Genomic DNA, 59314 nt, shown 5'->3' on the forward strand with positions numbered 1-59314 from the left:
CCAAGGGGAGAGGATGTACCCAACGGCTCAGAAAAGCAGTGTGGCTGTGGTTGGTCCTAGTCTCCAGAACGGATCAGGCCCATGTTGGATGCAACTGATCCAGGGATGCTGGCAGGAGGGATGTGAGGGGCTGCAGGTCATGAGGGAGCCCCTCCGTTGGCTTCTGCCCCTCTGGGAAGCCTGGATAAGCATCCCAAATCCCTGAGTGCTGGCAGGGCAAGATTTCCAGGTGGAAAAAAGAGCATGTGTCCAAGGACATCCTGCTGAGCCCGCAACTCCCTATCGCCCACTGACAGAGATAAGGAGCTGTCACCTCCCAAGGTTCCCCTGTCCCCAGCACGAAGGCTGACAGCCCGACCCCGCACTGCCGCTGCCCCCTCTGCCCCACATGGCAGCTACCCACCAGGCAGTGGGGCTGGTGAGGGCACCCCAGCCCCCTGACATCCCTGTGCCTCCATTCCTTGCCTGAGGTGACAGCAAACCCAGGAGGTCTTGTACATACCAAACTTCCCAAGATGATGCTTGTCCTCTCCAGCAGTCCTGGAAGCTCCAGGAGGACACATCTCCAGCATCCTCCTCCTTGCAGGAGGTTCTGGGATGACTTTGCAACCTGCAAAGCACTCAGCTTTTTTTTTTTTTTTTTTAAATAACAACAACAAACCTGTTCAAAAGCTTTTTCATTCGGTGTTTTAGTTAAGCCTCACCTTGAGAAAGCCCTGAAGTGCAGCGGCAGGGGAGGGCTGAGCCTGCAAGGCGGCAGGAGGGGAGTCAGTGCCCAGCACCGAGGATCCGGGTGCCCAGCACCCTGGGGTGAGCCCTGCCCTTGCTCACATGTGGCTCCCTTATTTGATCAGGGTCAAAACATTTCCCCAGCTCTTTTAGAGCACCTGGACTCCTCCATTTCAGGAACACTGCCCATTCCAAGCACCACCCTGGGGTTCTATCTCACCCCCCATCAACCACAGGGGTTTTACTGGCCAGGCTATCCCCTTAAAAAGGTGAAGGGCTGTGGATGAGGGCTTGAGGGGCTGAAATCACTTTTCTTTGCTTTTTTTTATGCCAGCAAAGAGTGGAGGTGTCCCCCCGTCCCTGCTGCCCTGATGGAGGAGGGAGCTGGCAGCAGCCATGGGCAGCGAGTTGGGCTGTACCTCTGCTGCAGGAACAGACAGGAGCAATGGAAGCATCCTGCCCATGCATTCCATTCCATCCCATCACTGGCCACCCTGGGAACACTGGAGCAAGCCACAGGGCACAGCAGGGACCCCAGCCCAACATTCTCTTGGGCAAGGGATCCCTGTAGGATCATCCAGTGCCAAGAGCATCAACAGCCATGTGGCACAGATGTGTTAGGGGCAGACGAAGCACCCCAGGACCCATCCCACCAACCCCCACAGCTCTCACCACCCCTCCACTGCCCTTGGCCACGGCTTGGGCACGACACAACCCTTCCTCAACCCCCGCAGGCGCTGCCATCAAAGCGCCTCCTCCTCCTATACGTCGCCCCCCATTTCCAGCATCTTTGGGTTGAAAAACGGCCGGGGAGGGTTTGGCAGAGGAGCCTCGCACAGATTATTCAACAATTGTTTCCCATTTTGCGCCCTCGCCTGCCTCATCCTCCAGTAACAATGACGAAGAGCGGCGCGGAGCCAGCGCCCGCGGCAGGGGTGTTGAGATCAGGGACAGCACAAAAATATCTTCTCTCTGGAACAAATATTTACCAACCCTTCTGCCTTTTGTTCTTGTGGTTCTCATATATTTTTTTTCTCTTTTTTTTTTTCTTCGTTTTCTTTTTTTTTTCTTCTGGTGCTTTTTTTTTTTTTTTTTTCCAGACATTCACTGGCAAAATGTCACACTAAGCAGCAACCCAGAGACTTTGGGGTAGCTGCTTGGCTGCTCTGGGCTTTGTTTTTCTCGCGCACTAATTGTTAATGAATTTCCAGCCATTCAAGCCAATGCAAACCTGTGAGAAAACGGTCTTTTTGGCCCCGATTTTGGAGCTTCATGGCGTTTCACAAAAGCTGAACAGTTGCTGAGTGAAACGTGCATCATCCTGCAGCACAGGGTGGTGGAGAAGCCAGAGCCATTCCCAGGTGGGATGTGGCAAAGCTGGACTGGGAGCTGAGGGGATCTGAGCTCCCAGGATCATTCCTAGGGCTTCTCTGGTGAGGTCCAGGATGGGGATGGGGTAAATGGGGGTGCATGTTGTGGTACCCTCCTCCTTGGCCAGCTCCTCACAGATTGTGCTTCTCCCCTCTCTGCCCCATGGCAGGTTTTTCTTGATTCCTTTCAAAATCCCAAACCCTCTCACAACTATTTCTTATGGAGGTCAAACAAGAGCACATGAGTAATTTATGGGCATTGTGTTTAAGAAAGGAGGGGGGAAAAAAAACTCTTCTAGCACAGAAACTTTTATCTTTGGTTAAAAATTAACTGTGGCCATAAATCCCCGATGTAGGAGTGAGTGGAGCTCACCCTGCGGGTGCTGCTGCCCTGCACCCAGCCTTCCCACCGGTCACTGTCCCCTCCTGTCTGCCCTGAAATGGCCACGCTGTCCCCTGCCTGTCCCCGCCGCCTCCTGCCCCTCTCCCTGGGGCTCTTCCAGGCTGCACTGCTCCTCTTCTTCACCCTCTTCGTTACCTACGATGAGCCCTCAGCACAGGCCAACTTGGTGGCCAACCAGCTCTGCGGCATCTTCCCCCTCTTCCAGGACATCCAGGTGATGCTGGTGGTGGGGCTGGGGCTCCTGCTGGCGTTTCTGCCCCGCTATGGGCTTAGTGCCCTCACCCACAACTTCCTCCTGCTCAACTTCTCCACGCAATGGGCGCTGGTGCTGCAGGGCTTGCTCCATCATTTCCACCACGGCCAGGTCCACCTGGACCTCCGCAACCTCCTCACTGCTGAGTTTGCTGCTGTGACGGTGCTCATCTCAGCGGGAGCTGTTCTGGGGAGGACCAGCCCCTGCCAGCTTCTCGTCATGGCTGCCTGCGAAGTCCCCATCTACCTTGCCAGTGAGTGGATCATCATCACCCATCTGGGTGTCCTCGACGTGGGGGGCACCATCACGATCCATGTCTTCTCCTGCTATTTTGGCCTTGGTGTGTCCAAGGCTCTGTTTGGGGCAACGCGGCAGCCGGTGAACCCCAAGGAAACCCCAACACCTCCCTCTGACCTCCTGTCCCTTGTGGGGACGCTCATCCTCTGGGTTTTCTGGCCCAGCTTCGTGTCCGTCCTCTGCCAACCAGGAGATGCCCAGCATCGTGCCATCCTCAACACCTTCCTGGCCATGAGCACCAGTGCCCTGACCACCGTGGTGGCCTCCAGCCTGCTGGAAAGGGACGGCAAACTCAGCCCCAGCCACCTGCAGAATGGCAGCCTGGCTGGCGGGGTGGCCATCGGGGTGGTGGCTGACATGGCTGTGCCACCAGTGGCCGCTCTTGCCCTGGGCAGCCTCTCAGCCATGATGTGTGTCCTTGGCTTCAAGTTCCTTACCCCGTTCCTGACCAGGAAACTCACACTCCAGGACCAGTGTGGCATCCACAACCTCCATGGCTTGCCCGGCATCCTTGGTGCCGTGGCCAGCGCTGTGGCCATCCTGGTGACACCTGAGGACACCTCCGGATCCCTCTTCTCCCTGGTGTCCCCAGCTGGGGGCAATGCCAGTGAGGCAGCAGGGGGGCACTGGGGGGACCGCGGGGCAGGCAGGCAGGCGCAGTGCCAGGCAGCAGGGCTAGTGGTGGCCATGGGTGGCTCGCTGCTGGCTGGGCTGCTGGCTGGAGCTGCTCTCCGCCTGCCTTGCCTGGCCCAGCCACCCCCACGCCTCAGCTTTGATGATTCCCTGTATTTTAAGATCCAGGATCAGGCTGGGAGCCCAGGGCTGGGTGGCACTGCTGAGGAGGGAGCTCTGGCTCTGAAGGAGCAGGTTTAGGCACCTTGAGGAGGGCTGGGTAACTGGCTCAGGGCTCGGCCCGTCCCGCCCCCAGGCAGGAGATGCTGCCTCTGCCCATCCTGCTCCATTTCTGGCTCCGCTGCTGTGGATGCTGGCAGGGCTGGGGCAGCACCGTGGTGCCTGTTTCTTCTCTGTGTTCCCAACCTGCACTTGCAAGGCTTCCTCTGCTCTGGCTGCTCCCAGCTTCCCACCATCCCTGGCAGTGCCCAGAGAAAAAACTGGCTCAGGTTGTGTCCCTCAGGAGGGAGAACAATCCTGGATAACCCTGGATCATCTGGGTGGCCCTACGACAGCACACAGGCTGCTTTGTTCCTGGCACATGGCATCACTCATGGTGCTCATCCAACCCCACTGAGGTGAGACGAGATGAGCTAGTCCCAGGTGAGGGACTTGATAGGGATATGATAGGCAATCTGCTCTCCTGGATACACTGCAAAGGAAGGCACCAGCTTTTTTCACCGCTGGTGCAGTGAGCAGCAACGAGGACGCAGCCCAAGCACAACGAGAACACTTGGAGAGAGCCGGGAGAGAGGAGGGACCTTTCCTTGGAGCTGGGAAAGCTGTGCTGGCATCCAAGGGTGCTGGGGGACCCCAGGGAAGAGCAGCAGCCTCATCCCATCCCGCTGCAGGCAGCAATCCGCTTCCACCCCACAGAGGACAATGCCTGCGGTCCGGAGCTGGCACAAGGCGAGCTGCGCGCGCGGGGCCGCATCCTGCCCGGGGAGCCAGGGCTGTGAATCACATCCCCCCTCCATGAGTCACCCCTGCACCCCCGTGCATCCCGCTGCTGTGGAGACAATATCAGCCATGCTCATGGGCTCCCGAGGGGGTCCGGGCAACCAAACCCCCCCGCACCCCTACCTCCAGTGCCGGCCGCGGGAGCAGGGGGCTCTCAGCACAGTTGGGGGTCCCTAATGTCGAGCGGGGGGGAGTGGGGCTGGGTCCCCTCCACCCGGCCTGGCCCCAGGCAGAGCCGGCACCAGGAGAGAGAGAGGCTGGGGAATTCGCCCTCCAATAATCACAAACAGGCTCCGGGAGCCCAGGCGTGTTTGGTTAATTGTTAGAATAAAATATTGCCGAGCTCTGACAAAGGAATCCTGCCCCGCAGCCCGGCGCGGCCGAACAATGGGCCCCGGCACAGGATGCCATGGGCAGAGCAGCGTGGCCGGGGGCCACGGTCCCCCCGCTCCGGTCCCCAGCCGAGCCCTGGTGGCTCCCGGCTTCTCACAGCTCGACGTGCCCCAGTGTCAGGAGCCATCGCGCACCAGCACGGAGGGGGAGCGGGGTCCGGCCGGGCCTCTCGCCCCTGCCTGGCTCCTGCGGGGTGTCCAGCGCCCGCTCCGGGAGCTGCGAATCCCTCGGGCCCATCGGAGCATCCCGCTGGAGCATCCCGCTCCCGCTGGCTTCCCCCGGGCTGAGGCCTGGCCGGCTGCAGCGGCGGGGAGGAGGGGGCAGCCACCCCTCGGGAAGGAGCTGGGGAGGGGAACGGCGCGCACGCACCCGTGCACACTCATCCACACGCGCACACACACATCCACACCCACACACCGTGTCTGCGTGTGCACACACAAGCCTGCACGCATGCACCCACGCACACATCCATGCACAGACGCACCCCTCCCCGTGCACACACATGTAATCTCACTCACGCACCTGCACACGCATGCACAGCCGTGTACACGCATTCACACGCACACGCAGCCCCGAGGCCGCAAACCTCTTGCTGGCGGAGCCAAGCAGAGCTGCTTTCCAGCACCCCCAGCCCTTCCCAGCCCGCAGCACCCAGCAGGGGAGCAGGCCGACCAGGGCGTGGGGCTGGAGAGCACCCGGAGCTGGGCAGGGCATGTCCTGGCACGGGCACCCCGGCACGCCGTGGCACAATCTGCCCTGCAGATGCCCCGAACCCAACAAGGGACCCAAGAGATGGGGCGGGGAGTGGCAGCACTATCCAGCTGCCCAGAGGCGCTCAGGCCGGGGGTGCCAGGACCAAGGCACGGCTCCAGGACCAAGGCACGGCTCCGTGCAGCCCCGCTCCCGGCCGTCCCCTTCCCTCGGAACCCGCCGTCCTCCAGCTGGAGCCGGGCAGCGATGCCGCTGGGTGTGCCGCCCGGCTCTCCCCGCTCCTCCAAACCATCCGCTCTCCGAAGGATGGAGCAGTAAAATATTCAGCAGAGCCCCCAGCGTTTATCACACCGTAAATCTGGGTTTTCAACAGCTTTACGATGCTGCAGGGAGATGGGAGAGAACAAAAACGTTGCTCTTGCTTCCTCAGCCACAGCCTGCGTGTGCCAGTGCCCCCGGCGCCGGGGCTGCCAGGGGACGGGCCCCCAGCCCCGCTGGCGAGGAGGAAAGAGGAGCAAAGCAGGGGGGTGTGGTGCGGGTGAGGGGACACCAGCCAGCAGGGCTGTTGGTACCCCAGGATGGTGACAGCTCTGCTGCAGCCCCAGGGGCAGCTGCATTTTGGTGGGATGGTGACGATGAAAAGCAGAGGGGGAAAAAAACATACCACTGGCATCAACTCTATGGAGGTACAGGCAGTCCCTGTCCCCTGGCACAGCCCGTGGGCACGGTCATGGGCCACCCTGGGGTCTGCTGCTACCTCCGACCTCAGCTTGCAGCTGGGTTGGAATGCAGCATGCTGCTCCTGGCAAGGATCACCCATCCCTATCACTGTCCCCATTCCTGACTCCATACCTGTTCCCATTTCTGTCCCCATCCCTGTCCCCATCCCAGCACTCCTCCCCTGGCCCCAGCTCCCAGCAGGCCCTTTGCCGCGATTGCAAAAACAAGCGGCGCGGGGAGGAAGCCGCGATTGCAGCTGGATTTCCACAGGGCTCGGATGCAGCTGGCAAGACCGGGGGCACAAGAAGCCACCTCCCACCCTCCCTTCCGATGCCAACACACACATGTGAAGCCTTTACACACCTCGTAGTGTGCCCAAACGTGCACACGGCATCCCAGCAACCACCACCCTCACCCCCCCCTCACATCCACACGCTTTGCACAAGCCCACCCAGCCCACGGGGCAAGGGGGGGAAGATGCGGGCAAGGCAACCAGTTGCCAAGTGGCTACCACAGCACTCTGGGGGCCACTCCAGCAGTGGCTATTGGAGCTTCGCACAGCAGCCCCATTCCACCTCTCAGCCTCCTAGAGCAGCCAGGAGCGTGCGGTGCTGTGCCCTCGAAGGAAATGCGCTCACTCCCATGTGCTGCACACTTGGGTTCTCCTGCCTGCTATTTTTATTTGACTTCTCAGGGCCCGGTTTCCTTTTTCCGGCTGTTTTTGCTGTGATTCCACCAGCGTTTTGACCTCGCTTCCCTCCCACCCCCCTCCTCCCCAGGCCCTCCTCCCTTTAAGCCTCTGCCTTCACTCTTTTCCTTCCTTTCCATGCACTCATTCCTACCACCCCACCGGGCTCCCCCTCGCCCTCCCTACTCCAAAGGAAGGTTGTCCCAATGCCCACAACCCCCTGTGAACACCAGCATTTCCCTCCCACCACCACTACTCAGACACCAAACTGAGGTTAAGTAACAGGGGCTGATTATTGCCCTGTTTTTATCTGGGACGGTGCTGACAGGTCAGCAGAGAAGGGGGGGAGGACTTTGCTCCAACCTTGACACAGAGAAAGGCAGTGAGTCACCCTGTCCCAAGCCACCATCCAGCTCACATCAGTGCACAAGCCATTGGGTCCCACCGGGGTGTTGAAGTTGTCCCAGTCGTGCCGTGTCACGATTCCCACTGCACAGCACGGCTGGGACAACCACAACACCCCGGTGGGACCCCAGCCCCATCCACAGGGAAGCAAGCATCAATAGGACTATTTTGGGATGCTGGCGGGTTGTTATATTTGGGGGTAGTGGTTGGGATGGGGGGGGGGGGTGGGTGGAAAAAGAAAGTAAGCTCAAATCCAAACCAGTTCAAAACCCCCTGTGGAGGCAGCAGAAAGGGCAGGAGGAAAAAAGGAGGATGAGTTTGAGCCCTCCCCTGGCACCCCAAGAAGGAGGATGGAGCTGGAAGAAAGGAGTCCAGGCATGGTGGGGCTGGAGAGGGAGGGTGCAAGCTCCTAGAGGTCTCTGGCATTGAGATGTGCTGAACTGTGGCTTTCTGGGTGGGCTCCAGTACCAGTTTGCCCCATGGCACACAGATGGCAGCTCCCCAGGGCCCATGGACCCGATCCTGCTAAACACCCATGGCCCTGGCAGGACCCCACAACAGCAGCAGCCCCAGCCTGCATCCCCCTGCTCCCATCCCCAAACCAAGAATCTTGTCCTGTCCCCAGAGGCCCATCCTGCACCCTGATAAATCTGGTGTGCCTGGGGAAGGGAAGACGGCTCTTCTGCCCTCCCCGGCAATGCACACCCCCAAGCTACTCTTCCAGCCCAGGTCCAAGAGGCAGAGGGTCAGCAAGGACCTCCCAAGTATCCCACCCCTCCTCTCACTGCATCCCCCCTCCAGAGCCTGAACCCACAGAGAAACATCTGGGGAATGGTGCCTCCCCCGGCCTCCTCCAAGGCGCACGGGTGGGGGTCCCACTCAGCTGCCTCCCCCCAGGACTGGGGATGGTGGCCGAGGCCCCGGTGGTGACAGAGACAGGAGATGCTGGCGTGGCCATGGTCCAGGAAGGAGCCGTGGGGAGAGAACCGCGGGTCCGCCCAGCCTGCACAGCCCACTGCTGCCATCTCGTGTCCTCGACAGACGTCCCCAGAGCCACACAGCCCGGGATGGCCCCGCTCACGGCAGTGACAGCGTCTGCCCGGGTGGAGCGGGGCTGGAGAAACTGAGGCAGGGGCAGCCCGCCCGCTGCTCCAGTCCTCGGGGAGGGGGGAACAGCTCCCCAGAAAAACAGCTCCTGCAGCACAGCCCCGTCCTCCGCCTCCCCTGCACCAGCACAGATTTGCAGGATGGGATGCTGTAGGACAGGGATGTAATGGCATGGCAGGCAGAGATGGGATGTCACAGTGCCCACCAGCCCTGCCCGCTCCTTCCTGGGCTTGCACAGACCCTGCACCACACCTGGACCCTGCTCCATGTCCAGACCCTGCACCAGACCCTGCACCGTGCCAGCCTCAGCCACAGCCCAAGAGCCCCTGGTTTCACCAGATAAAGCACCCAAAGGTCTTCTAGGGAAGGAGTTTTATTCCTGGCTTCCCAGAGACCGTTTGACACCCCAGAGGGGAGCAGGAACCCTGGCCAGGGTGGTTGCACAGCATGGTGACAAGGAAGGATGTTCCTCAGCTCACTGAACCCCACATTCCTCCAGGCTCAACTCACCAGAGGGTGATGGGTCCCTCCCTGGTGCTGCCTGTCCCAGAGGTTGAGCCTTGGCCTCCAGCCCCTGCGGCTGCCTGGGGTTCTGCTGTTTATCCACAGGCACTGGTGTTCATCAGCCTGCCCTGGGTGCTCAGTGATGCACCCCAGTTCCCCATCCACCTGTCCCAGCAGTACAACAGAGACATGTGTCCCTCTCATCAGCCCAGCCACCCTCAGAGCCTTGCAGACACTCCTCTTACAGCAGAGCCCTCTAAACAGGGGCCCCACATGTCCCCTTTCTGCCCCAAAAAGCAACCGTTGTCCCCAAGAAAGCAGCAGGTGATGCAGGGGCTGGAGCACTGCAGGAATCCAGCACCTTGCCTCCTTTTTTCAGCTCTTCCCCCTCTTCTCCCCCACGTTTCTGGTGCTCCAGCTTCCTGCCACAGCCATCCCATGTCAAACCAACCTTCCAGCCCCACGTGCCAGGGGACAGTCCCCAGGGACCGCTTGGAACAGGAGGATGAATCCAACTCTAGCACCCACCGGTAGCAACTCCACTGCCTTCAGGGCTGAATCTGCCCCAGGTTTCCGGACCAGCTCCCGGCAGGCACAGTGCTGGAGCAGCACATCCCTCGGGCACAGGAGGAGGGCATCCCTACGAGTCCCGGGGGGCAGGGCGGGGTGCGTGCAGGGCGTAGAGCTTCTCCCAGCAGGTCGCCAACCTCTCCGCCTTCCTCCCGATCTCCCGCAGCTGCTTCCTCCTGCGGGCGGGTGCCCCGCGCCGGGGCCGTGTCGGGACGCGCGGCCGGCTCTGTGTGCCAAGGGAGCAGAAACAGCCCCAAAAATCACACAGGAGTTAGATAGGGGGACAAAAACCACCACCCGTGGGGTTTAGAGGGCAAAGACGCAGGCTGGGGTGGCCGAATCGCCCATGACCGCGGCAAGGACATGCCCTCAAGTCCCCAGAGCTGTGTGACCCCCACCCCTAGTCCCACAGCCCCAGTCCCACAGGTGCAGGACAGTAGGTCAGGTTAGGGTTGCAGGCAGCTTTCCAGAGCAGGGGTATCTCCACCCCACGCCAGCACAGCCCAGGCAGGGTCAGCCCCCGCTGATTTGCCTGGCGATGATGGGGAGGACAAACCCCAGCACCGCCCCAGAGCCGGAGCAGCTGCCCCGGGGTTTCCCCGCTACTTAATGAGTTGCTGGCATTGCCTCTGGGGATCCTCCCAGCTGGGGTTTCCCCGGCAGAGCCTCAGAGGGATGGCGGGGGAGCCCCAACCAGCCCTTTGGGGAGAAATCTCAGTTCTTGCCTACTAGCACCCAGGAGCAAAAGACAGACTGGGCAAGCATCCCACCAGGATGAGGTTCTCTGTTCCCAGCATCAGCCCTGGCATCACAGCACAACCACACAAACACACTGGGGAGCTCGTGGCAAAACCCCACCAGCTCCACCAGCTCGTCCCATGCTGCCACTGCCAGACTTCCCTCCCCAGCCATTTTAAAGCTCACTGGGATGTGCCATCAGCATTCCCCAGCCACAAATCCAGCACAGACCTTCAGTCCCCAGGGATGCTGCGGGCAGAGCCTGGAGACTCCTCATGGGCTGGTAAGAGGGAGGCTCTGCCCACAGCTTGCATGTTGGGAACTGGAAGCCACTGGAGTGACTGGGAAGGGGCAGGGCTCCCACCTTGCTGATCTTCCTGCAGTTCTCCCTGAGCACAAAGTCGGTGTTTCTGGCCACCTTCCACACCACCAGCTCCTCTGGGCCGTGCAGGGTGCCTGCTGCCACCTCCTGCAGGGACATGGTGATGTTGTAGATGGAGAGCAGGATCTTCTGGTCCTGGAGAGAAGAGAAGCAGGTGGCGCCGGGTGGGGTGGGAGGCTTCCTGATGGCTCCCAGGGGCTCAGGCCACACCATGCCCCAGCCTCGGGTCCCTTGGTGCTCACCTTGTCAGAACGACAAGCCAGCCTGGCCCTCCTGCTCCTGTCCATTGACCCACTCAGGTTTTTCTGGAGAAATAAAGTGAGATCAGACATCCAGAAGCATGGATGTCTCCCACACGGGGCAGAAACCCCCCATTTAAACACAACAGTAATTCCTGTTCTCCTCAGTAATACCGGTAAAGCAGCCAGCCCCATATTAAGCTTCCGAGCTCATCCCTCCCTTCCCACATCCCACAAGAGGGCCAGACGCAGCCCGGCAGCACCCCCCGCTGCAGGGAGCCAGGGCAGAGCACATCCTGCTCACCAGGTTCTGGATCTCGTGGAAGATGACAGCTCGGTACTGCCGGAGGATTTTAGCGATGCTGCACCTCTTGCCTCTGCTGAGCACGGCGACGAGCAGGAGGAGCAGCAGAGCACAGGAGAGCGCCCGGGGGAGAATCTGCGCAGGGAAGGGCTCGGCGTCAGCCAGGGAAAGCCAGGGATGCTCAAGGCTCTGCCTTTAGCCCCTCCCCACAAGCCCCCATCAGACCTGTCCCTGAAGACATGGCATGTGCAGGAGAGGACTCAACTCTGTCCTTTCCTGAAGGAGCCACCTTCCAGCTGAACCACAACCTCTTGCAGCAAAACGCTTGAGAAGTTGCTCCAGCTCAGGCAGCACTGCCCACGGCACACACTGAGCTCTCTCTGGTGACAGGTATTTGGCACAGGGGGGTGCCAGGGACCTTTGTAGTTGTGTAGGGTCTGTCCCCAAGCTCTCTGCCTCCACCAAGGTCCCCAGCACCTCCCCAGCTAATAACATGCAAGGTCAGACCTTCAATCACCAAAAATCAAAGGGAGCAGAAAGGGACATGCCCTGCTCTTGGAGGAGGAGAGCTGGAGGTGAGGAGTCACAGGGTTCCTCACCAGCCAACCTTCACACCCCGACACAAACAGCTTGGGGCATCCTGCAACCCCCACAGCATGGATGCCTTTACTGAGCATTTTTCCAGCTCTCACACAGCCCCAGCTCATTCCAGGCTCAGGTGCCCTCCTGCAAAAGCCAGATACAAGCAGCACAAGTCTCACCAGCTCATCCCAGCTGCCTCCCAGCCCCAAGCATTCCCAGCAGCCCCGAGCCAGCCCCGGCAGCGCAGGGGAAACCCAAGCACTGACATCTGAGCCGGTGGGGGAGGATGGGGAGAGGATGGCCAGACCCCCCAAGGGCTGAGTCCCAGGGCTTTGAAGAAAAGCCAGCACAGCCTCAAGTGACCAGGACTGAGGATATTTGAGGAGTTCCCCAGCAGCTGGGTGAGGACAGGAAGCCCAATCCATGCACAGCATCTGCCAGGAAAGGAGCCCAACAACTCTCTCCATCTCCACATCACTGAGAGGCAACATGGCACTGCAACCCTGTCCTGCCACAGGGGCATTTGACTCATCTCCTGTTTGCAGGAAAAGCACCCAAAAAAATCCCCCCCCTCCTCCTCTAGGCATCAGGTCTGGGCAGGCAGAAAGCAGCTCAGCTCCTTCCAAATATGCATCCCCTGTGCTGCAGCCAAAGAGCACAAGGAGGATGAGGCAGGCAGCCCTGCCTGCTGCCAGCACCTGCCTGCCCCGAGCCCCAGCTCGTATCTCTGCGAGTTCACCACCATCCCAGCCTCATCTGTCTCTCATGCTTGGCTTTTTGCTCAGAGAAGCCAGAAGAAAGAAGCTCCCTTGCTGAACTCCAAGCCCAGGCAGAGACCATCCATCCTGCCCTTCAGTGGGAACTGGGGTGGTCGTTTGCAAAACCTGCATCTGCCCTGTGCTTCCAGCTCCATAAAGGGCTCGTTCTGGCTCCAGAAGGCTGAGGAAACCTTTCCCCACCTTTCTGCTCCCACAGCTCAGCAGGACACAGTCCTGGGAGCCGAGCCCCCAGACTCAGGTGTCACACCTCAAAGCAGAAGCACATACAAGATGAGTAAATCCACGTGCAACCAGCACAAATCCCACTGGGATCTTCAACTGCCTCCATCACCACGTGCATTTCACACAGGGTCTTGCCTCCCTGCACTGCTGGCTTTGCTCCCTGCAAACCCACAGAGAGAGCTCACCCCAGGGGTGATTCAACAGAGCTGGGGGTAGAATCCTCAGGGACACCAAAGCAGAGCACTGCTTCCATGAGGCCACCACGTCCAAAGTCTAAGGGCTGCTCTCAGGAAACCTCCTCCATTGGGAAGACAAGGCCACGCAATTTTGCCATTAAACTGGGAATGACTTCCCTGAAGTGGCTTATTAAACAACTGGGACCAAATTCCAGGAGAACACAGACTATTTACAGCATTTCCCGGCAGCCAAGCCCGGCACTGGGCTCTCAGTCCTTCAGATGGGAGGAAGCATAGCAAGCAGTTCAAAAAGCTCAGCAAGAGCCAGGACAGGAGCTTGGAGGGAGCTGTGGGTGCTTCCCAACACTCCCAGAAAGAGCCGGAAAGCAGCAGTGCCAAGAGCAGGATGTGGGGGAGAGATAAAGCCAGTAAACCCCAGTCCTGGCCATTGCTTCCCACCCTTCAGGCTGGATGAAGATAAATTCAGCAGCTGATTCGATGTTATTCCTTCTGCACTTGCTCTCATCCCACAGCAGTAAGATACAAGCAGGCAGTGCACCCCAGGGCCTGGGGTTTGGCACATCCCTTCCCATGGGAAGGCTGGCAGGGAAGGAGCAGGCAGGGGAGCACTGGTGCAGGACACCCACAGCCTGCTCAGCTGGCAGGGGAAGCTAATCTCTTCCTCAGCTTTAATCCTCCAGCAAACACAAGGAGATAAGGGAAATCACCCTTGTTGATAGAGCAGCTCCTGGTGGCACTGGTGCTAGCTCCAGGCAGCAAGGGGCAAAGCCTGCCCAGGAGCTCCACGGGTGTCCCCAGGTGCTTCCAGCCCAACAAACTCTTTCTCTGACACCCTCCTACCCAAAGAGACTCTGGGACCAGAGCCGCAGAACCTGCCACAGCCCCAGGCAGGGACAGACCCTCCATTCTCCCCCTTGAGACCAGCCAGATCCCAGCCCCATCCCAGCCACAACAGCCTTCTCATTCTGGACCAGCCCTCCCAGCCAGACCAGAGCCCCTTCCTCACCAGCTCCATCCCACTGCGACCTTCCCAGCCAGATCCGAGCCCCTTTCTGACACAGCCCGATTCCAGCTGGTCCAAGCCCTTTCCTGGCCGGACCGAACCCATTCTGACCAGCTCACATCCCTTTCCCATCCGGACCAGCCTCTTCCCGGCCGGACTGGCCCCTCTCCCGATCACTTCAAGCCTCATCCCAGGAGATCCAGCCGGCTCCCAAACCCCTCCCCGCTGAAGCTGACCCCATCGCGGCTTTTGCGGGGGGCTCCGGTCCGGCACCCATCGCGACGGAGGCCCGGGGTGCGGGGAGCAGAGCCACGACCCCCAGGGCGGGGAAGGGGCAGCGGCCCCGGTCTACTCACCATGGAGCCCCGCGGGGGCCGGGGAGGCCGCCGGCCCGGCCCCTGCACCGCGTCCCGCTCCGCCGGGGCTCGTGGTTTGAACTTGGCTCCACGGTGGGAGGGGACGGGTCTGAGCGCCGCGGGGGGGACGGGACACGGCGGCCACACCGCCTGCCCAGCCCCGGCCCCGCGGGGGGAACGGTGCTGCCCCTCGGCCCCGGCATCGGCCGGGACCCCCCGGGCCAGCGGCTGCTGCCCCAGGCGAGAACCGAGGCTGGAGGTGGGAAAGAGGCAGCGAAGGCAGGGAGAGGGTGCTGAGGGGACGGGTCCTGCCGAAGGGTCAGGGTGGGAGAAGGACCCTCTTGCCCTGAAGAGCCCAAAGGGGCCGGCCGGTGACAGCACCCACGCTCTCGCCCCCTCGGAGATCCAAACTAACGCCGAGCGGGGCAGGAGGGAGGCAGAGCGGGGCAGGAGGGAGGCAGAGCGGGGCAGGAGGGAGGCAGAGCGGGGCAGGAGGGAGGCAGAGCGGGGCAGGAGGGAGGCAGAGCGGGGCAGGAGGGAGGCAGAGCGGGGCAGGAGGGAGGCAGAGCGGGGCAGGAGGGAGGCAGAGCGGGGCAGGAGGGAGGCAGAGCGGGGCAGGAGGGAGGCAGAGCGGGGCAGGAGGGAGGCAGAGCGGGGCAGGAGGGAGGCAGAGCGGGGCAGGAGGGAGGCAGAGCGGGGCAGGAGGGAGGCAGAGCGGGGCAGGAGGGAGGCAGAGCGGGGCAGGGGCTGCATTTCAGGCTGCAAAAGGTGCAGCCGGAGCCCAGGAACGCTGCAGCCCCGGGTTTCGATTTCTGTCAGCGCTTGTGGAGATTGCTATCAACCTGGACCCGCAGCCAGCGGCTGGTTAGCACTTAAAAACCACACACCACATCGGCAGAAGTGACAGCCCAGAGCGAGACCCCCAGAACGATGACATCGTGGGGCTCCCTGTGCTCTCAGCCAAAGCCCCCTCTTGTTCCACCCGAGTTTTGAACTGGAGCATCAAAGAAACCTGCCCTGACTCCGTTCCAATTGCTTTAGTACAGCAAAGCAACAGCACCCAGGCTGCACTGGGGAGGGGAGAGCATGTTTTAGTATAATAAATTAATAATCCAGCTCTTCTCAGCTTGGAAAAAATGTCCCTCCATGCAAAGGAGGCACCACAGCATACACAACATACCGCTGAAGACAGGACCCATATAACTTGTTTATTGAGCTCTACATATGCAGTTAAAATTTGTAGGTGCCATAATCCATTTCAAAACCACAAAGACATCTATAAACATTAGAAGACTCTAAGACTGATGAAACCTTTTAGCTAAAACCAAAACAAACAACCCCAAACCCAAGGAATGTTCCCCACTGGGCCAGGGGAAGCTGCAAAGAGCAGGTGGAAAAAGGACATTAGTGCTGTGAGGGCACAGACTTCCTGATCAGTGGGGACATGTGCTGCATCTGGCTGGAGAGAGATGCTCCAAATACTGACACAAGTCAGGAATCTCTTCAGAAAAAAAAGCCATGGCATTGCAGTTGCAGCTGTCCTGCCCCATCCCAATCCACAGCCACCCGAGAGCACCACACGGCAGAGGAATTTAGGGACAACCAGCACTCAGCTTTCCTGAGCACATGCCTACACTAGGAAATGCTCCACTAACCCAGTCACTGTGTTCCCTTCCCAGAGAACCAGGATCCAGTCCCCATGTCCAAGCACTTGCACATCATGGAGGAAGAGCAAAAGCTACCTGAGGGGCACAGGGGGCTGAGGAAGGACAGCATGTGCTGGAAAATACTTTTTAGCACTTTTTATCCTGCAGTTTCTGGCTTGAAATCCTGGTCTAGCCATGTTCCGTTCCCACACATCTGCCCTGTTCTTTTCACAACAAAATAGTATTTCTGTTCTCCTTCCCCAGTTCCCCCCTCCTTTCCGTAAGCCCACACAAAAGAATGACGCCAGCAACGGCACGACATCCCCGAGCAAGAGCCTCTCCACACCTCTCACTCACCTCTGGGAAACTACAATTCCACGGGACAGGATCTAGACCCTCCTTAATGGAGCTGCAGCTCCACACCCTTTCACCAGGTATGCAAGAGAGAGCACAAGTTTCCGTTACAAACCCCAAAGAAAAACAGGCTTTTGCCTCAAAACCAACCGTTTCTACCTCAGTTCAATGACAGGCTCCTCACCCTTGTTGGCAAAAGGCTGTAGGACAGCTTGGAGTATCCACCCCTGGCAGACAGATTCCCAGAGTGGTGGGAGCCTGATAAGTTCAAAGGTTTCTGCTATCAGACCCGCTCTTCCCAGTCAAAGGGCAAGACCACAATTCAAGGAGAGCGTAAGGAAACAAAAAAACAAGCTGTATTTTATACACATTGTCCAAACAAGTGGCAAGGGGTTTTCTCCTCCAATTAAATACATTCCATAATGCACACACAGAGACCTGGATACTTTCACTATATCCTCACACATAAGACATCACAGATTTTCGTTCAGTGGTCACTAGAAAGTCAGGATTTTGAGAGTCAAAATAATACAGATCACAAGTGTAGAAAACTGAAGACAACTATTTATAAAGGGTCTCAAACACAAAGCTTTTCATGAATTTGCTTTTTTCCATCTGCACTTGAGGAGAGGCATCCCAAACATCCCAACTAAAAGCTGCTGCCACTGTAAAAGGACACAGGGTCTCAATGCCTCTAAATAAAGGTTGCTGGGTTTGTCTTGTTACTTTAAAATACCACTGTGCTAAATGAAATCAGGCACCTAAAAGAGTAAGGTTATACTATATACATTAAAAATTTGAGAAGGTCTCTAAAAAATATGCTCTTGAATTCCAGAAAATGCTCCATCTACTCAGGTTTGAGGAATACTCCCAGCTGTGCTGCTGCTTGCCAGCAGAGGAGACCAAGCTAAACCAGACTTGTGGCAAAAAACTAAAAACCAAACAAGGGGCCAGCCCAGGCCAGCCCTTCCCGTGGGCTGCTGGGCCCCTCCAAGGATATTCAGGGTCTCCAAACCATATCTGCTGACAAGGAACCAGCACCAGATGGGCCAAACACTAAAGAAACTGCACAAAGGGGGACAGGAGAGGATGGGAATACATGCTGGGGAGGAAAGCAGAGGGACTGCTACACATCAGAATCCACACAAGCGCTAATTAAAGCTTGTATTTACAGAGGGGATTCAGCATCAGAATGAAAATGCCGAGGCAGCTTCCCAAGGCTGCTTGTCTCTTCTATGTGACACCAGCTCAGATGTGTTGCAGGAGCTGATGACTGTGCTGTGTGAGCCAAGAGCAAAACCACTGGGAAGAGAGGGAATCAGCTTTTCTGTTTGGAAGAAAGATCTTTCCTATCACCACCCATCTCCTGTCCTCTGGGGTCTGTGCCACGGTCAGGACAAACACACCCAAAGCAGGGAAGCCCTACAGGGGTGACTCAGGCAGCTGAGGCCAGCATGCTCTAGAAGGTATTTTTAAGCTTGGCTGCCACAAGCACAAGAATCTCTCCAATCTTCTTCTGCCAATTCTCTATGTCCTTGGAGACATCACACCAGAGCTCCCCATGGCGAGGTTCAGCATTCTCACAGCGCTTCCTCACCTCCTCTTGTTGTTCCTATGAAGGAGAGAAACAAGTTTGCAAGTCTCTGAATGCCTTGGTTTGCCCCAGCACAGAGACAAAAATCTTAACAACTCCCTCCCTGGTGCAAACACTCTTCCAAAGCATATGGTGGGGTTTTTTGTTTTGTTATTTGTATTGGCTGCTTTTTTTAAAATGCAGTACAGAAGCCCAAGACAAAATTCAGAGGCAGCAACTCTCCTGCTTTGCTGAACAAAGTGGCCAAATGACAGTAAGAAGGTTTTGGCTACACCAGAGGAGTTGCAGCAGAAACTTCCTTTGCATTACCACCTGCACCAGATCTGTCAAGTGAGAGGTCTCTCTGAAGTTAGAAGAAAAATACTCCCATCATTTCAGTATTATCTGGCAGTAAAAAATGTCCTAAGAGATTATAACAGTCTGCTCCCTCTGACTGTGTTCACGTGCAACCTGTACTTGACACTTGTGAAGAAAAGGGACGAGTTACACAAACCCAGCATGGCAATTATAGGAAACTCTCCCACGAGAAAGCTTGCATTTTACAGAAGGAAGATTGATTTCACAGATTTCTGCATGAACTAACATGACTGTGGACAGCAAAGCAGCCTGAAAGACAGCTCAGCTAATGACAGAGCCTTTTAAAAACCACCACACAGGCCTGTTCATGCTCATTTCTGACCAGGCGTGACAGCTGAAGCCCCATCTGTGAGCCACACAGGCAGCAGCGGGGGCAGCGTGCTCAGCCCAGGGCTGCAGCAATCCCTGGGACTGGGGAACCAGCATCAGCCAGGGATTCCTGCTCCCAACACACTCACCTCTGTACCATGCTGAAGCTCAAATTTGTAAAAGAAAGCCCAGGCATCCCCCAGGTCAGAGTCGATCTTCACTGTTCGGTGGAACCACTCTCTGGCCTTGGTTATTTTCCGCTCGCTCCAGAACAGCCTGTTGAGAGAGGCAGGAGGCAACAGAGCCTCACAGGAAAGTGGCAACCCACAAGCACTCCAAGGCTCTACAGATATTCCCATTCTTTCCTCTCCCAAGAAGGGAAGAGCAGATTTTGCAGGCATCTGCTGACTGTCCTTCCCCTCAGAAAGACCAAGAGGACCATCCAGGGTGTTCTCCTCACTCTCCCCCCAGCACAGCAGGTTCACTTTGCCCCAGACAGACCCACTGAGAAGGCAAACATTACTCTCTCCAAGCTCAACCTTTGCTAACTCCATTGCTCAACCTTGCTGTTCCAGACTTGGTGTAGACAGAATCACATACCTACATCAATTTCCCTTCCACCAATACATTAATATTTCAAGGTGATTTAGCATCTAACAATTAACTAATTTCTAAAAGCTGGAGATGGCACATGCCCTCCCAGAGCCACAGCCATGTGTGGTCACAGGTTCACACCCATGAGGGACGACCAATCTTGTCAGCTCCACAAGGAAGGGCCAGCAAGTCAGATTCCATGCTCAGCTCCCAGCCTGGCACCCAGCCCACCTGCTGCCAGCTCATGAAGCTGCTTGTGAATTCTGAGATTCCTCCCCAGTAATTAACCAGCTGAGTCAATAGTCTCCTGGTTTCACTCCTTTGCATTAAAGAGTTCATTTGAACCAGTAAAGGTCTTTATCAAATCAAACAGCCATCCCTCATAAAAAGCTTAGGCAGTCATAAAATTATACAGCTTATGTAATTGTTTTTAAGCCCTGTAATACTCTTGATTGTCCCGTGTTAAGTAAACTGTGATTTAAAAGAGCATGAAGGATGACAGCAGAGGCTCAGCACCTGCAGGCAGTGGCCATTTCCAGCAAGGCATTTAACAAAAGTTTTTCCCAGGTGTGACACTGGCATTGCTGTACTTACACACAAGTGGTGAGGAGAGATGGAAACTGTTTGTGTTGGGATTAGCTGCTAAACTCTGTGAGGCTGCACCAGGAGGAGCCTGGAAGCAGTTTCCATAAAGCAAAAATTTAACACTTTTCTCACTTGCTGCTCAAGCTGAACAAGTCAGCTGTCATTATCTGGCAGAACGCAGTGTTGCAGTCACTGGAGTGTATCCTACAGTTTTCTTTGGCTTATGAAGAAGTTGTGAAAGAATTGAGCAATGGTTTGGGCAAAAGACTTCTTGCATTAACCTCTTCTGGTATTCACCAAGGAAGAAAATGTTTGTTGCAACTACAATGGCTGTAGAGCCACTGGCACATCTGATCAGATAGGATATGGTGTGAGTCAATTCTAACAGGGGTTTTTCACACTGGAAGCCTCACAGTTCCTAGATGATCTTCCCATTTCAGAGAAGAAAGCTACAGTATGGCTGGTAGTCTGGATTCCAGGAAGGGCCATTACTGAAGGAAACTGACAACAGAAATTCAGGAGGGAAAAAGAATACAGCAGCACAGAATCTAGCCCAGGGTTAAAAAAAAAAAAGTCTGACAGAATCTAGGACAGACAGAAAAGATGAAGAACACACAGCCACATTAAAAAAATGAGAAATGAGCAAAAATGGTCCCTATTTTCACAAATACTTAAAACATATCCTAAAAACACGTAACCAATCCCAGTTCACCTGAAAGCACTGAAATCCCTTCCAAGGGCCAGGAAGAGTAATTTGCAGAGTGCCAATGCCCAGTACTGGGAAAGGACTCCGTGTGACTGGGCTGTTGTCTCTGTCAGTCCCAGGCCCAGCAGAAGAGCCTGAGGGCAGGTTGACATCCCCTGCTTTGAATTACAGGAGAGATTTGCAGTTACTAGGTGACAGCTTGAGAGCTGTTACTTGCTTTGGGGCTTATTAGAGCTGCTGCAGCCAGGATCACAGGTCATGCCTGAGTGCAATGTTTCATCTTGGCTGCAGCCACACAAAGACATGAGTGGTTTTTTATTCCACCAAGGGCAGGAACTCACTTGGCCACAGCCAACAGGACATGTGGGTCATGTTCACACTTCTTGAGAGCATCCACGCTCTTGGTCTTCCGTTGCGGTCGTGCCTCAAGGAAAATTGCCTCTGACCACAGGATTCCTTAATCAAGTCAAGGAGGAGGGTTAGTTAGTGTATTTCTGAGATTAACCCTCCCCATCCTGTCACCAGCCCAGTGCTCTCTAATACAAGCAGCACTGCTGCCCCCACCCAGGTGCTGGTCCATGCCCCAGCAGCCTCATTCCAGATCACTCTTCCTGCATGGAATCTTCCTTCAGTACTCAAGTTTTTGCCACCACGTGCAGCACACTGGACCTTCTGCTCTGAAGGCCTCTGTACCACCACCCTGCTGCAGCTTCAGAACTGCTGTGTGCCAACCCAGAGCTCCAGCTTCCAGAGGAGACACTGCAAGCAGTGAAGAGGGGAGGGCAAATCAGCATTTCAAAAGTCAAATATTCCAATTTGTCTGAATGGGAAATGGCAGTGGCAGAAGCTGTCCCAGAAGGTGCAAAGTACACCACTTGGAAAGTGCCCCAAGGGTGCCAGAGAACACCAATCTTATTGATGCTGGCTCTTCACACAGACAATGAAGGACAGAGAAGGCCCAGGAAAGCTGGGTTTAATCCCTGCTTCCAAAAGCCAGAAAGGAAATATGCTCAGAGGAGCATGAAATCTTCAGCTTCTCATGTCAGCCAACCATACCTGTTGATCTCTTCAAAGCAAAGCCTGACAGCTCCTGTCTGCCAGGACTCTATCAAAGCACTCCTGCTTCCCACAGACTGAACCACAGGAACACACCCAGGCTTTGCTGACTGCGGTCACAGGACCAGAACTCTTCTCTTCTTGCTCTTAGACTTAGGGTCAAGCCACATTTTTCAGGCCTTTATGTTCAAGCCCACTGACAACACAAACACCATTGTATTTCAATTTTACTCTCTGTGCAGCCTGCCCACATCAGCCATAAACAACTGGGAACCAATTCAGCAATCCCTGGACACAAGTCTCTGGTTTGTGTGACTGTAGGTGTCCAACATGCAAATTTCTGCAGGCTTTATCCTGCTTTGGAGGGTTTTAGAGTAGAGTTGGAAGCAATTCTATTTCAACACAACCTGAGATCCTGCTGTCCATTTCCATAGCAACAGGCAGATTCTGTACAAAGGCCTGTGGTGGCAAACACTCATTAGGTCATTGACAAAACAAAGTGGGACTTGGGTGGTATTGCTTTGTTGACCCACTCACATGGTGAGCAGCTTGCAAGGAGTTTATCGTGTCATAAAATGTCAGTTAATTCCCAATTATTTCACTGGGTCTTAAGCATCCACCAATTAAACACCTTTCAAACCCAAGCCTGAAGGCAAGCTGGAAAGACTTGCCCTGCAGCAGACTATGACATTTTGTCATTATGTGACATCTTCTCTCCAAAGATGTCCACATGTTTAAATAATTAAGTCTTCCCACAGTTCTGTCAAAAAACAGGGAAGCATTATGCACTTTCTCCTCCCATCCCAAGAGGCAAATGTTTCCGCTGCTGGTTAGAACCGATTGCCTTACAGTACACAGCCTATTAGCCTTTTCTTACATCAATTCAAATGATCAAAAACCAGGACTAGGCAGTGTCTTTTTCATTTGGACAAAACCACCATGTTTAGGATAGAAATGAGATCCAGCTCACCTGAGTTGGGGCATTCCTGCAATGCCTTGGCCATCAGGGTGTTTGCAATGTTCTTCAGCCCAGCTCTGTACTCCAGTCGCACAGACTCCAACCTGGCAAAGACACTCAGTGATAATTATAACAAATTCACTGTGTGGAAACAAACAGCAAGTCACATAAAGGTCACTGGAAATTGTAAAGATCTGTCCATATTCTGAGTACCTGTAGGCAACTGATATGATCTCATTCCTCTGTCTAAAATTAAACATCATCTTTATTCTATAATGGGCTAGCAAGATATCAGAAATGCAAGGTCCTTGGGGTTTCATGCTCTCTGCACTACAAATACCAGTAAGGAAATAACTAGTCCCCAACTCCTTAGAGTAGCTACATAGCAGGCAAGATCACCAAAGCACTTCTGGTATTCAGTAGAAGTTGCTAGTTCAGAGGAAACTTGAAGATGGGTATGGTCCTAAGTTCCAGGCTCAAATGGCTGAGAAGATGTCAAAGAAGGCCTATTGGCTTTGTAGCCCAAATTCAGTTCCTCTCCAGACAACTCACCAGAGATCTGGATTCTTTGGATTCTTTAGGCGAGACTTTTCCAAGATGGCTCTTGCTCTAGTCAGCTGCCCAACCTTTTCCTCCAGCCTGGACAGCAAAAGCCACAGGGGTATGGAATGGGGACACTTTTTCAACTGTATTAAAACAATAATAGTATGGTAATATGTAGATTTGGAAAAAAAAACAAAACACAACAACACAAAAGACAGAACAAAAAATTACAAAACAACAAACATCTTCTAACTCCTACAGAAAATAACTTCCCTTCCTACAACCTCCTGGAGAGTTTAGAAGAGACAAAGTTGATGACACTGCTCAAATTTCTCCTAGTTAGTCCTACAGCACAAAGCAGTACAGAAGTTTCTCCCATAGCCAAAGCAGTCAGGTAGGTAACTGTGACTGAGCTATCCCAGTAGCAAGAGAAAGAATACACATCCTTAATACCACATTACAACTTGTGCTCTGTCTGCAAAAGGAGAGCTCTTACACACAACCAAACCACAGCAACAGAGCCTCCTGCCTTTGAAGCCAGGGAAGTCATTAGGACAGGGACAATGGCAGAAACCTGCTTCCATGCTCTTCCTAGCTGAGGACTTTCTGAAGAATCACACCCAAGGACACCCATTACCATTTTAAAGAGACGAGTGCTCTGTAGGCCACCCCCTCTTATGGCCTGTCCTAGAGCTAGTAGTTAGGAGGCTTTTCTTGTAAGAGTTCTGCTTTTAGTCTTTACAGGTCTTAGAGAACTATTGTACAATTATTTGTCTCCTACCAGTGAGGAGCCAAGCACACAGCAAACTCTATCAAGCAAGAAAGTGAATTTCTGGGTAAGAGAAATCCTTGCTGCTTATTTCCAGGACCTAGGTTTTTTTGTTTGTTACTGTTTTAATCAATGACAGAACAGAAATAATCTCTCCATAGGTCTGGGACAGAGTCTTCTCCATTTTGATTCATAGGCATCTCTCCATGCCAGGAGCACAAAGCAAACCTGCAGCAACATACTTCTTACCCCTTGGTTATAAGCCTCCCGTGCTTTCTCTGCCAGCTCCTTTTGTTCCTCAATTTGTCCCTTCATCATCCACAGTTTGGGGAAGTCCTCATAGTGCTTCAGGGCTTCCTCACAAAGCTCCTGGGCTGCAGCAATGTTCCCAAGTACCCATTCTAACTTCACAGACTTCATGAAGACCTGAAAAGGAACCAGTTGTTTATCACCAGCAGCCACTGAAAAGCCACAAGTCTGTCAGTGCAGTGGGTTCCCACTTCCATACACTCATTATAATGTTAGTGATTAGCTACAGTTTAAAGTAAAAATAAAACAAAACAGGGTTAAATAATAGTGGGAACACATAACAATAAGGTAAATGCAAACATTAAAGGAGTTGGACCAGCATCCTCAATCTGTATCTTACCTACTAACACAGAACTGACATTTGTATAGTATTTGTAGCAAAAGCATAGCTTGAAGAGCACAGTCAATTAACAAATTGGAGCCTGCTTCATCAACACAATCTGATCTCCTTACATGCAAGCTACCAAGACCACCTGGCTTCAAGTTGTCCTGCTAATTACAAACTGGTACATACATTTTGCTGCCCCAAATGCCTTAATTTTGGCTACACATGGAAGTTACAGCTGTGAAAAATACATCATAGACCAACCATTTCACTCCTCCTTTGATCCCCATCCTCCACATTCCCAAACTCCCCCAACCATGACTCCACAAGAGAGGCATCAAGTCTGAGACCAGAGCTTCAGCCCCAGCTGGAGAGAAGCTCCCTGACTGCCAAAAGAGGAAGAGGACAGCGCAAAAGATCTGGGATGAAGCACAAATTCGGCAGGGGGGAACCGAGCTCCTTTTACTTGCACAAGTCAAAATGATTCTGTAAGAACAGCTGAAGATTGACGAAGTTTATCATCCCAGAAGTAACTCCAGAGACAAACAAGAGTGTAACTTTAAACAACAAACTCCAGAGCTGTCCTTAGCGCAGCCCACAGGAGCGAGGAAGCGTTTTCTCCCTTTTTTCCAAGACACACTTTTATGCAACACGGACATTACACAAACAGCTGCAAACTGGGAATTTCCTGACTTTTGCCATTTGTCTCAAAAAAAAAAAAATCCTTCACCCTAGCTTTTTTTTTTTTGTTCTGTTTTTCCCATCGTGCCACAACCGGGTGTCGCAATTGGCCGGAGCTGAGGGCAGGGGCCCAGGCGGGCACGGAGCTGCAGGAACTCCTCCTTCCGCCTCAACTCCCCCAGGGCCAAGAGAGGGCTGAGCTCCCCCCCCAGCCCTCACACAGCCTTACCCTTGCAGTGGGGGCACTGCTTCGAGCCTTTGCCAGCAGCCTCCTTGCTCTTTCATACTCATTGTTCTCTGACTCCAGCTTCACGGCAGCCAGCCAGATCTCCTCGCTGTTGGGGTTGGCCTGCGAGAACAGAAAATGACAGACAAATGCACCCAGTGAATCAACAGCAGATTTAATCCTTCGTTTGATCCAGATTAAAATTGAAATCAGAGCTTTGTCAATCCACAGTAGGATTTTATTTTTTTTTTTCCCCCCCTGCTCAAGCTCCTCCCAATCTTCTCTGACCTTTGAAGTTTATAGAAATTCTCCAAAACAGATGCAGAGCAAAGATGTATGTCAGTTTAGAGCTTGGATGCTTCTCAATTGTTGAAAAGCATTAAATGCTTCATCCTCTGAACTTCCAGTTTAAATACTGAAAAGATCACAGGGTCTGACACAATGAGACCCTCATTTTATTATCCCCGAGCAGAAAAAACTGAAGCTTGAATTCCCAGCTGAGGTCTGTGAAAGCTCCTCCAATAAAAGTCATTTCAGTGGCAACCATGTCAAGGCGACTTCAGGATGGTAACAAAAAGCATCAAGAACAGATTTAGGAAGTATCTTTCACCTTCCTTCTCAGAATCTGTCATTTGGGTTTGCTATGACTTAGTTTTTCAGTCTTAGAGTCAGAACTGTAGCCCTCTGTCCATCTTTCTTTCAGCATCCAGCAGACCTTTCCCTTCATTTTGTTGTGGATTAGTGGGTTTGCTCCAAGCTGTAAGTCATGCTGTAACCTCATTAATTGGAGCAGACCATTACCCTTCTTACTGAAGAGATAGGCTACCCAAGGCAAGGGAATCGTGAGCCATGGCTGGGGTTGGTGGGAGCCATGGTTGTAAAATTAATGGTTTGTGAACTAAGAAACTGGTGTGGTGCTCTTGGAAGAGCAGCAATACACTCTTGCTTCCAGTTTGCCATTTACAGGAGAACATGCTGCCACGTGAAACAATCCAAGAAGAGCAGAAGCCCACACCACTTTGAATGGCAGCAGGAATCAGGTGTTGACAGAAAAAGCCTGCTCTGTGTTCTGTACCAGTTGTACTTAACACCAGCACACAAGTCTAACACACCCACCTGGAAAGCCAGGGCCAAAATGCTTCTGGCTGCTGGCACATCTCCTGCCAGCCACTTGGATTTGGCTCCCATGAGCCACAGCACCTCTGCTTTGGGACAGTGAGCAACAGCTCTCTGCAAAAGAGCCTCCAAGGATTCTCTGAGACAAGAAAGAGCAAGTTAGTGTCACTCAAAAAGCTGCCAAAGGCAAGTGAGCTCTCACACACCGTTCCCACTATCGCTCCATGTTATAAATATCGTTGCAAAGTCCAACGTTGTAAACCTTGATAAGTTGTTTCATAACAAGGAAAGGGTGGGGTCTTTTTTCACCAGGGTTCTGAAATCAGCACTGGACAAACGGCTCATTGTTCAGACACCTTGGTTTGATAGCTTCTGTGGAAAGACCCTGCACACCAACAGCTCCTTTGTCTTGGAAGGAGCCATTTTTCTTAACAGACATTAGTAGAAACTGAGACAGGAAGTTTTTCAGCATGATGAGATGGGAAGCTGGCTTCATCCTACTGATTTTTTTTTTCTCTGGAAAATAAACGTGCCAGGTAGAAAAAGGGGCTCAAAAGCCAACTACTGTGGGGAAACATGGGAGGACAGTATCAAAAGCAAACACATACTTGTTTAAAAATAAAACAAAAAACCCACCAAGAAGCCCAAAAAACTTGAGTGGGGCAGAATTCCTCATCTGCAGCCACTTCCACACGATAGCCATGTTGGCTTTAGTGTGCAGGATTCCACGTATAGAAGTGCTCAACTGAACAGATTATGTGCTTTATTCTAAACTTCGGGCAGAAAGTTTCAAATGTGTACAGCTTTATACATTTTTTTTTAAAAAAAAAGAGGCCTGAGCTGTGGCAGCATAACACCAATCTAACACCTTCAGTCTGTTTAATCAAAATGCCAGAGATGCTCAGACACCTGCAGTGATGAACTAGTTTATCTATGAAAGTTAAACACATGCTGTATTTCTAGGTGATTTGATGCTCCTATTTTTTTCTAGAAATGCCTTCCCAAAGATGACTCTCCCTACCTTGCCTATTTCCAACTATTTTTACCAAGTGATCTCTCTTGCCAAAGAGCTTTTTATGACTTCATAAAAAACAAACATGTTCTGGCCACAACCATAACAAAGGAGGTCAGACCTGCAGACAACGCCAGCAAGTTTCCACCAGCTGAACCAACTCTGCACGTGCAACATGCCACCTCAGAGCTGATCTTGCAGCTTTTCCTCCTCCCCAATTTACCACCCTGTAAGAAGGATGAACCCCCCCGAGCCAGCCCAGGGTTTTGCAGCACACATACCTGGTCCCATGGTTCTTCTCAAAGTAGGCAGCTCGAAGCCACACGCTCTTCTTGCTGGGGAAAACTTGCAAGGCATAGGCATAAATGGCTCGGGCACACTCCAGAGCATTGTGAGCAACACACTAAAGGGAAAGAGAGCAGAACCAGGGCACTTCAGGGCTGCACTGAAACCAAGGGCAAGAAAGGATGACACATGCATCATTCAACACAGGACTTGGCAGCTCACGAATCAGGGCATTTTATACAACACAACAGTTAGCAGCTGCTTTTCAAAGGAAAGCTTTAAAAGGAAGGAAACTTTCAAGCTATCCTCTCTCAGAGCACTAGTATCTCTGGCCTTTCACTGGGACTGACACAGGCCAGCTTGAAACATTAGTAAGGCACTGGAAACACTCATGTTTGCACTTGGTTTTGGTTTTTTTACAGGCAAATCTATAAGCACCACAGCATATGCCCCCTCCTGCTGAAAGCCCAACTCAAGGCCAGTGAAGTGATCACTTCTTGTGCTAAAATAGTTTTTAGTGCATGTTCAAACTACTCCCCTAAAGCAAAGAAACCCTGGTAAAACTTTTACTCACTCCCCTGTCCAGTCTTACATTAACTCTTGAGCTACAATGCTCACAGCTTGAAATTCAACTTCCAGTTCCTTTGACCAGACCTCAATCTCTGTTGCTGTCACACACACAAACCCAAATAAAAAACGCCAGCAAACAATCTTAGTATAAATTCAAATCTGCACAAAGCTCCATGATCCAATAACCTGCTGAGAGGCAGACTGGCCAAATGCAGGCAGGTGTTGTGGGAATCACATCCACTTTCACTGATAAAAAAATGTCATTGCCCAGGGTCCAGTTCAATTTCCCCCAACTAAAAAACCCACAAAACCAAAAAGCAAAACCAGGATCACAGCTGGACATACACTGTCTGCATCTTCCATCCAGGTGTGCTTCCGATCTTCCTCCTCAATCCCAATCCCAATCACAGCTCGCATGATTGCCTGGCACGTGGCCACACTTCCAGCTTTATCACACTCCTCGGCATCCTGGAAACAAGAGTAAAGCTCAGCTCACATCAAGAGATCAGCACAAGAAGTCAGATTCTGCAAGAGCAACTCCTCATGTGCAACCTGAGACATCGTGGGTCACTGCCACGTGAAAAATACCTTGTTACTCAAATGTATCTTGGGACTAACCAGTGAGCTACACCACTAAGGTGCTGTAGATGGAGTGACCTTTCCAGTTGGAAAGGCCTCCTCTTACAGCCCCACTGACCTGCCCTGGGCCAAGAGGGACCTGACCAATAGAAAAATACAAGAATTTAAGAAGGAATAATTGTAACATCAAAGCTACTTACCTTCTTTCAGCTTTGGGTTTGCTAAGTCTCAGTAAGGGCTAAGCAGTACCTAAATTTAACAAATACACCCTTAATGACTGTGAAGCTAAAGGGGCAAAGGTCCTTTCACCAGAGCCCCTATGGAAAAGTGGGGGTTTCTGACACTGAAGCATCTGAAGAGCCAAGTGTGTCTTGCTTAGACTTGTTAAAAAGATCTGCTCAGGTAACAAATGAGAAGGAACTCGAGAAGACAATGATGCAGAAGCTGTGGTGGTGTTTTTCTTTTAAGAAGAAGTTGGAATTAACTTTTAATTGTTCTACTGCTGTAAAGAAAGTGATAATTCTTCCAGATGGTAACAAGGACACCCATTTAACACTACATACTTTGCTCATTATCAATAATCTTCAGCAGAGTGCCAAGAACGTTCTGCTGCCTTGACTAAGTGATTTTAGCAGTAAATTGGTTTAAAGATTTATGCTTAAACAAAGCACAGTACACACAGAAGGAAAAAGGTTCTTTTAACCTGAACATCAAGCATTTAGATGGCTACAGTTTGACGCGTGTCAGTTACTAGAAGGACTCAAGCACCACAGCTTTCCAACGTGACCAGAACTCTGGAAATTTCTACAACTTTTTGCTGCTTTTCTAGCACAGAAGATCAAAAATCCGACAGCCTGCAATGAACCTGCAGAGAGGTGATGTTTTTATAAACATCACTGAACATCACAGTTCCATCTGCCAGCTTTGACTGCTGCACACAGCCTCAGGACTACAAGCCAAGGAAGGACTAACAGAATATTTCCTGCCTGCTGCACACACACTGTTTGTGTTGACCTCTTACAACCCTACCTGACAAAGGCTTCTTTGGCAAACAAACCTCTGAAGCCAAAAGAGACATATGCAAAAAATACACAAATCCTTCACTGGAGGCTTAAAGCCTCTGTCCTACTTAAGGCAGCAGCTGCTTCAACTTGAAGCTGGTCATCTTCCAAAGACTGAATTAACCCAGACATTCCTCAGCCCAACACACACCTTGGTAGCCCAGAGTGTCACCCAACTATGGCTTTAGCTCTCCTCAGCTTTTTGGTCTCACCTTTTGTATCTTCACCATGATCTCCACTAGTGCAGTCACTCTGTCCCACAACATTTTGCACCAACAGCCTTCAAACCAGAACTTGAAGAGTTCACCTGGGGTTTCTAACCCAGACCCAGCAATTACCTGTATCCACTGCTCCCTGTTGATCTCCACCCCGTTAGCCCGAAGAGAAGTGATGGCTCTGTCGATGATTTTCTCCACCATCTGGGTGTTTCCATTGGCTTCCTCCAGCTTGGCAGCAGTGATCCAGATGTGACGATCTGTCGGAATGTTCTCCCGGGCTTTGTTGAGGACTTTACGAGCGTTCTCATAGGTCTCCAGCCTGGCCAGCGCGAGCCACAGCTGCGGAAAACAGGATGGATCTGAGATGGGAACCAGCAGATGACAAGGCCGCCGTGCGGTGGTGGCAGCCCAAAGACAGAAGCAGCTTTATGCTGCTTGCTACTGGCTGGCAATTGTCCTCAAGCAGCATAAGCAGGCTGCAGAGAGCAATGGAGAAACAGCAGAAGGAGCCCACTGCTGTCCTTCAAGCTCAATCCTAAGGGATCCCCCTCCACCTGCTGGGCTGCTGCGCTCACCCCTCTGTTCATGTCACCTTCCAAACAGATGACTATCACACTCTGGTTCAGCACTTCAGAGAGGAGCAACGTTGGGTTAGATTTTAGATGGGATTGGAACTAGATGATTGCTCCTGGGGAGATTCTGATTGGACACAAGAGGTAAATTTTTCACCATGAGGACAATCAAGCATTGAAATAGTCTCCCAAGTGGTGGATTCTCCCACATTGGACAGTTTCAAGTCTCAGCTTGACAGGGTGCTAAGCCACCTCATATAAACTGTAGTAGTACCTAGAAAGGTTGGACCAGATGATCCTTGAGGTCCCTTCCAACCTGGCATTCTATGATTCTATGATCTTTAAGGTCCCTTTGACACTTAACCATTCTCTGATTCCCCAGGCTATATGTATGCTTGTTTCCACAACTGTGGAGGCACTGAATGTGAACACGGATGTGGCTAATTGGCTGCAGCAGGCACAGCAGTGCACTGGCATAACTAACCTAGCAATTACATGGAAAAATGAGGCATATAATGACCACCAGACAATTAATTCTGGCAAAAAAAAAAAATGCACAGTCCACTACTCATCACATCCTTCTCACTGTGGCATAACGTGGCAGAAAACTCACACTGCACTCACTCTGCCTCTTTTGTTTTCCAAAGCTCTGCTGCCAACCTGCAGTGGTGTGTAAGGGGGTTGCTTTGTTTTACTTTTTAGAAACTTACTTCCACACTGGTTGGGCAACACTCCACAGCTCTGCTCAGCATGATCCTGGCATCCTCAGGTTCCTCCAGCTCCACAGCTGCTTTCCACAGACGCACCGAATTTGGAACATGCTCAAGGGCTAGAGGGGCAAAAAGAGTTCTGTCAATCATGACAAAGCAGTTTACTAAAATTAATTGGGTTTTTTTGGTTTTTTTTTTTAAACATTAGCTATTAAAGTCTTTGTCCTATTCCAGATGAAATTTCCTGAAAGAGGGAGGGAAGGGAGGGAACTGTACTTAGCTTAGCTCTTGCTTCAACAAAGAGAACTTAACATCAGAAAATAAAAAAACTTACTTCATTATTTTAATTGGAAACAGGTTTTGGAGAGCCAAGGGCTTTTTCCCCTCTACAAGCTGGAATTGCAACCTCTTCATAAAACACCTAGCAGGACAAAGCCTCCAGTCTCAGCAAGTGAGCACACTGGCTTCATCCTGGCTCAAACCAGGACAAAGATCTCCAAAATTGGGTAGCATAATCATGCTGGGTCTCCCTTGATAGAAAAGGAGGATCTTCAATACTAATAACAAAACCTTGCTCCTTAGATGTTAAAACTGTCCCCTCACAACATAGCTTTCCTGTAAGCATCTCCTGACAGCTTAATGGATCCCAGTGTAGCTTCCCAAGAAGTTGCTGGCCCGCTGTACAAAAATAAAACCGGATGCATAAACGCTTAAAGGTATTGCTGGTGCTAACACCCTGAGAGCCACTGAACCCCCAGTGTTCTTCCAGCAATCCAACACGGGCTCCATCTAATTAAGAGTCTTTGTGGCTTCTTGAATCTTGTCCAAGAGCTAGCTACTACTAACAGAAACTGCATTCTCTGCAGAACGTCCTAGATGAGCTGTCTGAAACACTCAAGTCTAAACAACAGCTTTCCTCAGCCTGTCTTTTCATAACCTTGTATTTTGAAGTGACATTGAGAAACTGAAGGGTTTTTTTAAGCCTTTTGTCACTACAGCTTACACCACAGACTACCAGTATTAGCTGCATTGCAGTAGTGGTTTCATTGCTTCCATGGTGATCGTACACAAACATGCTCCAGCAGCAGAGGACTGAGCACATCCTTGAGCAGAACTGCAGGGAAGAGAACAGGCTTCCAAACCTACTCTGAAACCAGCCAAGCTTCCAAGCAAGGCTGTTCCTTTAAGTGTTCCTGCTCAGGCAGAGGCACAATGCTGAGCCTCCACTACAGAGTACAGCCCAGCTCCACAGAAATGCTCACAGCATTTACCAGTGGTGGGCCCTGAGGATTTCACAGAATATTAGGGGTTGCAAGGGACCTCTGAAGATGATCAAGTCCAACCCCCCTGAGGCATTAACCATTTCTCCTTGAGCCTGCAGCAGCAGCAGATTTTTCCAAAGCATTCCAAGTGAATAATATCAGCCTGCAAGAGCTGACAGCATCCCTCAGCAGGACAGAACACGTTTCCATAGACAGAGCATTTGATTTGTACACCTCAAGATGTGTATTAAACACTGGGCTTGCTGGCTCTCCAGGTCCAGCTGGGTGGTAGGAACACACACAGCCAGCACATGAGAGAAACACACGATGGAAGACCTCACTGACATCACCTGGCAGTCAGTTTTGTTTTAGGATAATGGGTTATAACTGCCACTTAAGGATGTATATACCAAAAGCTCCAAGCACCGTATCACTGGTGTTCCCTGGGGAGCAGAGGAGCCCTGGGAAGCTGTTAACAGGGAGAAACCCAAAAGAGACTGACAAGGCATGCTCCATGCTCGGTGTCAAGTGATTAAGCAGATGGCTCCAAAAACTGAAAGAAGAAATTATGCTCTCTGCAAATACAATGTTTAAAGCAAAAATCAGTACTTAATGCACAAGTCCCTGCACTCACAATTATGCTCTTTTACTTGAGCTGGATTGGAAATCTGTCTCTGCTCATATAAAAATGTTTTTCTGTTCAGCATCTATTATTGTTCTTGAGGACACAGGGTCATAGGAGAGATGCTTCACAGCACACTGCCTTGCTTAGTCAATGAAAGCTAAAAAAGCTACTGAAGAGCTAATATCTGAACTTTCCCAACTTCAAGCCCAGGAACCTTGAAGTGCCTTTCATCCACAAGAGGCCAGCTCACCAGACACGTACAATTTTACATCCAACAGCAAGAGACAGAAGGGAATTTAGTTCCTTTGAAGCCAAGCCATCCAATACTGCAGACTGCCTCACAGAGATTTAGTAAATGTATTAAATCCAGACCCTTTTCCCTGTCTAGATTAAAGTCAGGAGATATAACTGACAGAATTCAATAGTCAGAAAGGATCTAATCTCTACTGATACAGGCACAGTAACTTAAAGTGATCAAGAAATGAACACTATGAACCTGCAGGGCAGACCTGGGATCAGGGCAGCAAAACAAGCTGCTGTTACAAGCAATGCTGTTTGGAAAAGATGGTAACTCCACAAAAGAGAAAAACTCCCGCATACAACAACAGATGGAAGGCTTCACGTAGAGAGAAGCTGTCTGTCCTTAAACTTAGGGATGTCTTAACATCTGAACAACTTCCAACACAACACAGAGGGAGACCCAGCCTCTGCTCCCTGCCCTGCAGAACTCTCACCTTTCCTCAGGACACGTTTCTTGGCCCGGATGTCTGTCTCCAGCTCTGCAGCTCTGATATAGATCCGGACAGACTGGGGCAGGTGGCGGACAGCCTGGGCCACCACGGCCTTGGCTGTGTCCCCAGGCTGAAGCCTGGCAGCTTCTAACCAAACATCTTCACTCTGTCAGGAAAACAAAATATCTTCCTTCATATCAGAACAATAACTTTAGCTTGGAGCTAAATATGTGTTCTGCTAGCCCTGCAGACAATGAAGCTGAATTAGATGTAGCCTGATACAGGCTTAACAGAGATGCTGCTGCTCGTAACCACAACCTCTCTACTACCCTGCAGGATCAGATGGGAAGCAAAGCAATCCTGACCTTGGGGCACATCTCTGTCCCTTTCATGATGAGGTTTCGAGCCACTTGCAGTTTGCCAGTGACCTCCTCCAGGCGGGCTGATGCTATCCAGGCTGGAGGATGATGAGGATTGGTCTCTCGTACAGATTTCAGGAGCAAACGAGCTTTCTTGATATCACTAAAGGAAGAGAAAAGACAGGAGAAATATTTTCAGTGAGCTAGCAAAAAGCTCTCCTGGATAAGCAAGTGCTTCACAGCCACACACAGATGCACAGTAACTGTGACCCCAAACTGGTGACAAATGACATGCCACCAAAACAAGCTTACAAATAGACATTAACACAGCAAGATCTCTGCGAAAACTGGTTAAGTATGAGTTAGATTTTTTTGGAATTACAGCTGGGCACTTCCTATTGAAGGCTGATAATCACAAGCATTGATTTCAGTCAAGTATCAGCATCAACATCTGAACACACTGCTTTGACTTAAATGGCAATTCTTTATGAAGCCACTGCCAAACCCCAGGTTAAAGAGGTTTTCAGAGGTGGTCGATCAAGCCTAAGTTAGCAGTACAGGAGCATAATTAACCACGTTATTTCCTGGCCCACACACTCCCATCACTCTGGCCTGTCAGTCCAGGGACAGGATAGAAACACTCCCCACAAGTGATGCATCCAAGTCAGATGCTAAACACACAAGCTGCAAGCCTAGGGCAGCTCTCATCTTACAGGAATTCATCCTCAAAAACTCACCTGGCATCTGTTACAAATTAAATCCCAGCTGAAAGCCACCCACCCATTGAATACAGATTTCCATTGATATGCAGGATCACAGCCATTACTAAGAGGATAAACGATTTAATCCTTCTTAAACTTACTTGATATCTCCTCCATGTGTCGGAATCATGGAATTCAAGTCTGTCAAATATCCCTTGGGGTCCACCACAGTCTGGCCACTCACAGAGTCCGACACCTGGGAAAAGTCAAGTCAGCACAACTGAAACGGCCACTCAGAGCCCCCCCATCTGCCTGCATGCACCACAGGCTGGAAAAACCACTGCTGCTGAACAGGAAAATCCTAGACATTTATCTGGAAGGTTAATGGAAGAATCCAGAGAAGGAAGAAAACATAAAGCCTTGCTTATTATTGCAGAAAACAAGCAGCTTGGCTTCCAGCCACCACAAGGTCTTGCAGCCCTGCCAGCTGAAATCCATTGTTTAGTTCAAGCCAGATTTAGATGGGAAAACCAATGAGAAGGAAAAGAAGCCAGCAACAATTTAAAAGCACTATTTTTCAGCATTTTGTACTGCATCCCTCAACAGGATAAAGAGATTATTTCCATAGTGAAATTACCAGTGCTGTTTGCCTGAAGTTCACCTCTGGTATAACAGGGCAGCCTGCTCTGCCAGACTGACCAAGAATTCCAGGGAAGAACTATTATTCAGGAAATTTAGTGTTTTCTATTAGTGTTGAGAGCATGAATTTTAGGGAGGAGGAGAAGAACATTATTTCACAGCTGAGCTTCTAACACCCAAGAGAATGAAAGACTTTTCTAAAACCATATCTTAAATAGCAGCACAAAACTAACTCTGGGTAAACCTGTGACAGATCCTGCCTTCCCACATCCTTACCTGGCTTAGCCTCATATCCATCAAGGTGTTCCTGGCTTGGCCAATCTTCCTCATATCCAATTCACCTGTCCCAGGTGTCATTAAGCCTGGTGTCATTCCTCCTGGGTATGGAGTATTCAAGCCGCCTGGATACGGAGTGTTCAATCCACCAAATTGCTAAACACAAGAGAAATTCATGCCTAAAAATCTCTCCTGAGATTGCAAAAATAATTGGCTGATCTGCACTTCTCCAGTGGCTACCGGGCAGAGACACCAAATCCCACAGGTCCCTCTGAAATGGTGGCTTCCCTGGATAACAAAGACACTTCTCACACAGGTTTTGCAAATCCATAGGCAATTATGCAGGTTTAGTGAAGTCAGTGAAATACCTGACAGGAAAGTGAGAAATCTGAGCACAAATATCTAAACTCAGGGTATCTAAACAAGAATATCTACCAAGTTGTCCCATGGATGTCTGTGCCAACTCAGGGCCAGCCAGCTCCTTCTGGAACTGCAGGACCATAGCAGCAATGGAACAACAAGCTAAATTACTTAATTTCCAGTTGACAATCAGGCAAATAATTTTTTACACAATTGCTCCAGGACTGAGCAAACCATGAGGTTAAACTGCACTCTATCTTCTTGTCAGAACAGAAACACACGCTGGTTATGCTCAGCAAAACCCATCAGCACCATTTTGCAACCAGAGGAAAAAGAGAATAAACAATTTATTCCGTTTTCAACACAAGAGCCAGGCTGTCCCTGCCTGTCCTCAAGGTTTCTCTGACCACGGGTGTGCACTGGGAGACTCCAGCCAGCACAGGAGCTTCACATCCAGCAGTTCTTTTGTCAGACTCACCAACTACCACCTTTTTGGTCAAATATTTTTGGGTTGTTTTCCCCCCTCCAATGCCAGTGCTGACGGCAGAGGTTAACCCTTGTCTCTAAGCACAAAGTACAGACCCTATCCCCAGCAGCTCTGCCCTGTGCTCACCGTCTGGCGGGGATCCACAGTGGTGTGGTTCTCCCCTGACTGCAGATGCTTTGCAAAGAAGCTGTCGGGAACAGGCGTCAGCTTCTCGTAGCGGGGGTTCCTCTGGCGCTTGTTCCTGGCATCTCCCACCTCTGGGATACTCAGCCACTCTTCCTCTGTCACCTCCGCCAGCTTCCGCTGTCAGGACACAAGCTCTCATCATTATTTGCTGCAGATCTGGTTTTAACTGCTCTTACTCCTTAAGAGATTTCTTTTTCTTGAAAGAATTTGGAGCAATTGAAGACTTTTCTAACCAGATTTTTCTAATCCAGTGCACAGAATAATTTGATGCATTTCACTAGAATTTGGTTTTAGTCCAGATTGAGATTTCAAATCATGTTTGTTATTAAACTCAGTGCTACAAATACATTCAGATTATATTCAGATTAATACCTGCAGCATTGATGTTTTTTATGACTAGTCATTAAACAATAGCTTAAACATTTTATTTAAAAGAAGACTTAAGAGTCAGATCCTGCTCAGTTACCTTTTCAATGCCAAAAAGTGATCAGTCCCTCACAGACAGCAGCACAGCACCCTCTCAGGAGCTGATGTGAAGCCACAATAAGCCACAGAACAAAAGCCTAGGATCAAAATCTGCACCACTTCCCCCATGCTGGGCATCCACAAGTGCTCAACAAGCAGAATCCCTGTATTCTCCTGTATCCCTACCAAGCATTTGTATTCCTTATTTTATTTGTTGTTTGGATTTTTTTACTTTTATTTCATTTTGTGCGGTTTTTTTATTTGCATTTCCTTATTTTTCCAACAGAAAGTCATTCTAATCCAGAGAAAAACAAAGCACTTGTTTGTTAACACACGAAATCTGGGCAATGCAGAACGTGCACCCACCTCCTGGGTGCCACAGGGATGAAAGTCACATTTCAGGCAGATTTTTCCTTACCTTCAAGTCCGAGAACTGCTGCTGGATTTTGGGCCGTTCCATCCGGTATTTCTCTATTTCCTCTTTTTCTCGTTGTTCCCTGAGGAAAAGCAGCACTGGGGTTATGCCCAAAGCAACACTGGGCACATCTTTAAGTTGGTGTGAGAGAAGAACGTGTTTGATCAGAGCTGAGGCTCAAAAAAAAAAAAAAAAAAAAGCATCTTCTCCAAGCTTAGATCATCATCACCTCGAGAGGGATGTCTTCCCAAATAAGACACCACTGTCACGGAAACTCAGATGTCTCCAGCCAAGTGAACATCAGTGATTAACATCCTCTTACCCACAGAGCAGAGTGACTTTAACCAGTTCAACAACACTTCCCAGTTCACAAGACACCCACATTACCTGACTTTTCTAACCATTTCCAGTGGGAGGTGTCAGAGCCCCAGCCACTCAGCATCCCTCTGCACACTCTTCAGGACCTACAGGGCACCTTCACTGACCTACACTGAAGCAATTCAACTGCACCAACTCTTGGAGCAAGTTGTGCAAACTACCCATTGTCCTTAAAACCTGGAGCCAGGGAGCTGAAGGAAGAGCATTAACACCATTAAAAACTGCTTCTGCAACAGACCCAGCAGACATAGATAAATTCTGACCTAGAAAGTGGGAGAGGCAGAGGAAAACTCTGAAACACTAACTAGAAAACAGCCCAAGCCAGAGTTGTAACTTCTCCTACCTTCTCTCTTTCCTGCGTTCATCCATCCTCTTATCCAGAGCTGCATAAATAGCATCTGCCTCCTCATCATCCTTCTCATAGGGGCCACTTGAGAACAGGCTCCCAGCGTATCCATTGAACTAAGGATTTGGGGAGAGAGCAGGGAAAAAAAAAGAGGAAAACAATTTTAAAAAGCAGTATCCTCAGCTAAAGAGGAGGTTTCAGAGAAAGGGATTAGGAAGCTGAAGGACTTGAGAGAGACTTTTTACCAGGGTCTGTAGTGATAGGATGAGGGGGAATGGTTTTAAGCTGGAAGAGGAGAGATTGAGGTGAGACATCAGGAATTCTTGACTGTGAAGGCAGTGAGACACTGGAACAGGCTGCACAGGGAAGCTGTGGACACCTCATCCCTGGAAGTGTTGAGGGCCAGGTTGGATAGGACTTGGAGCAACCTGGTCTAGTGGGAGGTGTCCCTGCCCTGTCCCGAGGGTTGGGACTAGATGATCTTTTAGGTCCCTTCCAACCCAAACCATCCCACGATTCTAAGAAGACTCCTCTTTCACTTGAGAAAAAAACACCCTTAGGATGATGCAAATCTCATCACCTCATCGTAATTGGTGTCGTTCAGATCTTCATCATCATCATCAGCTGTCTGGTTCTTCTTCATCTGATCCCCCACCGTCCTCTTCCCGGGCGGCGCGTGCCGATCGTCCACGGGGTCGTTGGCGTCCCGGGCAGGCCCGATGTCCGAGCGGGTGGTGAAGCCTGTGGCTCTGGTGACAAACCAGGGGACAGCAACTCAGCACCCCGAGGCCTCACGGCTGCACTTGGGACACCCAGCTTCCCACTGCCATGCCCCTCACCCCCCTGCTGGCAGGTGCACTGCTGCTTCCTACTCCTAGATCTGATTTCCAGCATCTGCAGCTCAGCTCTCCAGGAATAGATGGAACAGGGACCAAGAGAAGGCTCCAAGGAGACCTCAGAGCACCTTCCAGGGCCTGGAGGGGCTACAGGAAAGCTGGGGAGGGACTTGGGACAAGGGCTTGTCGTAAGAGGACAAGGGGCAATAGATTAAACCCCGAAGAGAAGAGATTCAGGTGGCACATTAGGGGGAAGTTCTTCCCCGGGCACAGCTGATGGAACCACCCCAGCCTGAGGGCACCAACACATCAAACAACTCACACTCAGCACAGGGCAACTCCTGGCGCCCACCCCCCACCAAACCCTCCCCTTCACTGCTCCCACCACAGACACACCCAGATTTAGCTATTTTTAAGAAGCCCCCGCGTACACACACGGTTATAAAACCAGGAGGGACACAACCCCCTGGCAGCCAAGGGAGCCTGAAGCTCCCAGGAACCCATCCCCGGCGCCAGCCCCGCGTTCTCGATACAAAGCCGCCCACGCCAGCACGAGCAGGGACCACCGCGCAGCAACAGCACCTGAGCGGCCGCGCCAGGCCTCGGCCCGCCCCGAGGAAACAGACGGAGCAGAGCGCGCCGGGCAGGCACATAACGGGGCCCCAGGGCGCCCCGAGGCCCGGCGAGCGGGGCAGGGGGGCCCGGGAGGCCTCGCTGGGCCCTGAGGGGAGCGCGGGCGGAGCCTCACCCGCGGCCCAGCCCCGGCACGTAGCCCAGGGGCGCGGGCATGCCCAGGAACGGCTTCTTCTTCTTGTTCATGGCGCCGGTGAAGGCGGTGGCGAAGCGGGGCCGAGGACAGGACCGAGAGCGGAGCCGAGACCGACGGACCCGCCGGGAGGAACGACAGCGGAAGCGGCGTCTAAATCAGGCGGGGCTGCACGGCACTTCCGGGCAGGCAGGGAGAGCAAAGCGCCCCCTGGCGCCGCGGAGGTTCCAGGGGAGGGTTGTGAGCCCTGTGCGCATGCGCAGAGCCCCGAGCCGCCAGGTGGGCGCGTTAATTAGCACCGCGAGCCCCGCCCCTTTGCACCTGCAATTAGCGCGGCGGGGGCTGCGCGAGGGGCTCTGCCTGCAGCGGGGGCTGATGATGGGAATGCTGTGCTTCCATGGCTTTTAAAACGGGTGGCTATTATCATCATCATCATCATTATTATTATTATTACTGTCATTATCAGCATCATCTCGCGGGAGCAAGAAGGATGTGAAGGTTTGGGGACTGCCCCCAGCCCCCTCCCAGCCCTTGCCAGCTTTCCCAGCTCCAAACTGGGAGCAGAAAGCAGCGGGAGTACAGCCCGCCCCGTCCCGCAGGTGCTGCCCGGCAGCCCGGGCTGCAGAAGAGAAATGAATGAATCGCTTTTGCCGAACGCTTGGGGTGCTGGAGCAGGGAGGGAGGCTGCAGCGCCCTGGCTTTCCTGGTTGGGCAGCCTGGAGCAAGGGCAAAGCCCATGGGAGCACCCCCAGCTCCAGGGAGGGGTGTGGGACCCCCTGATCCTGCGGGGTTCAGTGCTGGGAGAAGGGCTGCTCAGCTCTCACCAGCAGCTTTCATCATGGGGCTAAGAGAAGGTGACACTGTCCCTGTAAGTCTGGCCTCCTGGGAATGCCAGGGGGTTCTGGAGCTCTGCAACCTCCTCAGCTGAGCTCCGGGAGGTCAAAGAGACCAAATTCAGCCCCGGGCACCTTCCCACCCTCAGACACCGTGGCCCCTGCTGAACTCCTGAACGTGGTGATGATCACTTGGATCTCAGACATGGAAGTGTGAGGAAAGACTAAACCAGGGGCTTGTTTTTAATCCCTGTCGGCTCAGCTGCTAAATTAACACTTTTGGAGCCTGTTCTCACTTGATTATCACCTCGTGCCGTGAAATCCTCTGAAGACAGGATGTCCTACTTAGAGAAATCAACTCTGCATTAGGTGAATACACTTCCTGAAATTGTAATTAGTCCCGTGAATGATGCAGAGGGGCCCTGAGGACATGTCTGCAGCATCTGCTCCCCCCTGTGCACCGAGCTGAGCCCCAGGGAGCATTGTCTGAGCCAGCATGAGGCAGGCACTGAGGTCCCACCACAGCTGGGAGGGCACGAAGGGCCTTTGAATGTCTCCCCTGAAGCCATGTCAGATCTCAGAGACAATTAGCAGAGGCTGCTCGGGGTCCCCACCCTCGCCAATCAAGAGAGTTGGCATCAGCTGGAGGTTTGCTGGGAATAATCCCCAGGTGGCAGAGCTGAAGGGCAGGGCCTGCTCACCAGCAGCAGGCTGATGATGCTGCTGCCCAACACCTGCTTCACAAACACCTTCTAATTCGCACGTGTGTGAAGACAAGAGCTCATGGAGATGGAGCAACATTTTCCAAAGTGCTCAGTGCAGGTGGCTGAGGGGATTGGAGAGGGTCCCCATGTCCAGGGGACCCTGTGGTCCTGCCCACCACTGCTAGTCCATCTCCAATGTGCCAGCTGTCAGTAAACCTGCCCCAGTCCCTGCTGCCTCTGGTCTTCTTTACCCTGGAGCAACAGGCTTGGATTTGTGGGGCTTTGGTGCCATTCCACCCATGGGCAGGATAAGGCATGAGGGTGAAGGTGATAAAGTTGAAGATGGAGGCCTGGTAAGCATCCCCCAAAACACCTGGGCTCCCAGTTGCTTCCCAGTTCTGTAATTTCCCACCACTTCTGCTCTCCCTGTGTCCCCTGCACCCCCTTCCATGGCTCCTGCCTCAGAACAGGTGTCGCTTCCCCCCTCCTGTTTCCCAGGCCCAGGCTGCTCAAACGAGGGGTGACACATCACAACTCTCTGATCTCTCCCACAGTAACAGGGAGATGACCCTTTGTTGTGGGGGGGGACCAGCCAATCCACCCCACTGCCCCCCAGGACCAGCTCTCCCTGCATCCCGAGAGATGTGACCAAAGGCCACGGAGCACTGGGATGTGTGGGAGGTTTTAAGCCCAACGTTCCCTAATTGGTGAACCCCTGATTTTGCAGCCTGACTGTGTGAGCAACCAGCTTCCAGAGCCCACACCAGCAGCAGCCCGAGCACAGCAAATCAATTCAGGGCAGCCTGTACCTTGCAACGTAAATAATAATAAATGGGATTTGGGAAGCGATCGAATTGAGCCAGCGAGGCCTGAAATTGGCATTGAAGAAAAGGGAGAAGTTCAGGCTGCTGGGCTGGGACGTGGCCGTGGTGTGGTCATTAACTTGCTCACAGGCAGATGCTGAGAAACCTTTCCCAGGTGGTGTTTTTCATGGGGTTTTTTTGCCTTTTCTGGACACTGAAATACCAACCACAGCACCAGGGTGCCTGGCCTGGGGGGTATCCCTGGTGGGAACAGCTCCATCCGACCTGCTCTGGCTTCAGCTGCCTCATGGAGAGCATATAGAGCTGGATGGCATTATTTTGGCCCCAAAAAAATTGCAATACATGAAAAAAAAACAACAGCAACCAAAACCGAATAGCAATTTCATCAAGTTTGAGTTGGGTCCAGCCCCAGGTTTGCTGGTGGCTTCAGCCATGCCCGGAGGATGCACAGGCTGCCCCCAGCACAGGGAGGGCTGAGCAAAACCTCCCCAGCTCAGAAACTATCCATGAGCAAGGAGCAGCTTCTTAAAATAAATACATTTTCTCATTTTTCCTTACTGGAAAGTATGAAAATATTGCTTTGACTTTTGCATCCCTGCTGTGGATGGATTTTGAGGCTGGGAGATGTGGATCCCGCTGCCTTGCCTGCAGGTGATGGCATCTCCTGTGTCCTCCCCTTGGATTAAGCTGCAAATTCACAGTTTTGTTTTGGGAAACAATATTTTTTTACAAAAATAAGCCTCTGTGCTGAGAGAAAGGAGGCGAGCTGAGCCAGGCTCTCACGTAATTACAGGCTGCCTTAAAAACAGCCGTGACACGCCAGAATGCAATTAGGAATGTATCTGTATAAACCTCCAAAGGAAAGAGCTTCCATGGTCTCAAGCCCCCACTGTGTCCTAGGGAGCAGAAAACAGGGAGCAGAGCCTTGGACGTCCTCAGCCAGGAAACCACCATCCTGGGGCAGGTGCAGATCCCAGGCTGTGAGAGGATCCCACAGCCACCACCTCGGCTTGATAGGCTGGGGCTTTGATGCCACCTGACACAACCCCCACCCTGCAGCAACGAGGTTTGGTCCTTTATCATCAGTGTGAAAATAAACCATTTTCAGGGAGAGAATTTCAAAAAACTAAGTATTTCCATGCCTGGCCAAGCTAAGCCCCTTCTATCACCCCCCGCCAGGCAGGAGGCTGCAGGCACGGACCTGTTTTCCGTTCAGTCTCCCTGCCAGTGGTTAAAAAATGGGTTTAAACCCCATTTTAAACTCTGCACAAAAACTCGGGGGGCGTGGAGGGAATTGGGAAAACCCCTCTGTGGTGTTTGGCACCAGTCCCCAGCCTGTGGGACTGTGCTGAGGGGGGGTCCCCAAAACCCAGCTGCACCCACAGCCCCCAGCCCAGGATGCCACGGGAGGGGGGGGTGTGGGGTGTGAACGTGACACCCCAATGGGGATGGGACATTCCAAGGCCACCAAGAGCCACCTGCCTGGCCATGGATGGATGGAGTGGTGCCTCCCCCCCTCCCTGGCTGCTCCCTTTTCCTGCTGACGAGCAGTTTTCATTAACGAGCAGGCAAGCAATGCAACAGAGAAATTAGCCACTTTTCTCCTCAGACAAATAACTTCCGTCTGAAGGCTTTTCATCTTCTGCCTCTCATCCTCGCAGGGCTGTGGCGGGAGGAAAAGCTGATGTTTAATTACTTCCTTTATTCTCAGCTAAATGAACATGCTGAATCATCCCCTCCTCGCACTCTCCAGAGGCTGGTGCAGGGGAGGGAAGGGGCCCACGATGACACTGGTGCCCTCCCTACCCAAATCCATATGGATGTGGAGGGGGAATCTGCAGCTCCAGGGCTCACTGGAGCCGATGTCCCCAGCTTGTCCCCTTCCCACCCCACCAACATATGGGGTCAAGGGCCTCCTGTCCTGTTCTTTGAGCTTTCCCAGCTGTATTCTAGGTTTGGGTTCAATGAACAGGCTTTTCCCCCCCTGATTTTTAACTCCTGTTAAACTGCAGAAAACCCTCCATCAGACATTAAAGGACTCAAAACCAGACCAAAACCCAAGACAGAATTTCTGGAGCTGGTTAGTGCTCCATCTTGGGAGCAGTCAATAACCCAAGGATGATACTGGATGCTCTAGCAGCCAAGGACAGCCAAAGTGTGGAGCAAGCATGTATGTGCTCAGGGGTACATCATCTCCTGGACCCTCCTCAGGTGGCCCCAAAGCTTGGAATTTTATGAAGATCCTTTGGGATTACAGATGGATGAGCAGCTGGGGCTTCCCTGTGCACCCAGAGCCCACCACAGCATCACCAGGTGCCACCAGGATGCAGGGCTGGCACTGGACCTCTTTGTGGGTGATGATGAGGGAGCAAATCCCTTCCCCTGGACACATGAAACCTTTCCTGAAGAGGTGTAATTACTACCAGAAAAAAAAAAAAAAAAAAAACACAGGGAAGGCAAAGGCTGGGAACAGTGCAGCACTTATTTCTAATATCAGCTTGGCATAATCTACACACATTTTTCAAGCAATCTCAGCCTTTTCCTGCCAAGGCCAGTCCTTAACCATATTTCTCTTGGAAGGTTTGTGCCACAGCTTGAAAGCTCTGCTTGTAGGCAGAGACTAGGGGAGAACTGGGATTTTTGGAATCACGGAAAATAGGTTTTCTTGATTTGATGGGAGTAAAGTGCCCTGACCACCCTCTGGCAGCAGCAGGAGGAGGGATGCAAACAGCAGGGCTGGGGGGGTTCTACAGGAGACTTTATAGGCTCCTTGCATGGATTGTGGCCCAGTGTCCCCACTCAGCAGCACAGTTGGCTCATGGCACAGAGCTGAGCCTGGGTGGGGGCTTGAGCCCCATCCCAAGCAGCTCCTGAGCAAACATCTAAAATGTTGGAAAGCTTGTATTGACCTGGGGAGCTGACATTAATTTTTACAAGGGCTGCACACGCAGCAGGCTGCAACGCCTGGGTCTGGGTGGGTGCAGCAAACAGCCACACAACCTGTGGCATGAGGCCACACACGAGGTCACTGCCACCCTCTGCACCTTCACAGCCCCAACCCAGGACCTGCCTAACCCTGCCAGAGCCATCTACTAAGAAGGGAGTTTGGTTTTGGAAACAGCATCCCACAAACCTCATTTTTCCTTATCTTAAAGCAAGGCTGAGGGTGTTGCAGGGTGCTGCAGTAGGTCCCTGATGGAGAATGTCTGGCAAAGGTGAAGCATCACAACAGCAGCATCCACTTGGTCCCCATCCTGGGCACCCAGCAGTGTCCCTCTCCCTGTCCCACCCCAGCATGAGGTAATGGCAGGGTGCACAGCCAGTCCCCCAGCCTCTCTGCAGCCCCCTGGCTGGCAGTGACAGTCCCTGGCTGGCAGTGTGATAGCTGAAGGCAGGCACCTCCAAAAACCCCCGGGGAGATGCCACCCTGGGGGCAGTGACTGGTGCTGCTGCCGCCGCTCTGCTCCGTCCCGGCGCCCCGTGCTCCAGAGAGGTTTGCCGGGTGCCCCATGGCCTTGCGGCTGCCCGCCAAACCCCGTGTTGCACCCGCAGGGATGAGCACACTCGGGGGTGAGCACCACCTCCTGCACCCAGCCCTCTGCCACCCGCCCAGGGAGCTGCAGGTCAGGGGGAGAAGGGAATTTTGAGGCAGAAGGGAACAAACAGGCGTTGTTTTCTGCTCTCTGCCCACCGCAAATGTGAGCAAAACACCCGTGCGTGGTGCCCACTGCACCCTGGTGTCCTCAGGACCTGCCCCCCGGCTGGGGAGGGATGTGGGGGGGGGTGATACCTGGTGGCTTCTGGGCAGGGATCTGGGGGGTGCGGGGATGATGCCCGCAGCCACCGGGCAGAGCCCCGGGGCAGATGATGCCCGCAGCCTCCGGGCAGGGGTCCGAGGAATGCTCGGGGCGTGCTGGGGGCAGGGCGAGGCGGGCAGCACGGAGGGGCGCGGGGCGGGCGGCGGGCGGAGCGCCCGGGGGTGGCGGAGCGCGGTACCGCCCCCGGCGCGGGCACCGGGGCGGGGCGGGCCGGGAGCGCCCGGTGCCGGCGGCGGCGCAGGGGGGAGCGGGGGCTCCGTCCCCGCCGGAGCGCGGCCCCGATGCGCCGAGAATGAGCTGCGGCCAGCCCAAGGACATGGAAGGTACCGGGCGCCGGGCGGGGCGGGCTCAGGTGCACGGCGGGACCCGCGTCCTCCAGCCCCAAAGGCGGCGGGCACGTCCTGCCATCCCCAGGGTCTGCCCTGCATCCCCCCCACCCAGAGCTGCCTCCTCCATCCACCCGCGGTGCTGTCCCCTCCATCCCTGGGGTCTGCCCCTCCACATCCCCCTTTGCTGCCCTCAGCATCCCGGGCAGGGTCTGTCCCCAGACCCTACACCCAGTATCATGGGGTACCAGTGAAATGGACTGGGAAATTCGGCTGAAGCGAGGGGATGGAGGTGTCAGGGTAGGTCTGGAGGTGCTGGAGCAGGGCAGAACCCCCAGGAGGAGAATGTTGAGATGGAAGAGGGCTCGCTGCAGGCAGGGGTGTCTGTGGGCTCCCTGTGCCTTCTGCCAGGACACCCTGCCTGTAGCCCCCCTGAGGTCCTGCCTGCTGCCCTCAATCCACGCTCTCTTGGGTACCCAGCCCTACAGAGATCCCTGGTCCCAGGGTGCTCAGGGACCTCATGGCAGTGCCCACGAGGGGCTCAGGAGCACAGACTCCTCCAAAGTCACGCACCGTCCCTCCAAAGGCTGTGCCCCAGGGCACCCTCTGTGCAGGCAGGCAGCACCCACACACAGTCCCTGATATGCACCAGGACACAGGGAGGACAGAAAAGGCCTTTTGTTCCCTTCCTCCTCCTTCCCCGGGTAGCACCAGAGGGGAGCAGCCACCAGCCTGAGCTCCATCTCTGCGTGGGGCTCCCATCTCACCTCTGCCAGCAGAGAACTCCAAGGGAAATGCTGGGGCAATGCTCATAGCAGCCAGGGCCTGGGACAAGTACACCAGTTGGTCCTCTCTGAGTGTGGTCTTGTTCTCTGTGGGACCAGCAGGTCTTAGGGAATGGCTCAGGGCAGGATCTGATCTATAAGGACATCCTGTGGATGTGCCTTCTGATGACATGTGCCGGGGAGTCCAACGGAGCATTGCTGCCTCCCCAGGGCTGGGGGCTCTGCCCCTTCAGCAGCTCTGCCCTGCACCAGGGTGGAAAGGACAGAGGGGACCAGGGCAATGGCAATGCCAGCTGGGATAGTGGCTCGTGCAGATGGAGCTAAAAGCAAGATGAGTGCCTTGCAAAGCAGCTCCAGAATCAGAGTGGATTCCCTGCCCTAGGAGTTCCCAGATAGCTCTGTTCTTGTCCTCCCTTCACCTGCCTGCAGGAACACAAGGGGTGACCAGCTCCCTGTGAATCCCTTTCCCACTGTTGGCAAATCTCACACCATTTGGTGCTAAATGTCACTCCCAAGAGCCAGACAAAGTGACAAAGGGATTCTGTTCCCTGCAAATCTTGTTCCAAGCTTCTACCAGGGCCCGCCGTTAATCCTGGGAAGCCTGGCTGACCCCAGGAAGCCTGGCTGCCTCCCACAGCAGCTGCCTGCAGACATGTCCCTAGCAGCAGGGCACGTCTGTGGGATGCCCAGGCAAGTGACTGGGTCTAAGACAAAGGGAGGTGTCTGAGGCCACGCTGGCAAGTGGTGGCAGAGGAGGGAGCAGGATACAGGTGGTCCTCTGCCTGTCTGGGTGCTGGGCTCCCCTCTCCATGCCCCTGCCTGCTCCTCCTGCAGCCTGCCTGCCTGCTGCCACTTCCCCTGGGACAGGTCCTGGACATGTGAGACCACAGTGGAAAATCAGCTCAAAGCCAGTTTTGCTGGTAGCAATCAGCCCATGCTCACCTCGGGATAGACCTGGGGATGCTTCGACCAGTGTGTGCTGCCACATCCTGCCCCCAGGTCCCCATCCTTGGGAAGTTTCCCATCCCTCTCCCCAGCAGCAACTGCTGCTGCTCAGAGCCTCTCCAGCGCTCACGTTTCACCAGCCATAAAAGTGTCTGGAGAAGGAAAAGCAGGGAGCTGGGCAAGGGGAGGGAGCGGCATCTGTCCCTGCTGCTGCTGCAGACCCTGTCCCACTGCCCATGGCAGGTGGCCACTGGACTCCCTGCAGTGGCCTCCCCCTCTGTCCTTCCTGTGTGGCTGGAGAGATGCCCAAAATGGATCAGAGCCACTGAGGACAAACAATCCCATGGCAATTCCCCAGCCAGTGGTGGGGTGTCCATTGCACAGGCTGCCAGACAAGCCACTGAGACCACGAACCAGCTCCTGGGGACCCAGAAAAACTGGGGTAGAATGGCCCTTTGGGGGCCACAGCTCAAGCTCTCCCCTCTCTGCTCCAGCTGGGGCTCAGCCATCCCAGAGGCTCCCGCAGCCCCGTTTCAAGGTGCTGTTCCCCACACCCAGCACAGTGTTTGCTCAGCTACGGGCACCCCCCTTCTGCCTGCACCCCAAACGTGGCCATAGCCACGACAGCTCTGACCAGGTGCAGCAGCAGATTGTGCTGAGCCCCACAGCCCCTGCCTGGGAAGGATGCTGCTCATCGTTGTGCTCCCTCTTTTCTTTTGCTCCCACATCCCAGACACCCCAAGTCACCGGGAGCCACACACGAGCTTTCCACGGCTCTGCTCAGCCCCAGGGTGAGGATCTTCAAGGTCTTTTCGAACCAAAATGATTCTATGCTGCCTGATGGATGCAGCATCTTTGATGCCTGGTGGGTCTGTCATCCCCCGCCGCAGCCCCTCAGGCTTCCCCTCCATCCCGGTGCCAGCTGGTCCTGCCATGGGATTGGGCAGGAGCACGCAGGGAAAACACTGAGCATCTCCCCGGATCAAACGCCCACGGGGCGGCGGGGAGAGGCTGTAATTCACCCCCCTCCCTGTGCGAGGCCGGCTGGGGACCGCCCGGTGCCGGAGCGTGCAGCCGCCGCTTATTGGCAGCAGGAGGGAGGAGATCGGGGCAGTCAGTCAGGTGAGGACGAGGTATGAGGAGAAGCAGGGATGGAGCCGCGCTGGTGACAGCCGGTGCTGCCGAGCGCTCGTGCGCATCCCTCCTCCCGCCGAGATGCAGCAGGGCCGACCGTCCCTCTGCTGCGTCTCCACCATCCGCAGCTCGCAGGGACCACCCGAGCCAGGTGAGGGGGGGGCTGCAGGGCACGGCCGGGGGGGCTGCGGGGCCAGCAGGGTTGGGGGGGGAGATGCTGCATCCCCAGCTCGGCAGAAGGTGGATCGGAGGAGATGCAGGGTGGCTGGGTGCTCATGGCGTTGCTGTGGCTGCTCCTGTGCAGGGGATGGGAAGAAGAGAGGCCACCCTCATGTCCCTGCGTGGAGCCAGCCCAGGGGCTGCCGTCCTTTTGTTGCTCCTTCCCTCGTTCCTTCCCTTCCTCCGAAATGCTCCCGCGTGCCCCGGCTCAGCACCCCCCTACCCTCAGCCATGTCGAGTGCTGCCAAGCGATGGGAAAGTTGGGACGCAAGGGCTGGGGGAGCAGGAGGCTGCAGAGGATCTGCCAGGGGAGCTGCTGGGGGCTCTGGGCTCCAGGGCAGCAGCTGCCTGTCCCCAACAGGAGCAATGCCACCAGCATTCCCAGCCCTGCCTTTCTTCTCTGGTTATTTTTCCCTTCATCCTTTCCCCGTCTCCCATCTACTCCTGCTCCTGCTCTCACCTGTGTTTGCTGGGAGGACCAGAGACGCCCACGTCCTGCTGCTGGCAGCAGATGTCCTATAGCCCCTACGGATATAGGACCTGATGATGGCCAAGGTCACGTTCCCCACTGCTCCCTAACTGAGCCTTTCTGTAACAAGTCCTGGGGAAGCTCCAGCACAGCCGAAGGTCACAGCTCTGGCACAAGCCTCTTCAGACCTGCCAGGTCCTTATCTGCCCCCAACGCCTGGTGGGATGGGCTGTTTTCAATTCAGGGATAGCCCAGCACGGCCACGGGTGCTCGAGATGTCAGGGGCATCTCAGGCATCCTTAGCTGGAGGGAGCACCACCTGCTGCTGTCCTCACCTGCTGGGTCCAGGGTGTCTGAGGCTGTAGGAAGCCATCAGAGCCAATCCCAACACCCAAGACAGGTGCAGAGACCAGCCCTGCCCTGCTCAACACCGAGCCTCTCCAGGGATCTCCCTTCAGCCTGTTGTCCATGAATCTCCTCACTTCCCCACCTGCCAGTCACGTCCCCTGCCTCAGCTTCCCCACAGCAGTGTTTGTGGCCGGGTGCATTTAGGGGGCAAGGTGGTGTGATGTGGTCTGGATAACCTGGGACACGTGGACACACCGACAAATGCTTCCTGCTCCATTTTTAACTTCTTTTGGCTGGTTTGTCTCGTCTCACATGAAGGTGTGCTTGAGAGACTTCTTTGAAACTTCTTCCCTCTTAAAACGCACTACTGATGAAAATGAGCTGCAGCAGCTTTTCTCCAGCCCTTCCACTCTCCCAGGGTGGATTATTCCCAGAGGTGGATCCCCTTTGGCCACTGCTTTGCTTTTGGTGGTGCCATGACTTGCCCAGCTGCTGTGGTGGGAGCAGGTGGGCTGGGGGATGTTCCACTCTTTGCAGATTGGCCCTGCTTATGCCAAGTCAGCTGGCTTTCTTCTGGAGCAGATGAGTGCCTGAGACCCTAATATCCAAGTGTCCTCCTCCCAACACAGCCAGATCCCTTCAGCCTCCCCCCCACAAAGGAGAGTTTTGTGTCCTCAGTGTGACCTGAATACCCCCAGGTTATGAAAGTAAAAGAGGTGAAAGACAAAAACCACTCATCGTGGATAAATGGCTCTTTGTGGATCATCACTGATGAGCTGGTGTAGCTGGTGTGTGTCTGGTCATCACTTGGGTGCACAGGTCTGTGTTTCTATGTGGCAGCAGCTGTCCCCAAACATCCATGGTCTGTGCTGGGGGGACACATCAGCCTTTGTCCCCTTTCCATCAGGCAGCCCAGGGTGGGTTTATCTGCTCCCCGTCCCTTGATGGTGCAGTTTAATTTCACTCTGATCAATGGAAAGCAGCTCTTCCCTTTGCCCCGTCCTGGCATCTGGCCTGGTGGAGCAGCACTGATGAGGAGGTGACAGCCAGGTGGCCAAGGTCACTGGCAGGCCCCAGCAGGCAGGTGTCAAAGCCAGCATCGCTGGTGAGGGGTTCGTGTGAGCAAACATCTCATCAGCTCCTGCTGGCTCCCAGTGCCAACCAGCAGGTTGGTGAGCTGATGGTTTTTCTCAGTGGCGATGGGAAGGGAAGGTGGGAGATTTCAGCAGTGGCCGGTACAGCCGAGCTCAGCAGGTCCCATGGGGTAGAAGAGGCATTTTTGGGTGCCCAAGCAGAGCGCGGAGGGGCGCTGTGACCGTCTCTCACATCCCCTTCCCTCCGCAGCCGCCGCCGCTCACTTCAGCTTCTGCCGCAGCCTCCTGGAGCACACGGTCTCGGCCGAGAACCTCAGCTACCGCCTGCAGAGGAACCCGGGCAGCAGCCTCACCTGGCACGACGGCCGGAGCCAGAGGCCCGACGGCGGCCGCACCGTCAAGCTCCTGCGGCAGCCGGGCACCGAGGGCTCGCAGGTACCCCCCGGGGCTCCCCCCAACACCTCGGGGCTGCCAAGGGCAACGCAGCCCCTCATGTGCCTCCGTCCCATCGGTTCCTCCTCTTTCTCTGCAGGATCAGGGACGGGTGCGGCCCCCAGTCACGCTGTGATGGGCAGGCACAGTGTGTCTCTTGTCCCCATCACCCCACTGACCCCTTTTCCTCTCGCACTTCTGCCAAAAGCACAGGGGCTGCCTGCACGATGCTGCCTGCGCAGGGACACAACAGCCCGTCTATGGGTCCCAGCTGTGTTCCTTCATGGTTCTGCTTCATCTGCCTCTACTTGCTTTCCAGGGGGATTTGGGGTGGAGAACGGCTTTATTTTTGCTATAAGCAAGGACAAACACCCGTGGGAAGAGAGGTGATGTGGGTTGTTCCTCGCAGCTCCTGGGGATGGTTCCCAGCACCTGGATCCCCCCTTCCCAGCCGCCTCCTGCCTCCCCTCCCGAGCAGCCTCCGAGCCCTCCCGCCCTCTCTCCTCAGGGCCGGCGGTCGATATTCACAGCTGAGAGTTCATCAGAGAGACAGCGCAGCTCAGCCGGCTGGAAAACCAGCCCGTGATTCGTTACACCTCCCCTTCCCACCCGGCGAGCGCAGGGGCTCACTCAGGGACCTGCTGGGGGGGCTTGGGTCACCCCGAGCAGGCAGTGCAGGGTTTAGGGATGCTGAGACGGGTCCTTCACACAGGGCTGTGTCTGGTGGGTGGAAATTGCAGGTTGTTCATCGCCCTGGGTTAGTTGGATAATAGCAGTGGGAAGCCAGCGGGAAGCTCGCGGGAAGCTGTCCTTTATTTCCCCCGGCCCCTCCGCTTCTCGTCATGGCTCACTAGCGCAGCCCGAGTGAGCAGCCGCCTCCTCCTCCTCCTCCTCCCCATGGCACGCTGCCGGCACGCTCAGCCGGGTGGGAAGGACCAGGCACAGACTGGGGCTGCTCCTGCACGATGTGTCTGGGGTGGGTGGGCAGCTGCTGGGGTCACCCCAAAGGCGAGGAATTGGTTGGGAAACCAAATTGTGCACGTCATCCATCTCATTTTGCATCTGCTTTGGAGATGGACTCCTTGTTTATTAATTTACAGCCTCCTGCCTTTGCCTTCTTCCCTCTTGCTGGAATGTCCCCAGCTTTCCGCCTTGGAAATGTCCCTTTCTGTCTTGGAAATGTCCCTTTCTGTCTTGGAAATGTCCCTTTCCAAGCCCAAACACTCCCCTGAGTGCAGAAGCAGTCCCTTCCAGGCTGGCCAGGATCCGTGGGGCAAGCAATGCCCAGCACAGGGCCAGGGGAGATATCCCAGACCCTGCTGCCCTCCACACATCCTTTCCAGCATCTCTCAGGGATGTGTCATTAGTTTCAGTAACTGCAGGATGTCTGGAGTCCTTGTCACACTAATTGTCTCCGCTCCTCTATTAGGCATGCTTAATTAGCCAATATTCACACACGGAGGTCGACACTGACACACCACAGCCCAAGCACTGTCGACCTTTCCCATGCTGGCACATTCCTGCATTGGCTGCTGCTTCTGCTGTGTCCTGGACACAGTGAGGACAGTGCCAGCAGGGACACTGGCAATCCAGTCCCCTCCTGTTGTGGGCAGCAGGGACCCCTTCCCCATCACCCCCTGGCTGCAGTCCAGCCCAGGACAGCCCCAGCAGCTCGGGCACAGGGAGCTGCTTTGGAGAAAACTGGCTGTGGGGTGCAGAGGTGGCTTCAGATGCCCACGAGGCTGCAGGACTCCATCGTGGCCAGTCAGCTCAGGAGGCAAGGAGGCTGAGCAGGAAAGAAAGGGAGAGTTCTTCCTGCTCCAGGGCACCAGTGGCTCCCTCCTTGGGGACGTCTTGTGGGGATGGCTTTGTACCAGTAGAGATTTCTGGTGGGGATGGTTCTGCCCCAGCACCTGCTGCCCCAGGACCTCACTGGCTCCATCCCTCCCATGCCAGTGAGTTCCTGCCTGTGCCTGGCAAGGGGGCAATGCTGACCACTTCCCTTCCTGCTCCCCACAGGGCCGTGCCTGTGACCACTATGGCATCTACCACACCAGCCCCACGCTGGGCAGCCTGGCCAAGCCGGTGGTGCTCTGGACCCAGCAGGATGTGTGCAAATGGCTGAAGAAGCACTGTCCCCATAACTATCTAATCTATGTCGAGGTGTTCTCCCACCACGCCATCACAGGTACGGTAGACACTCCCAATTAATCACCAGTACTAATTGCCATTAACCTGTTCTCTTGGGAAAATAGCTGCTTGGAGGTTGATGTTTTGGAAGACAGATGTAATCCTTTGTTTCTGCCCCCAAAGAGATGGAGCTGGGGTGAGAGCTGCCCCATGGCACTGGGTGCAGGGACATCCCCAGACTGAGCCAGAGGCATCTTCCACTGGGCTGAGCTCCAGGTCAGGCTGGAGGTTCTTTTAAAATGAGCATAAATTACCCAGAGGAGATTGTGGTTTATGTGATGGGGAAGACTCTTCTCCTCGCCTAGGTTAATACACTCGGAATATTTTATCTTTTGCTTTAAATACTGAAAAATTTTGTAGAAGAGGGAAGTTCTCTGCCCAGCTGGAGCCCAAGTTGCAAGTGTCTTTATCCAGGTCTGACTCCTGCTACCAGCCAGGCCCTGGGAGGCAACTTATCTCTAGGTCCTGCTCCCTCCCTTTGCCCCCTGGGGGCAGTGGCTTTGACCTCTACATCTAAACATCGTCCCAGTCCGACCACAAAGTCTGTGTGACCGGGCAGAGCTCTGCCAGGGCCAGGAAAAAGCAGCAGGGAAGGGAGAGCCGCAGCTGCCCGGGAGGGATGAGAAGCCCTAATGCAGGAGTTCAGCCAGCCCTTGCACGGGAGACAAAGGCAACAAATGTACGCTGGGAAACAAGGACAAAAGCTGGTTGTAAATCCTTCGTCTAATAGCCCCGGGACTGGAGGAGAGTGGTTCACCGGGGACAGTGGTGGCAACACTAATGTGTTTTGATGGGTCCCTCCACTCCCCCGGGACGGCCAGCCCAGGAGGGGACAGCACTCGGAAACAAACATCTGCTGATGCGGGAGGTGGAGCGGAGGAACGGAAAGCTCCTGCCTGCGGGGGTGGGTTACGTGATGGCTGAAGCCAGAACCCGTCCTGAGCCTGGACACCTTGACCTGCCAAGCGGGGCCACCTGCCGAGGCTCCTCCGTCCCCGCGGGTCCCGGCGGTGAAAGTGCATTTTAGGAATTTCTGCCCTTCTCCCCTCCTTGTTCCCACGTGAAGATGGGCTCCCCATTCGGTGTCGCTCCCGCAGTGCCCCCGCCAGGCCGTGTCCCAGCCGGGCGCTGAGCGGTGCCGTGTTGGCAGGTCGGGCGCTGCTGCGGCTGAACGGGGAGAAGCTGCAGCGCATGGGCATCGCTCCCGAGGCGCAGCGCCAGGAGGTCCTGCAGCAGGTCCTGCAGCTCCAGGTGCGCGAAGAGGTCCGGAACCTGCAGCTGCTCAGCCGAGGTAGGGCTGGCGGGAGGATGAGCAGATGGGGACAAACCGTGGAGACCAACCGCGGGAGGTGGTGGCCGTCCGGTCGGACACACGGAGCAGTGACTGGGCAGATGCCACAGGTGTCACAGCCAGAGGCACCTGCTGGAGTGTGGCTGGTGCAAAGGCAGCCTAAGGGGCTGGGGTGTGGAGCAGAGGCTGGGGTGCATGGGCAGGGGCTGGGGTGCACAGTCTGGGGTGCCCTGGGAGAGAGTGGTGCATGGATTGTGGTGCACAGGCTGTGGCGGACAGGTGGTGGTGCACAGGGGCGGGCTGTGGTGCACAGAGGTGGGTTTTGGTGGGCAGGAATGGGGTGTGGTGCACAGGGTGTGGTGTACAGGTTTTGGTGCACAGGGCTGGGGTGTTGTGCACAGGTTTTGGTGCACAGGGCCTGGCTGCAGCACACAACACAACATCAGTGAATGGCATTCTGCATGGAAGGGATGGGATTCTCCAGGGCTGGCAGTGGGTGAGGTGGAATGTGCCACCCTGCAGGCTGTTTATTCCTTCCTCTCCCACCTTGTTCCAGCCTCTTTTGGAAATGTCTCCTAGCTGATCCATCTGTTTGGCAGATTGCACCAACACTGTGAACCGAGCACCTCTGGGATGGGCTGTGCACCGCTGACACGAGACCTGCACCCCACACTTGCAATACGAAGAGACAGAGGCAGCTCCCCAGCCACACCAGGGCTTCTCTCCTTCTTCTTTCTCTTTCTTCTTCATGAATACATTCCCATGCAGAAATGGGAGGTTTCGTCCCCCAGACGTGGCTCTTGGCTGGAGGAAAACTAGCAGAACAACAACTGGGACAGAGGAACTTTTGCCCACCTGAGCCTGTCAGTTCACCAGGAAAGAGATGGGGAAAAGGAGATGGCGATGGGCAGGGCTCAGGATTACGGGCAAACCAAGTGTGGTTATTCCTGCCATGCACAGGACAGTGAAGCCTCGTGCACATGGGTGACATCCCAGCACCCAGCAGCTCATGCCCATGCCTCAGAGATTATTTAGGGAGCTTTAGTTTTCTCTTCAGACCGGGCTGTCTTCCAGCGTCCTAGGAGGTAACCTTATCGGTAGCAAATCAGATGACCCAACCAGCCAAAAAAAAATATGGAAAGCCACCAGCACCCAACTCCCCTTGGTGAGTTAAAAAGGGAGCTGAGTCATCAGAGCTGGAAAATCCAGGAGCAAAGGCAGGATGGGACACATCGCAGCCTGGAGGAAGCTGTTCCAGGAGCTTGTCCTTCATCCGTCCCCGTGTGCAGGCAGACGGGGCAGCTGCTGTGGGGCTGGGTAGGAGCAGCCAGGGATGCCTCTGGGTGCTGCCCAGGGTGTGGATGGGGATTCCTGGGGTGCCAGGTGCCCCCCAGCCCTTCTGCCTGATCGTGCTCCCTCCCTGTGCTCCCAAGCTCTGCTCCTCTGGGCATTTGCCAATGCTCATCCCAACCTGCTGCCCAGGGGCTGGTGACAGTGCCACCAAACCCGGCACAATCCTGGTGACCCAGCTCATCATTAGGGAGAAGCAACATTTACTGTAACACCCCCTGAGCCCTCAAATCTCCCTGTCCTGAGCCACAGACCACTTGTGTGGACAGGTAAGGAAAAATGATATGTAAAACCGAAAATTAGGGGACAGGGTGGATGCTGTCACCTCTCTGTGTTTCCTGCCCTCCCCCCCCCCCCCAGTGACGAGGACAGGGCTGTGGGGCCAGGGGGTTCCAGCACCTCAAAGCTCCTGGGGCACTGGAGCTGGCAGGGATGTGGAGGCAGGTCACGGTGGCCCCCCCAGCAGGGTGCTCACCCACCACCCACCTGCTCCTCTGCTGGTAATAAAGTAAGAGACTGTTATTTTAACTTGCTGCTTTTCTGACTCATCCTATGCCTGAACCTGCATCACACGTTTAGTCCCTCTCTCTGTCCCTTCCTGGGGATACTTAGATGTCTACATCCCAAAATCCCCTGGGACAAGCACTTCCACAGGGAACAGGGGTCCCATCAGACAGCCCAGAGGGATGAAGTCTCAGCCTGGGAGTTTGCCAGAATTTAAATCCCTCCCCAGCTCTGCAGAACCACTGTGGAAATTAAAATTAGGAAGGTGCTAATCTTTGCTGGTGGGCAGCTGGATGGAGGGATTTGAAGTCACAGTTACTCCTCCAAAGTAGGGAAGGGCTCATGGCAAAGCAAAGGTCTTCAAAGCTCATTTGTGAGCAGCATCACCCCAGCTAACGAGCTGTGAGAGCACAGGGCTGCAGGCAGGGTGAAGGCAGCTGAGCCTGGGGCTGGCACAGGGCAAAGTCAGCCTGTTGTCATCCCTGTCCCATCCCTGTGCCATCACAGTGACATCACTCCTCAGTGAAGGAGCTGGGATATTTCCAGAGGGGTGGGATCACAGAGGAGCTGAAAAAAGACCTGTGTGCCTATGGCTAGCAAAAATTGTTATTGCACCCAAAGATTCCTTGTCTTCCCTCTGAAATCCTCAAGGGAGGCTGTCCCCAGAGCCCTCCAGGTGCTCTCGAGGTATTGGGGCAGAAGGAGATTCAATGCTCCAGGATTTACCTCCAAGGTTTGGACTTGAGCACCAACTGAGGCTGGATGGGGCTTTTCAAGCCAGTGCAAGGCTCAGGAAAGGACATGGTGTGGCCCAAGTGGGATGTGGGATACATGGAGCATCCTTGGGCTCCAGTCACAGTGGCTGCTCTGGGTCCCTGGGGGCAGGTTTGTACAAAGCCCAGGTGATGCAAAGGTCTCAGAAAGAAAATATGTTCTCAGACTGTTTGGGTTTCAATAACAGATTCACCAAATGGTGCTCGGAACCAAGCAGGGGAATTCTCTCTCCTGCACCAGTGTGATTTCCATGACACCAACATTGCCAGAAGAGTTTATAACTCACATCTGTCACCCTCAGAGGAAGGGTTTGGTGCTGGGCTGAAGACAAAGACTTCTCCAATCCAAATTTCCTCCAAAGTTCCTGAATCCTGTTTTTCTCCAACTCAGAGAGGCATCACCGGGTCCACGCCTGCAGCAGAGTGACCTGGACTGTGGCAGCTGCTCTCTCCCCTCTCTGCACATTGGTTGGTGGATGGACCTTGCCAGTGGGTAATTCCTGTTTGAGCTATGCTGAGGTAGGGGCAGAGGGTGGGCTATGGCCCTCAGGCTCCATCCACAGGGAACCACATTCAGGCCTCCACCCCACCCGAGGACACAGAAACCAGAATTTCCTCCTCTCTCCATACTGACCTTTTAAAAAATGCAGCAAAAATTGGCATTTCTCACCTCACTAGAATCTCACGAGCAACAAAGCTGGGGGAATGTATTGAATGTTATGAA

General features: G+C 53.8%; 4 protein-coding genes across 6 annotated transcripts; 2 read left to right on the plus strand and 2 right to left on the minus strand.

Annotated features, from left to right (window-relative positions):
• The first annotated feature begins 2539 nt into the window (after positions 1-2539).
• On the plus strand, positions 2540-3925 carry LOC127391116 (ammonium transporter Rh type A-like). The gene is made up of 2 exons (XM_051633415.1): positions 2540-3595; positions 3665-3925. The coding sequence occupies exons 1-2, from the start codon at positions 2540-2542 to the stop codon at positions 3923-3925; spliced, it is 1317 nt and encodes a 438-aa protein (XP_051489375.1).
• A 5182-nt stretch (positions 3926-9107) lies between these two features.
• On the minus strand, positions 9108-12508 carry C15H20orf204 (chromosome 15 C20orf204 homolog). 3 transcript variants are annotated; one of them, XM_051633037.1, is made up of 5 exons: positions 12207-12508; positions 11446-11580; positions 11145-11207; positions 10885-10989; positions 9108-10008 (listed from the first exon to the last, which is right to left on the minus strand). In XM_051633037.1, the coding sequence occupies exons 1-5, from the start codon at positions 12492-12494 to the stop codon at positions 9853-9855; spliced, it is 747 nt and encodes a 248-aa protein (XP_051488997.1). In that variant the 5' UTR covers positions 12495-12508; the 3' UTR covers positions 9108-9852. The 3 variants fall into 3 exon arrangements, with proteins under 3 accessions (XP_051488997.1, XP_051488995.1, XP_051488996.1); XM_051633035.1 differs by having other exon boundaries at positions 10885-11037; XM_051633036.1 differs by having other exon boundaries at positions 10885-11037; positions 11671-12255.
• A 3270-nt stretch (positions 12509-15778) lies between these two features.
• Positions 15779-40696, minus strand: PRPF6 (pre-mRNA processing factor 6). The gene is made up of 21 exons (XM_051633078.1): positions 40534-40696; positions 39530-39698; positions 38947-39065; positions 38229-38307; positions 37286-37462; positions 36313-36468; positions 35559-35653; positions 34703-34859; positions 34341-34503; positions 31720-31838; positions 30558-30776; positions 28925-29047; positions 28006-28127; positions 26713-26851; positions 25600-25719; positions 24305-24481; positions 23296-23429; positions 22756-22847; positions 21071-21185; positions 18994-19120; positions 15779-18196 (listed from the first exon to the last, which is right to left on the minus strand). The coding sequence occupies exons 1-21, from the start codon at positions 40602-40604 to the stop codon at positions 18044-18046; spliced, it is 2826 nt and encodes a 941-aa protein (XP_051489038.1). The 5' UTR covers positions 40605-40696; the 3' UTR covers positions 15779-18043.
• Positions 40697-46779: 6083 nt separating this feature from the next.
• On the plus strand, positions 46780-57822 carry SAMD10 (sterile alpha motif domain containing 10). The gene is made up of 5 exons (XM_051633416.1): positions 46780-47053; positions 52301-52485; positions 54502-54670; positions 55823-55963; positions 56563-57822. Exons 1-5 carry the CDS (start codon positions 46780-46782, stop codon positions 56613-56615), a joined length of 822 nt encoding a protein of 273 aa, XP_051489376.1. The 3' UTR covers positions 56616-57822.
• Positions 57823-59314: the final 1492 nt, after the last annotated feature.

The sequence above is a fragment of the Apus apus genome, chromosome 15, assembly GCF_020740795.1.
Source record: "Apus apus isolate bApuApu2 chromosome 15, bApuApu2.pri.cur, whole genome shotgun sequence".
Classification (NCBI taxonomy): Eukaryota; Metazoa; Chordata; class Aves; order Apodiformes; family Apodidae; genus Apus; species Apus apus.

Coding starts and splice junctions, on each gene's coding strand:
- LOC127391116 (XM_051633415.1), top strand. CDS start 2,540: ATGGCCACGCTGTCCCCTGCCTGTCCCCGCCGCCTCCTGCCCCTCTCC. Junction 3,596..3,664: donor CCAGCGCTGTGGCCATCCTG/GTGACACCTGAG, acceptor AATGCCAGTGAG/GCAGCAGGGGGGCACTGGGG.
- C15H20orf204 (XM_051633035.1), bottom strand. CDS start 12,494: ATGGAGAGAGTTGTTGGGCTCCTTTCCTGGCAGATGCTGTGCATGGAT. Junction 11,208..11,445: donor TCCACGAGATCCAGAACCTG/GTGAGCAGGATG, acceptor TTATTTCTCCAG/AAAAACCTGAGTGGGTCAAT. Junction 10,009..10,884: donor ACTGCAGGAAGATCAGCAAG/GTGGGAGCCCTG, acceptor CTTGGCACACAG/AGCCGGCCGCGCGTCCCGAC.
- PRPF6 (XM_051633078.1), bottom strand. CDS start 40,604: ATGAACAAGAAGAAGAAGCCGTTCCTGGGCATGCCCGCGCCCCTGGGC. Junction 37,463..38,228: donor AGCAGTTCTCGGACTTGAAG/GTAAGGAAAAAT, acceptor GTGTCCTGACAG/CGGAAGCTGGCGGAGGTGAC. Junction 18,197..18,993: donor AGCTTCAGCATGGTACAGAG/GTGAGTGTGTTG, acceptor TCTCCTTCATAG/GAACAACAAGAGGAGGTGAG.
- SAMD10 (XM_051633416.1), top strand. CDS start 46,780: ATGCCCGCAGCCTCCGGGCAGGGGTCCGAGGAATGCTCGGGGCGTGCT. Junction 47,054..52,300: donor CCAGCCCAAGGACATGGAAG/GTACCGGGCGCC, acceptor TTCCCTCCGCAG/CCGCCGCCGCTCACTTCAGC. Junction 54,671..55,822: donor CTCCCACCACGCCATCACAG/GTACGGTAGACA, acceptor CCGTGTTGGCAG/GTCGGGCGCTGCTGCGGCTG.